This window comes from Brienomyrus brachyistius, unplaced genomic scaffold, assembly GCF_023856365.1.
Source record: "Brienomyrus brachyistius isolate T26 unplaced genomic scaffold, BBRACH_0.4 scaffold51, whole genome shotgun sequence".
Taxonomy (NCBI): domain Eukaryota; kingdom Metazoa; phylum Chordata; class Actinopteri; order Osteoglossiformes; family Mormyridae; genus Brienomyrus; species Brienomyrus brachyistius.
The window spans coordinates 2,189,034-2,261,122 of NW_026042326.1; the positions used below are offsets into that span (position 1 = coordinate 2,189,034).

General features: G+C 41.9%; 1 protein-coding gene across 2 annotated transcripts; it reads left to right on the forward strand.

Annotated features, from left to right (window-relative positions):
- The first annotated feature begins 5,564 nt into the window (after positions 1–5,564).
- On the forward strand, positions 5,565–29,503 carry LOC125723796 (putative E3 ubiquitin-protein ligase UBR7). 2 transcript variants are annotated; one of them, XM_049000583.1, is made up of 12 exons: positions 5,565–5,599; positions 6,125–6,254; positions 14,927–15,060; positions 15,293–15,353; positions 15,515–15,610; positions 25,640–25,693; positions 26,097–26,202; positions 26,282–26,412; positions 26,677–26,850; positions 26,948–27,119; positions 27,205–27,266; positions 28,787–29,503. In XM_049000583.1, the coding sequence occupies exons 2-12, from the start codon at positions 6,126–6,128 to the stop codon at positions 28,877–28,879; spliced, it is 1,212 nt and encodes a 403-aa protein (XP_048856540.1). In that variant the 5' UTR covers positions 5,565–5,599; position 6,125; the 3' UTR covers positions 28,880–29,503. The 2 variants fall into 2 exon arrangements, with proteins under 2 accessions (XP_048856540.1, XP_048856538.1); XM_049000581.1 differs by lacking the exon at positions 5,565–5,599 and adding an exon at positions 5,699–5,830.
- The last annotated feature ends 42,586 nt before the right edge of the window (positions 29,504–72,089 follow it).

Here is a 72,089-nt window from a genome sequence, read left to right on the forward strand (position 1 = left end):
AGCTTGTTGGGTCCTTTCAATTTGCATGGTGGCTGCTCCCTGTCCTTCCATCGCATTTGGTTTTTGTGGGAGTATTAGAATATGCATAATGCCGTAATTTTTTTTTTTATTAAACCCTGGTAGCTGGCGATCCTTACAGCAGTAACCCTGTGCTAGTACAGCTTAAGAGTGTTGTAGAGAAGTAGCGACCAGCACCTGGCAACTGCATTGTGGTGTGGATCCTATATGGTGTGCTGATGTGTAATATATGCCATGTTTGTTTCTGTCTTTCTGTGTTCATCCCGACAGTGAATTAGTGTAGGGAAAGTGCCTTATATTTCAATACACCTGTTTGAGTTGAATGTATCATGTAATACAGATTTCATTCTGAGTCCAAGTAGCATTTAGCTGCTGGATCCCTTTTGTTTTTATTTGTTTCTGGGATCTGGTGGCATTTTCCTGTTATAATAAGAATACATTTTATTTGTATTGCACTTTTTGTATTTTAGCAATCTCGAAGTGCGACAAAGTAAAACAAAAATAGAGTAAAATACTATAAAATAAAAATACTATACTATAAAATACTTAACTAAATGTCTTTCTAAAAAGATAAGTTTTTAGATTTTGTTTAAAAGCATCAGTCGACTGTGGGGCTCTCAGGTAGTCAGGGAGGGCATTCCACAGCCTCAGCACCACAGATGAAAAAACCCTATCACCCATGCTACGGAGCTTGGTTCTGGGGACTTGGAGGGTGTTGGTGTGTACAGAGCAGTGAGGAGGTATGGGGGTGAGGAGTTCTTGTAAGTAGGTGAGGTGGGAGACCTTGTACCCTATCCTGAGTGTGACAGGGAGCTGGTGAAGGGTTTTCAGGATGGGGATGATGTGATCATGCTTTTGCACCCTCATCAGGATCCTGGCAGCGCTGTTCTGGATATACTGAAGTCCCATTTTCCTGTTTATCAGTGGGAGATGTGCACTTTTCATTAAAGTACAGTATGAATTCTCATATGAGTTTGTCTTTTTACAGATGTTAATTTCTTTCAAAAGCTCACTATCTGCATACCTAATGAACTGTTATGTTAGATTTGAGGATATACCCTAAGCATGGCTTTCTAGAATCAATGGCATTATTAGTATTGGTATTTCTGAAATCAGGAAGATTTACTATATTCTTTTTTACTGTAGTGAATTTCTTACAGAATGGTTTATAACCGAGTCTGCGGTCAAAATAATATAGGTCACATGAACTTCTAGGATCATTCCATAATTAAGGTATTCTGAATATGCTGACTTGAATCCCATTGAGTACTTTCATATTTTGGCAGTGATTTAAATGAATGTAATGTCTGCTTCCAACCCAATCAGGGGGGAATAATTCACTCACGTTTATACTGCCAGTTCAATGTTTCTGTATGGAAAAGGGTGGTAGACTTGATGTCAACCGAAAGGCCCTTGTATTCCCTCATTATGTATGTACAGGTTATGATTTTTCATGAGGAAACCAGAGGAAGTTGTGTGTGTCCACTGTGCAGGAGACAATGAAACTTCAGATTTATAAACAGAACAGCCGTGTTTAATATCAGCTGAAATTCAAATGCACTTTGTTACCAAGTATTACTAAGTTTTATAGCTCTTTGTAAAAATGTGTATCTGTCTTTTTCAACACTGTCCAGCAACCCTGGGAGGAAAACAGTAAAGTACAGATGTACACCAAAGGCCCAATGTCACAGAAATGAACCCTGTACTGATGATCTCTTTATATCCAGAATGGAAAAGGCTGTTTTTAGTGTTTTGAGGGTGTAGTGCTCACTCAGTGCAAAAGGGCTTGTCTTGACACACACACACACACACACCTTTTTTTTAACAAAGGGGAAGTGTTGCTGTATGTCTTTTTGGCGTTTAAAAGAAAATGCACTTTGGATCATTCAATAATGACGCTGAAATAAGCTACAATCTGCAGAAATAAAATGTATTAAGGGCATAAAAATGTCCACAGAAGTTTTCTGAAGATCATACACACTAAACCATATGGACAAATGCACATAAATCCCTTAATACTTCCTGCTCTCCTTGGCAGCAAAACAAAGGAGTCAATCCATAAAAAAGCACAAATGAGACACATTTTTGATGAATGAGATCAAAACCAAGCAGCTGATGTTGAAGGCTGACATTCTTGGTGCAACAGGGAGCCCCATGTCCAGAAGGGGTAGGGGAGCTTTTCCCATCTTATTGCATATACCAATCAATGAGACAGTCCCTAGGGTGGCCAACTTTTCTTTCAGGCACAAACCACAGCACAGGAGACTCTATGCCTTAAGTATCTTTGTGCGCTTGGCTGGAGGCTCTCTGCTTGTCCCTTTCTGTCTAGTCTTTGATTGGTCCTCGTCTTCATCACCCTCATCCCCTTCTTCATCTGTCAAAAGCAAACATGAAGTTTATCTGGCTGGTTTTAAAGTTTTTTTCTGATGTGCCTTGTAAAAAATACTTCTTTAGGTGAATAATTACTAGCCAGTTTAGTCTATTACTTAAGGTAAAAGGAAAACACATCAAGACAAAAACCAAGGTGAATATACAATAAAGCCTAAAACAATTGCACTTCAAATACTTTCAAACTCAAAATTGCTTTAAATGTATTTAGTGGCTAAATCCTATAATATTTTTTTCTGGAAAATTGATGTGGCAGGTACATAAAACATCCCTTTCTTTAATTAGGTTTTATTACACACAAGTACCAACATTTCTGGGACATAAAGGCAAATAAGTAAATAACTGCATGTATAATGGGGATAGCAGAGATCAGCACCACGGCGAATTCTGACAGGCGTTATATTTATCCAGACACCTTAAACAAGGCACTGGGGTGAAAGGGTTTTATCAACCCCCCCCCCCCCCCCCCCCACCACACACACACACACACACACACACACACACACACACACACACACACACACCTATTATGACGATGTAGTGTAGTGTAGTCTGGCGATTACATAGGAATATATTTTACTGTATACTTTTTAAAATAGTGACCTCTGGATTTGGTATTTTTTCATTAAGGCATACTATACGAACAATGCATTTTCAGCCAAACTGACGACAAAATCTTGCGACTGTCAATACGTCTGTTACAAAGCGCAATACCATGCGAAGCACCAACTATTACACTTATTATATCCTGAGTTTGAAACTATTTTACTGTATAGTTTTTAAATTACTGACCTGACATTGATCGGTGACATACGGCGGTGGTTTTATGTTCGATATTCGCTACATTTACTGACATCTAAACTGCAATATCTTCGGGATCATGACGGCAATTCTTTTCAGATTAGGCTCCACATGTAAAGTTAAACAAGGAGAATATTTCACACTTTTAGTTAGCTCCACATTCTCCAGCAATATGAATTAAAAATACAAAGCAAGACGGGAATATCCGTCTGCTCACACAAAACTGCATGCCGGAAAACTGAGGGACCGTCTTGAAAGTGCAATGCCAATCACCGTAACACCACTTGTAAAGCATGTGACCTAAAACCGTGCATCAGTATTGCAGTTCTATAAACTGTATTTTTTTCTCCTTTCAATTTTCCTCTGTTTTTTTCGTAACATAACCCATCCATCCATTTCCTGAAACTGCTTATCCTTCTGGGTCATGGGGGGTCTGGAGCCTATTCTGGAATCTATGGGCATGAGGCGAGGAACAACATTTCCTGAAAGGGTGCGAAAGATGAGAGAGGGCCAGAGGAACTCACTAAACTTGGTTTGATGCTGACTGGCTTAAAATGAAGGAGCAATATTGACAGACGGTTATAGGACACATGCTGTACAAGTGGTGTCACGGTGATTGGCATTGAACATTCAAGACGGTCCCTCAGTTTTCCGGCAGTTTTGTGTGAGCAGACTTATATTCCCGTCTTGCTTTGTATTTTTAATTCATATTGCTGGAGAATGTGGAGCTAACTAAAAGTGTTAAATATCCTCCTCGTTTAACTTCACATGTGGAGCCTAATCTGAAAAGAATTACCGTCATGATCCCGAAGATATTGCAGTTTATATGTCAGTAAATGTAGCGAATATCGAACATAAAACCAACTAGCATAATTGCCCGCGATCTCGATTGTGAGGGGGAAAACGCGAATCAAATTTTACCCTAAACTGTGCAACACTGCTATTTTTATCCATCCATCCATCCATCCATCCATCCATTTTTCAAACCGCTTATCCTACTGGGTAGCGGGGGGTCCGGAGCCTATCCCGGAAGCAATGGGCACGAGGCAGGGAACAGCCCATCGCAGGGCACACTCACACACCATTCACTCACACATGCACACCTACGGGCAATTTAGCAACATGTTTTTGGACTGTGGAAGGAAACCCCACGACGACATGGGGAGAACATGCAAACTCTGCACACATGTAACCCAGGCGGAGACTCGAATCTGGGTCCCAGAGGTGTGAGGCAACAGTGCTAACCACTGCACCACCATGCCGCTCCACACTGTAACATGTCAATTATAAAATTATTGCTCTATTTAAAGTTACGGAAAGCTAGATATTTTGGAAATATTACACGTACACTAGAGATGAAATGGTACACTTGTCGCGTATTGTCACTAATTCACATGTATTTCTGTATTTGCAAATTACAAATTAAATGTATTTTAATTAAATACACTTCATCACACCAGTATTTTATATGTTATTGTGTTACATTTGATTTGTAGCAGGATGATGTTGATGTATTCTGCCTGGTACTTAGGCATTTCATCCAATTTGAAAGTCAAAAGCAGCTGTAGCAGACCGTCTTAATTATAAACGAGCGGCCAGACACGTGGCAACATACCAATATTTACGTCAAAAACATCTGGATGTGCACCTGCATCTGCCCTTCATTATAGCCTTATATTGGCGAACCCGGGTCCCAGAGATGTGAGGCAACAGTGCTAACCACTGCACCACCATGCCGCCTTCTATTTTTATATTTAAAAAAAAATGATACGTTAGCCGAATGATTAGTCCAAATGCCAAGGGTACGTACGGAAGGTGCAGCTGCAGACGGCCTCCGTTATTTAGTACGATAGAAAATACTGGTAAAATCTTCTGTATTTCATAATTCACTATGAATTATATTTAAAACGCAGCTCCAAATATTCGCATCAATGGCCGTATCAACCCCAACGTCTCAAACACGCAAAGAACACCTCAACGTTTTAATACTTCAGGCAGAACCTGCACGGCAACCGCCGAAAAACATCCGTAGCAATTATATGGCAAGTTTTAATATTCAACAGACACCATCGAAGCGCTACCGGCCGAATATTAACGACCGAGGCATACCATCGGCGTTAAGCTGGTCCACGCCGTTTCCCGCAGTTCCTCCGTCCTTAGACACCAACTCCGTCAAGGCTTGTGACACATCGGCACTTAGAGTGTGAATCCCCGATAAAACAGACTGGAGGCTTTTCTCTGTTTTAACCACGAATTCCCGGCTGTCACCATCTCGATATTTCAATTCCCCACGCAGCTCCGGCGCAGCCATACTACCTGAATGACACACGTGACTTCCGACGTAATGACGTCAACGAGCCTAACACGGATAGGGTGCTGGGGCTATAGGAGGGTATGTGCCCACTTTCAGAACTACATGCGGCTAACAAACCGGGGCGCTAGATTATGGCTTAAATTGGCCAGCCTGAAAATACGCAGTGGTATTTGTCTGCGATTCCTGCATAACATTTTAGTAGGAAATTAGTCCATGGGAGTCGTTAGGTCTGACCACTTGGGGCTATAGCCCCACGTATTTTCCGTCTACCCGATGCCTATCTTCCTTTAAAAAAAGGCCAAACTCCGGGTAAACTCGACTTATTAGAGTTTTCAAATACTTGAGACGCCCCTGAATTCGTCCAAATATTTTGCCTGCTCTAGAAACGATTTCATGTTTTATTACAGTTAACACCAAGAAATAACCGTTTAGCGCTCTCCTTTGTCTGTTCCTCAATAATCTTCATTCTAATGAAAAATGTGCACATGCCTGTGTGCATTACCAGTGAATACGGTAGACCCCCCCCCCCTCTTTCCCTCCCCCCCCCCGTGCCGTTTGCCCTGGAAAAGGAAGTGAGTCTTAGTTTTTTTCTATCTTTTTAAGCATGGCGGTAAACGAGGGGGACGAGGCGACCGTCTCTCTTGTAGACGTCCTGGAGGAAGACGAGGAATTGGAAAACGAGGCGTCGGCAGTGCTGGGCGGTAGCGACTCGGAGAAGTGTTCATATCCCGAGGTAACACTAGCAGTAGCCCTCGAGCCGTTCGTCGTTGCTGGCCGGGTCGCCGGAGCCCACTGCTCGCTTCCGAAGCTGGCCGGCGCCAATATAAGGCTATGATGAAGGGCAGATGCAGGTGCACATCCAGATGTTTTTGACGTAAATATGGGTATGTTGCCACATGTCTGGCCGCTCGTTTATAATTAAGACGGTCTGCTACAGCTGCTTTTGACTTTCAAATTGGATGAAATGTCTAAGTACCAGGCAGAATACGTCAACATCATCCTGCTACAAATCAAATGTAACACAATAACATACACTTTCACACCAGTACTTTGTATTTAATTAAAATACATTTAATTTGTAATTTGCAAATACAGAAATACATGTGAATTAGTGACAATACGCGACAAGTGTACCATTTCATCTGTAGTGTACGTGTAATATTTCCAAAATATCCAGCTTTCAGTAACTTTAAATAATTTTATAATTGACATGTTACAGTGTGGGGCGGCATGGTGGTGCAGTGGTTAGCACTGTTGACTCACACCTCTGGGACCCAGATTCGAGTCTCCGCCTGGGTTACATGTGTGCGGAGTTTGCATGTTCTCCCCATGTCGTCGTGGGGTTTCCTCCGGGTACTCTAGTTTCCCCTCACAGTCCAAAAACATGTTGCTAAATTGCCCGTAGGTGTGCATGTGTGAGTGAATGGTGTGTGAGTGTGCCCTGCGATGGGCTGGCCCCCCATCCTGGGTTGTTCCCTGCCTCGTGCCCATTGCTTCCGGGATAGGCTCCGGATCCCCCGCGACCCAGTAGGATAAGCGGTTTGGAAAATAGATGGATGTTACAGTGTTAATTGTGAACTGAAAATGACTTTTGTAACATTAGTAACGTATTGAGAGCTTAAGTTGCACCTCCAGTAACGGTTTGAGGTTGGTGGTATCGTGGTTAAGTCTTACAGAACCGCAAAACGAGATTGTGAACGTTTGTATCACGGTCTTAGTCTTGGTTTCAGAACCGTCACGCCCTTAATTTACACCCAGTGTTTCTCACAGAATTAGTGGTGGTGGCTGACAGGGGTACCTGCAGAGATGGGGACTCCAGTTTGTGCCTTGGACTGGAAAATGTTGACATTTCTACATATGCGAAGCATTGTATGTGCAATACTTTCAAATTGTAAAGGCGTTAAACACATCACGACATACGGCCATTCACAGAGGAGATATATCGAGTCTAGCAAACTTGTTCGGCAAGTCTCTTTTGGCTTCCACAAAATGGTATAAAGAGGGGTATGATGAATTCAAAGAATGAATATGTACTTAAGGAAACACATTAAAAGTGGCCCAAACCAGAATAGACGGGAGGCAAAAAGTGTTCGACAAATTAAATGTGTAAGTAGTTTTTAGTTATTGTATTTATCACTTGACCGTAGTATTACTTTAAGATATAATATGCCATCTCGGCTGAAGCCGTATGTTTCGAAAAGAATATCATCCTGCAACAATAAAGGATCTTGCCGATCGCGCAAAACCCTCAATTTGAAATTCCCTTATTATTTGTGCACCGATTGCAATTGGTCGCTCATCCATGAATGGCGAGGCTATGACTGAATGGATTTCCATGCACGGACACTGATTAAGCGTGTGAGCATGTGAATTAATCCTTGTTACGTAGAACAAACCTGCTCCGAGCAGGTTTGAGGATTTGGAAGTGCTGCTATGACAACAGGAGTTTTGAAAAACCGACAGATCCAGGATCATACCAAATCGTCAACAATTACATCCGGCTAAATGAGTAATCCATGTACAAAAAAAATACCCCCAGGTACTGGAGCCGGAGAACTGTAATGTCCGACGATGTCAACAAACAACATACAATTTTCTGTTTTGCCACAAGTACAAATACAAGTACAATATGACAGAGCATGACATATTCAGAATGTTATTGCAAATTATATTTAAATTAGAAAACATCGCTTAGAAATAGCCGTTGCTTAACCCTTGTCATAAATTATATATACATTGTGTACAGAGATACAGATTAGCATTGACTGCCATAAATGTGATAATTTAGCACAGGGGTGCCCATACTTTTTCAGATTGTGATCTATTTATAAATGGCCAAGTAAAAATGATCTACCTACTATAAAACTGCAAAACATATATTTATTTATAAAGTATATAGTATTCTTTATCGATTTCCTTTTGGGATAAATAAAGTACTTTTGAATTGAACTGGGATATTAATTCCTTCACCTTTCTCTTTCTTAGCTCGCTTTTCGGAGGGAAGTTAATGTTGTAGTTTTTATGAACAGTCTGAAAATGCCACTCCACATTTCCCTTCTTCGGAATAGCAATGGTAGACTGACAGATGAGGCAAACGCACTTCAAATATAATTGTGGATAAAAGTCCTCCCATTCCGTATGGAAGTGGCTTCTTACTTGGTCCAGCTCACCCATTCATTTTTATACCCTTTCTTAAGTTCAGCAGAAATAAATTGGAGGCTGACTAGGTGACTCGGTAGCTTGCTAGAGTTTTGTATCTAGCTGGCGCGGTTGAATGCATCATCCATTCTCTATTTTTTATGCCGTGCGATCTACCCACACTACCTTTGCGATCGACCAGTACTGTATATGTCGATCGACGTATCGTGGACTCCTGATTTAACAGATATCTTGCAGAACACCTTTTAGTTTCTGACATACATTTCTAAGTCAGGCTGTATTTTCTTACAACTTAAAATCTGCCCCCACCTCTTTATTGTTCACCGCATACAGCGTGTACTGTTATGTTTTAAATTTTTAGGAGTTCTGTCAGGCAATTAAATTTTACAGTTTTAATAAAGTAAAAATATTACGCCAGCAAATAATTCGATTGAACTAATCTATTACACTAATATCACTGACCGCTTTCAGGTAACTAAAAGAGCAGCAGGACTGCACATTATTTGAGCTTTTTAACATGGAGGTTGCGGTGTTACTTGCATAATCATTTATTTTATTGCACACACACACAAACTGTATGAGAAATAGATTGTATTCATTAATTGGAGATTTGCTTTAGAACAATGTGTAAAAACGAAAATCTCGATTTACTTTAACGTGTATTTACTTTATCAGCATGTCAAACAGGGTCTGGGTTATACTCATTTATTCACCAATCACATCACTTTAACGTAGTTGGGGGCGCTTGGTTTGGTCTGGCTCCAGACCAGGGCTAGCCTGTCATGCTTTCAGCGCAGCAGTTTGTGCCGTCAGCGTCGTTCAGTCCGAGCAGTTTTTTAGCTCCAATGCTAAAAAAATCTTCTTTAAAAAAAGAAAAAAGTCAAGTCCCTGGTAAGCTTGACTTAGTCCCTGATGTTTTCAGTAGCATTTTGACAACATCAGCCAGCATTAGTTCATAGATGTATGTAAAGGGCCATATTGCTTGGAAGTTATTTGCAGGGGGTGGGGCTGATGCATGCCAAATGCTCATTTTTTGACTGGAATACTATATGCTGAAGGAGTTGAGTTGAGAGAGTTATATTTTCAGCATTTATAGTTCAGATATGCTTCTTTCAACTGTACTGTGCACTTACCTGTCACAGGAACTGTGTTAGTCCGGATGGATTGACCAAAGAATATCTTAAGAACTGTGAACAAGGCTTCTCATTAATTCAATGATGCTACTAGTAGGTTTCTCAAATTTAAGATCTGATTTAAGTATCTCTGACTGACAGTGCTCCTTCTCATTAGATTCACATTTCAAGAGGGGTATTCTCAAAATTGACCTCTTGGCAGCTGAACAGAAAGACTTGAAAATGTCATATTTGACCCTGGGAGTTTATATTGAAGGAGTTGAGTTGAGATACTTATATTTTCAGAATTTATAGTTCAGATATGCTTCTTTCAACTGTATAAGTTTCATTCCCATCACTAACTATCTACACAACCACGCCCCCGAAGTAGGGGGTCCTGTGGGGGATTTCTCACCTGTGACCATTTTCAGATGGCAATATATCAAAGAATAAATGGCTATTTAGAATGAATTTGCATCTGCTTACAGTATCTTCCTCAAATAGCAAAAATATAGAAGAATATTGGATGTAGGTGTGGTGGTGACCCCACAGCTTGGGGTCAAAATCCGAAAAAAGTGAACCAAAAACTGATTTATGCAGGTCCATAACTTTGAAGTGCTTCCCCTGAGCTGATTCTGAAAGAGCAGGGAAAGGTATACCAGGAGAGCAATTTTCAGCTCTCTTGCATGCTTAGAAGCGAAGATATGGTCTCCTGAAAACCCTTACAAATGACATGCGCGATTCGTGAGTGCAAAAAAGGGGCATGGCACCCAAATTTGAAAGGGCCATAACTTTGGACTGCATCCGAATTTTTCAATAAAACTTGGGAAATTTTCAGTGTTCTCTATAAGGATCAAAATACCAAGTTTTCATCTAAATCAGGAATGATGCCCATGGTACTTTTCTGGACATTGGTTGATTTGGCACGGACTTACCCCAAGGCATTTTGCACTGAGCACCAAAGCAGCTTCTTTTCTTGAGGATTAATGGTCATGTAAAAACAAAGTTCATAACAAGAAAGCTGGGCCTAGCAGGATGGGTCACGTCAGAACCAATTCTTGCTTATGTGGTGCCCTAGGTGCGCATCACTGCCAGTACCCCTCTGTCTGAGGTAAAATTAAATTGGCTGGCTAGTCAGCGCCCCCTTAGAAGTTGGCACCCTAGGCCTATAGCCTGTGTCGTCTATAGGATTGACTGACCCTGGGTCTCGTGATTTACTTGCATCTAGCCAAAGACGGTGATAGGATATTTATTACCTGGCTTAAAGACTTTTAATGGTTTTAAAATGAGAGAAAATAAAGTCATAAAATTCATTATTTAAAATATTTTAAATAATAAAATACAATCTCTTAAAGTATTTTGTTATAAATTATGTACAAATTTTTCTTGTTACAAAGTACGCAAAGTACGCAAGAAATAATGAAATACATATATATTTTAAATACATTTAACTGAAATAGTGCCCATCTCTGTAAACGTTGTGTGTGCTGCGTCTGCATTTAATGGCTAGGATTAGGGAGTCAGATCTTCAAAGTTTGAGGCTGAACACAAATCCTAAATCTTGCCCTTTATGTTTTCACAGTACAACTTGGTAGAAGTTGCATGTTGTGGTTTATTCTGTTGAACTGAGTGCAAAAATATACTACAGGTGGACTAGTTGTAATTTAATCAAATTACATTTGTTTGTCAATTTTACTGATCAGCAGTCTACATTGAATGCAGAATTATTAGGGAAGTACTACTCCCACAGAATTTTATGAATTTGTCTTGCTTCAAGTAAATTTATTTAGAGAGAAAATGTAACATTAGTCTGTCACAAACAACAATAAAGAAAAACTCATCAGCCTACAGAATTATTCAACAATATGAAAGTAACTTGCTGTTCTCTGTCAGTCAAGAAGCTGATGTAGGAATTATTAGCTCAGGTAAATTATAATATCTCCACCAATATGTTTTGAAATGAATTAACTTTTAATTAATTATTATTTAATGCTGATTATTAACCAATTGTTATGCCGAATGGTCGGCTCCTCCAAACTCAATTGCGAATCCCCGTGAGTCTGTTAATGTGAGACTTATATGGGATTCATTAATAATCCGTATCGCTTAATAACCTGGGTTAGTAGGCTCGTCCAGCGAACTGCGTCACTAGGTAATGTAAACGATCGGTAGCGAAGCTCCCCTCACGGCCGATGAGAGAGAGTCTCGCGATATTTCAGGCGAGTTTGAGGTTTCAGAGCGTAGTAGCCAGATCGCACAGAGGCAGGGACTATTGTGAGCACTCAATGAATGGAGGCTGAAGTTGTGTAAAAGACATGCATTTATTCCTACAACTAACATAAGACAGACATTGCACCTAAGACAAACAATAGACACGAAATAGCGTAATAGAAACAAACAATGTAATCATGAAAATGCAATGACCAGATTTAAAATGAGTAACCTTAACAGGGAAAAACTGTACTGCAAAGCAAGCAGTTTCTGAAAATATGACCCTAAAGGAATATAGCAGGTGAATAGGACAGTTTAGGTTATTAGGAATGAAAGGAAGTTGGTTTACTTGGTTGCAGAGTGGGGGGGGGTGGTCTTGGCAATTGGTTGCGGAGCCTGATGAGCTGATGGGTGATGGCATTCAGGGAGGCGTGGTGTTTGCAGCGGTGGTTGGTGTGGAGCCCCTCTGTTTCTCTCTCCTGGTGAAGCTTGGGCTGGGTTGCAGTTCTCTGTCCAGCTGGGTCTTCACTGACAGGCTTCAAGAGCGCTGCTTGTGGGCTTCTCTTCTGGGCTGATGTTCTACACCTTTCTCTTCGGGCTGATGGTCTTTTTGTTTCTTCTCCCCTTCTGTTTCTTCTCTCCTGCCTTTGTTCTGAGGTGCCAGGTTTTATAATGTAAAGTTCGTGAATAGGAGTGACCAGGAATTCGACTCCTGGACCAATGACTGACCATCCATTTGGCGGGCTTTCGGAAGGGGGTCTGTATCAGTCCTTTTGAGATTTATGACCAGACTGATTTCCCTTGTATTGATGATTTTCGTTAGACTGGTGTAACTTTTGATATATTCACTTTCGTGGTAACCACTGACCAGATTTGGAAACTGGAGTGATTTTCCATCGGTTTGATACCAAACATGCCATACCAGCCTAGTGGTTCACACCGAACACCATCTGTAATGATTAATTAATGATTACTTATATTATGTCATTATGTTATGTTATATTACTCACCAGTACCTGGTCTAGATGGTCTAGGTTGCACCTCAATCAGAGGCTACCCTTTATACAGGCATTATATGACATATTCTCATGTCAACAGCACATCTTACCCTTAGATAGGCATGGTAGAATACAAAGAGCTTACTAACGGCCACAAGGATCAGATAAGGCCACTAAGGAATGTGGATGAGAAAGGGGGGGGGGGTTGTCAAACAAAGAAAAAGAATCTCCGAAAGTTAAGACACATACAAACATAACCTGTACATACGTATATTGAGACTAGTAGTCAAGAGTAAATAAATATACAGATATACAAAAGCCAAACTTAAAAGAGACTTTCTTTGGGGTGTTGGTCTGTTGGGTGAGTGGTATGTAAGGCAGGATGTCTGAGGAGGGGGTTGTGTGCTAAGTCGAGGGACCCCTGTCCTTGAGGTCCACTCTGCTGTCTGTAGGTCCCTAAATCTTTGAGCAATAAAAGTCGGAGTGCTGGCCTCCCTTGTTATCTGTGTGTGTTTAAGTGTGTCTGTGTGTGTGGGGTCATGAACCCCCCTTTGAGGCCTAGGCCAATGTGTGCCTCTCGTACCAGGGTAGGCCTTGTCTCAGGCCACCTGGAATTTAAGCTTTGTGATATGTGCATGTGTGATCCTACACTGATGACCCACTGATAGATGGCAGGAGATATGTTCAGCTGGGAAAGATTGAAGGAGAGGATTTCTGGGACAATGGTGTTGAACTGCGAACTAAAGTCTATAAACGGGATCCTTGCAGTCCCTGGGCAGTTACAGGATGTAATGCAGTCCCATGTTTACTGCATCATCCACTGACTTTTTTTTTTTTTTTTTTTACTTTTCAGAGTAGTTTCTTTTAGCCACTCTGATTTCTTTGGTCAGTGTGTTTCTGGCCTGCCTGTACAGAGCCCTGTCCAATTTATGGACTACTTGCTTGTGAGGGGGCATTGTTCTGCATGAATATCATAGCCTTTTTTGAAAGATGCTGACTTCTTCTTGTACAAGTGTATAAAGAAGGTATGTTCTAGAAATTGATCTTGTAGTTAATTTTTACACCATCTTCAAGTTGGAAAAGTCCGACAAGTTCATCACTGATAATTACAGCTTACATCATCACTCCACCACCACCTTGTTGGTGCATGAAGAAGGTGGCAGATAATTTGTGTCATCTTGTCTCAGCATACTCCTTCTGTCATCTTTGGTTGCTGGCCACAAAACATTCAATTGTATGGTGATCATATTTTAAAGTTTGGCTGTTTCTGTTGTCTTGCATCCCTCTGACTTGGACTTTACTACTCTTATTTCCGCTCTGTGCACTGTCCTTTTTGACCCATTTTAATAATAATAATTTTCTTAACTTTACACAGGGAAGTATGTGCAGTTCCTTGTTTTACTCCATACAGAAAGTACCCAGACCAAATACTGAGCGTGCTCTGTTTTTAAACTGCCCATTCTTAATTGTGGTTTCATCTGGGCTGAAAATATTGGGGAAGGTACAAGGAAAGTACACACTTGCCTAATAATTCTGGATGCAGTGTATAGAGCAGTGGTTTAATATTTTGTTGATATAAATGAACAGGCTGGACTAGAAGTAGGCGATCCTAATCCAGGAGTGCCAGTGTCCAGCAGGTTTTCTGTCCTATTTGGTTCTCTGATGAATCGCATCTGATCTCAGCTAGATTACAAAACCTATTGGATACTGGCACTCCAGAATCAAGGTTGCCTACCCCTGGGCTAGATGATTATTTATTATTTATTAAATCTGATTAATTAATATAGGGGATAGCACTTGCATGGAAGGTTTTATACTGTTTTTGACTTTACATCTGTGTTTGAAAGTGGCTGCACACTTGAATTGGTGCAACGGCTCATTGAATGAGGTTTTACTGGGTGATGCTGTGTCATGTTGTGCTGCAGGGCTATGTGAAGCGACAGGCGCTGTATGCATGCAACACGTGCACGCCGACAGGTGGAGAGCCGGCCGGAGTCTGTCTTGCCTGCTCCTACACATGCCACGAGGGCCACGAGCTTTTTGAGCTCTACACCAAAAGGTGATCCTTATAGTCTATGTCACCTATTGCCTGTCTGTAGAACTGTGGGTCCTGAACCTGTGGTGGTGGTGGGGGGGGGGGGGGGGGTCATAAAATAATAATATAATATTATTATATTATTATTTAAAACATGGGTTTTTCTTGTCTAATAAGCCAAGACTGTATGTTATGTTGCTTGAATGTCTTATCAGTACATATTACTTGTATATTTTAAGCTGATGTTTCTTTTTAGGAACTTCCGCTGTGATTGTGGGAATTCCAAGTTCAAAGACTTTGAGTGCAAGCTATGTCCCGTACGTTCAGCTTTATTCCTTCCAGATCTTTTTGCAGCTCACATTTTCTTACAGCAGAAAGTGCGATGTGTAGAATTAACTCGTAACTGTAGTGGCCAAACATTCATTCTGTTCATATTAAAGTGAAAGTATTGAAACTGACATTTTTCTCTTCTTTGAAGGAAAAAGATCAACTGAACACTGACAACAAATACAGCCACAATTTCTTTGGCTTGTATTGTATCTGCAACAGGCCGTACCCGGATCTAGAGGACCAGGCAAGGCCACCATTTCCTGAAAGCTTTTTGTAAATTTTTACTTCCCTGATAGCACAGCTGAGGCATATTGTTCATTTGCATGATTTTGTGTGCATTCAGTGTACAGCTTCTGTGTAATAGATCAGGTTTAGCTGTACCCTGATCCACAAGAGACTTTGAGACTCTGTACATCAGTTTTCCAGCATTTGCAGCCAAACTGACAGTTTCCTTAGTAAATCCTGAACTCAGTGTAAAAATATAAATGACAAAAGAATTGACTGCTAAAAATGCTGTGTTCTAAGTTGAATATGTATCTTTTGATTTTTAACTACATAGTAAATCAAATTTAATATTTTTCATTCATTACTTTTTGAGTAAGATTGTGTTAAATGCATTCTCTAGTTTATCAGTATTGGTGCAGCAGGTGACATAGTGGTTATAAGAATGGACTATTAACCAGAATAGTGCTTGTTTAAGTCCCAAGACGGGAGCTGCTGTTGTCTACTTAAGTTCCAGCTATATAACAGGGCTCCATAGAGAATAACATAAAGGGCTGCACAATTAATTGTTTAAAAAGAAAAAAAAATCTCAATTCACACCTCTATGCAATCTCATTTCTAAATTACAACGATTCTTCTGTATTACATCAGTCAGATCAAAGTAAGCACTCCTACTTTTCCCCAGAGAGTCTCAAGCATTCCATAATTCTGCATTCTCTTTAAAGAATTTTACAGCGCCCCAGGTCATTTTTAGTACTTCGAGAAAGTATCAGAAGTACGGTACTTCAAGGTGTTGGATTTCCACTGCTATAAAATCTGGTACTAGTGCTGAATGACATCACAACGTGAGGCAGGGTTTTTTGAGCTGAACTCAAAAAGTGGCTGTATGTCAGTAGATTTGCCAAATCTACGTGAATTTGCATAAATTCCCTGGACCTAACACCTACTAGCATCCCTGCTGAGATTTTCGCAGGCCATTGTCCTCCTGCTTTTGTTGTGCAAACACACCCATTACCTGTGAAGCCTGGCACATTTGCATTTTTTTGCTCAGAGCAGCTCAAATCCAAGGTAGGCCAAACCTGTGTGTGACATGGAAACCTTCACAAAAGTCTGCCATATTTATACAAAATATCCCACACACTGACTGACCTGCAAATATGAAAGACACACATTCACAAAATATATGGAAACACAAGTCTGTTTGATTTAAAAAAAAAAAATTGAGTGTTTCAAACTTTGCAGTGTTTGCAGGCCCAGTGACCATCGTCCCTGCATTTGGCGCAAGTGAGTTTGTAACACTTTGCACTGGTAAACTTGCTGTGATTTCTGTTACAGTTTTCTTGTACCTGGCACTGAGTTGTCCATACAAGTCCTGGCACAGCAGCAGCCTTCCTCTCTGTCTCCATTGCCTTTTGTTGCATAAATCGGCAATGGAGTTCCTTGGCTAGAAGACTCAGAAAGAATCTTCTTTTGCCTTCCCACCCTGTACATGCCTTGTACAGAACATAGGAATTTGGCACCACCAGGTCCAGCATGTTGTAAAATACAGCTACTGACCACCTGTGTGTTGCTGCTCTTATGGAATACATGCACGCCATTTGGTCCAACACATTTACAGCACATTGTAAAAGCAGAGAGAGATGTCATGGGTGTATCTGCTTTTTTCTACCTGATATAAGCCTGTATAGTACATATCAGAAAACATTGTAGCACTGGTGTAAAATTATACACACATTCACATACCGTCATGTGGTTATAGTCTGTTATGGTGTTGGGTTTCCTCTTTCTGCTGTCACAGATCGCCACATCTTGGTGCAAGGAACTCAGAACACACACAGTCTTGTTTTTTTAGGTGCAAAAATTGTCAAGGAGACACTGCCACTTCTAAGCTCTGACATGGAGAATTCCTCTTGCTGTGCAGTGTCCTTTGCAATTGGAGGAAGTTCGCGCCAAACTTTATTCCCTGTGCCCAGTAGTGTTGTTTTGCGCTGAAGCAGTCTGTGTGACAGTGCCAGTGAGGTGAAGAAATTGTCCATTGTGACATTTCTCCCATCATCCAAAAATGGCTCCATCAGATTCATGAACACGTTCTCTGCCAGCCTCTCCCTGACGAATGGGGTCCTTTCCCAAGTAAGGGAACACGTTTCAGATGTATTTGGTCTCCAAATCCGTGGCCATCCAGAACTTGATCCCAAATTTGTCCGGCTTGGATGCGATATACTGCGTGGACAATGAACCTGTACTGAAGATGTACCAGCTGTACATCTATGTTCATGTGTTCTCCTGGAGTGTAACTTTCAACACAGTTCTTGGTGAAGAGAACATGGTCATGAGTCTGATGGAGCCATTTCTGTATGACGGGAGAAATGTCACAATGGACAATTTCTTCACCTCACTGTCACATAGACTGCTTCACTTTACTGGGCATGGTGAATAACGTTTGCTGTGAACTTCCTCCATTGGCAGAAGACACTGCACAGGGACAGTCAGTGTTTAGAATGGCGCGCATGTATTCAGTACGAGCAGCAACACGCAGGTGGCCAGTAGCTGTGTTTTACAAAATGCTGGACCTGGTGGCGGTGAATGCCTACGTGGAAAGGAAAACGAAGATTGTTTCTGATTCTTCTAGCCAAGGAACTCCATTTCCGAATGCAGGGATGATACTCACTGGGTTTGCAAACGCTGCAAACACAGACTTTGAAACAGATAGACAGACTGTGTGGGAGAATAACCACTGAGACAAAAGGCAGAAAGATAATAAAGAGATGAACCTGGAACTGAGGGATGGATAAATTTTTTTTTTTTTTTTTTTTTTTTTTTTTTTACAATTGCTGCTATTTTTACATGAACAGCCAAACATGCAAAGCTGGAGAGATTACATAAAAACAAAATTCACCTTTGGTGTTATAATTCAGTGATGACCAATGAAAATGAAATGACATTTTATTCTGTATGTGTACGAGCATCTCAAAAACCATGGACCATGACTTCACTCAGCTTATGACATTTATGCACAAACATGCATTGGATGAAGTAATAGCATGTTTTCATTTTATTCATTTCATTCTATTAGCAACTTTTCATTCTATTTTCACTAAATTTTTTTATAAATAAAACAGACTTGTGTTTCCATATATTTTGTGAATGTGTGTTTTTCATATTTGCAGGTCAGTGTGTGGGATATTTTGTATAGATATGGCAGACTTTTGTGAAGGTTTATATGTCTCACACAGAGGTTTGGCCTACCTTGGATTTGAGCTACTCTAAGTAAAAAATGCAAATGTGCCAGGCCTCACAGGTAATGGGTGTGTTTGCACAACAAAAGCAGGAGGAGAACGGAGCTGAAGACCTGCGAAAATCTCAGCAGGGGTGACAAACACTTCGGGACTCTCACCAGAAAATAAAAACTCGGTAAATCTAGTGATGTTGTAGGGCTGGCCGATGTTCAACATTAATACCCACATCGCATATTGTGCACATGTAATTCATATTTCGCCAGTCAGCTAAATTAAGATCAGTCTTTCTTATTTTCAGTTCTATATACAAACATTGTAGCACAGGGAGTTTGTTTCACTAAAAAAAAATTTACTCTGTCATAGGGGAAAAATAAATCAGATTTTGCTATTTTAATTATTCCTTTTCAAGATTATCTAGTATATGTTTAAGAATCAGTTTATAGTTTACCTCTGTTGCTTTTGCATCAGCGCTGCATGCGTTCTCCAAGACAGTTATAATCATTTTCATCCTTGCTGTTTAATTCACTAAAAGAAATGCGATTCACTTTTTTTTTTCAGAATCGTCGGCAAATCAAGTTTTTAGGTTCCAAAATCAAAATCACTTTTACATGTCAAACATGGAATAAGTAAAAATATACATATTAATCACCGTGGGGTTTGCTGTTGTCTACTCAACCTATCATTACGAGCTCTTCTGTATTGTCTTTAGAATATGTAATAACACAAGAACACGATTGCGTAACACATAAAAGCATGACATCTACATACAGGGTGTTTTTTGAAAAAGCCCATTCCTTAATTTCAGAGTCAGTGTCACCATTACAATGTGACTGTCACTTGGTCAGCCAGTTTAGTTAGGTCTGTGTTTGTTTTACTAGCTGTCTGGCAATGCTCCAAGCTGAGTTCTGCATTGAACAGCCCTAGTGAGGAGCTCTCTGTTCTGAATTTCACTGAGTCGTCAGGTGAAGGGCCCTCTACTGATTTTTCACTGCGTTTTTAAGTTTTGCTGCACTTTTGGCTAAATTTTATTTTGTTTGACTTAATTTTGTCACTGCTGTGTCATTTTCCTGCTCTCCATAGATAGCAATGTCTTGCAGCCATGTATCACGGCAAAACACAGAGAAAGGCTTGACCTCTGATCCCTTTGAATGTCTCTGCTGTGTAACGTTGTCATATTTCCAAATCTGTTCTCTAGTTCTTTAACAGTAATGTCAACTCTTTTTTTCAGTTATTGCATTCAGGTCATTCCTGAAAGTGGTGTGACTTTGGGGGGCCTTCAATTTGACATATTGGAAGGCTCTGCCAGTGAGGGTACTTGCAGTCCTCTCCTTCCTGCTTGTTGTCAGTATCTTCTGTTGTTTTGTACTTTCAGCCCTAGAAATTTACTCTATGTGCTGTTAGAATTCCTGCATCTTCCCTTCTATTAATGACTTTTCTTTCAACCTTTAAACTGTAGTCACACAGGTTTCAATTGCAGCCACCTCAATTGCACAAGATCAGAGAATTCTTTTGATGTATGAGGCTGAACTTTGAGACTTCTTGAAAAAAAGATCATGTAAAAATTGACCAAAGGCAACAAAATATAGGCTTTCCATTTGCTGCAGAATATGCTTGGCCCTGCCACCAAGTGTCCCATGTGATAATGGACAGCAGTAAATTGTCCCACCATAATTTGACTGAAGTGTGTTCGATAAATTTGTGGCAGCCAGCACTGAGTTTTAACTGCTGTTGGGTTTTGTGAATGTAAGGTACTCCATCTAGGGAGCAGAAATATAAAGTACAGGTATTTCATGGGTCTCACTGAAATAAAGGTAGCCGATCATGATAAAGACCTTGGTGTGTATGTTGATGCTTCCATGTCCCATTCTTGCCAGTGTGGGGAAGCAATAAAAAGGCCAATAGGATGTTGGGGTATATCTCCAGGTGTGTGGAGTATAAGTCAAGGGAGGTAATGCTAAGATTATACAATTCCTTGGTGAGACCTCACCTAGAATATTGTGTGCAGGTTTGGTCACCATATCTTAAAAAGGACATTGTGGCCTTAGAAAAGGTGTAGCGTAGGGCCACAAAAATGATTCCTGGTCTTAGAGGAATGTCATACGAGGAACAGTTACTTGAGCTAAATCTGTTCAGTCTCAAGCAAAGGAGACTGAGGGGGGCCATGATCCAGGTATATAAGATTCTAACAGGTTTGGATGCTGTTCAACCAAATAGTTACTTCAGCATTAGTTTAAATACACGAACTCGTGGCCATAGGTGGAAATTAGCGGGAGAACATTTCAAGCTGGATTTAAGGAAGCACTTCTTTACACAGCGCGTAGTCAGAGTATGGAATAGCCTTCCTGATAATGTAGTGCAAGCTGAATCCTTGGGTTCCTTTAAATCAGAGCTAGATAAGATTTTAACGACTCTGAGCTATTAGTTTAGTTCTCCCCAAGCGAGCTTGATGGGCCGAATGGCCTCCTCTCGTTTGTATAGTTCTTATGTTCTTAATGGTGAGCAGAAATCCCAGAACCACACGGGGGGACCTAGTGAATGACCTGCAGAGAGCTGGGACCAAAGTAACAAAGGCCACAATCAGTAACACACTATGCTGCCAAGGACTCAGATTATGCAGTGCCAGACGTGTCCCCCTGCTTAAGCCAGTACATGTGCAAGCCCGTCTGAAGTTTGCTAGAGAGCATTTGGATGATCCAGAAGAGTATTGGGAGAATGTCATATGGTCAGATGAAACCAAAATAGAACTTTTTAGTAAAAACGCTACTAGTCGTGTTTGGAGGAGAAAGAATGCTGAGTTGCATCCAAAGAACACCATACCTACTGAAAGGCATGGGGGTGGAAACATCATGTTTTGGAGCTGTTTTTCCGCAAAGGGACCAGGATGACTGGTCCATGTAAAAGAAATAATGAACGGGGCAATGTATCGTCAAATTTTGAGTGAAAACCTCCTTCCATCACCAAGGGCATTGAAGATGAAACGTGGCTGGGTCTTTCAGCATGACAATGATCCCAAACACACCGCCCGGGTAATAAAGTAGTGACTTTGTAAGAAGCATTTCAAGGTCCTGGAGTGGCCTAGCCAGTCTCCAGATCTCAACCCCATAGAAAATCTTTGGAGGGAGTTGAACGTCCGTGTTGCCCAGCGACAGCCCCGAAACGTCACTGCTCTAGAGGTGATCTGCATGGAGGAATGGGCCAAAATACCAACAGTGTGTGACAACCTTGTGAAGACTTACAGAAGACGTTTCACCTCTGTCATTGCCAACAAAGGTTTCATTACAAAGTATTGAGATGGACTTTTGTTATTGACCAAATACTTATTTTCCACCATACTTTGCAAATAAATTCTTTAAAATTCAGTCAATGTGATTATCTGGATTTCCTTTTCTCATTTTGTCTCTCATAGTTGAGGTATACCTATGGTGAAAATTACAGGCCTCTCTCATCTTTTTAAGTGGGAGAACTTGCACAACTGGTGGCTGACTAAATTCTTTTTTGCCCCACTGTAACTAATAGCTCAGAGTTGTTAAAATCTTATCTAGCTCTGATTTAAAGGAACCCATGGTTTTAGCTTGCACTACATGAACAAGAAGACTATTCCATACTCTAACTATACACTGTGTTTTCTCAAATTCAGTTTAAATTGTTCTCCCACTAATTTCCACCTATGGCCACAAGTTCTGGTATTTAAACTAATATTGAAGTAGCCATTTGGCTGAACAGCATCCAGACCTGTTACAATCTTATTTAACTGGATCATGTCCCCCCTTAATCTCTAAGGCTAAACTGATTCAACTCGGCTACCCTCTCCTGATAAGACATTCCTCTAAGACTAGGAATCATTCTTGTAACCCATGAACCTTTTCCTAGACAACAGTGTCCTTTTTAATGTATGGTGACCAAAACTGCACACAATATTCTAGGTGGGGTCTTAGGAATTATATAATCGTAGTATCACCTCACTTGACTTAAACTCCACACACCTGGAGATATACCCCAACATCCTATTGGCCTTTTTAACTGCTTCCCCACACTGGTGAGACTGGGACATGGAAGCATCAACATACACACCAAGGTCTTTTTCATAATCATATACCTTTATTTCAGTGGAATCCATAAAATATCTGTACTTTATATTTCTGCTCCCTGCAAGGATTACATTTATCGATGTTAAATTTCATCTGCCAGGTCTCAGGCCAGTCGCTAATTAAATCAAGATCCCATTGTAGCCTCTGTGCTACTAGTTTAGCATTGCTACACCACTCACCTTGATGTCGTCTGCAAATTTAACCACATTACTTTGTGTATTGGTGTCAATGTCATTCATGTAAATTAGGAACAATAGTGGTCCTAAAATTGAACCCTGTGGTACCCCACTATGAATGCAGACGTACTGTAACATTGTGCCTCTAATAACTACCAGCGGTGTCCTGTCTGTTAACCAGTTGTCAATCCAAGCTGCTACAGTTCCTAAAACCCCTGCAGCACTGACCTTAAGCAAGAGCCATTTTGTGGTGGACAACCTCAAAGGCCTTCTGGAAATCTAAGTAGATCACGTCGTAGGCCTTTTTGTGATCAATTTCTCTTGTAGCTTCCTCAAAGAACTCAAGTAAATTCGTTAAACAGGATCTACCTCTCCTAAATCCACATTGGCTATACCTCAGAATGTTATTTGCATCTAGGTAATCTACCATTTTCGCTTGGATTATAGCTTCCATTACTTTTCCAGTTATGCAAGTTAATCTGATTGGCCTATAGTTTGCTGGATTACTTCTGTCCCCTTTTTTTGAATATGGGTGTTATATTAGCATGCTTCAAATCAGATGGTACCATATCAGCAGATAAAGATTTCAGGAATAGTAAAGTTAAATGTTGGCTAATAATATCCCTCATCTTTTTTTAAATTATAGGTAAGATGCCATCAGGGTCCTGCAATTTATGTATTATGAGCTTAGCTAGGCTTTGAACCACATCAGCCTCAGTTATACATGTATTGGTCATAGACGACACTGTATTTGTACTAAATTGTGGCAAGTTACTCGTGTTCTCTTTTGTGAACATCCGTGTAAAATAATCATTTACTATATGAATTTCATTTTCAATCATAAGACCCTTACTATCCTGCAGATTAGTGATTTCAGCTTTTAGAGCTCTTTTGGAGTTAAAACATTGGGAGAAACTTTTAGTGTCATCCTTAGCCTCTGGTGAAATCTTCATTTCTACATTCCTCTTTGCGAGTCTAATGTTATTTTTTAACTCAGTCTGTAAACTTCCTCTTGCACTTGCAGCAATGTGCTTTTAAAAACCCACATGCCTCTTCATCAGTTTTGCTGTTTAACTCCATCCAGTTTACAGTTTCTAGTTTCAGTCTCATACCATTAAAGTTAGCCTTCCTCGTGTTGTATATTTTTGTTTTGGACTTTGCTCTTCAGACACTTTAATCATGTTGTGATCACTACCGTCCAGTGGTTCTAAAACCTTTAATTTTCCAATCCTGTCTTGGTTGTTAGAGAAAACAAGATCAAGAAAGGTTTCTCTCCTAGTAGGGGTATTAACAAACTGAGTAAAAACACAATCCTGTACTTATTTCGCCACCTTAAGTTCATTTACAGTGTCCCACTGTATCCCAGGTAAATTAAAATCACCCATAACCACCACATCGTTTTTTTATGACTTATAATCCTGATATCGTCATATAACATTCTGCTTTCCTCTGCAGCTACATTAGGTGCTCTATAACAAACACCGACAATTAGGGCATTTGAGGTTTTAGCATCTAGTTTTATCCATACAGCTTCTGCATTTAAATTTTTATCAGGGAGCTCCTTTGCCTGCAAGTTTTCCTTTACATATACTGCAACACCACCTCCCTTCTTGCCTATCTGGTCTGTACGGAACAACGTGTAACCATCCATATTTTATTATTCTTCATCATTGTCACTCATCCATGTTTTTGTTATTCCTATAATGTTGTAAGAGTCTGATGGAATTAAAGCCTCTAGATCATGAATTTTGTTTCTAATACTCCTAGAGTTTAAATACAGACTGCAAAGGGTAGGCCTTTTATAGTGCCTACTTTTAATATTAATTGTCCGTCTCTGCCCACCTATATTCTTAACTAACCTCCCTGCCCCCCTAGTCCCTAGTTTAAACATTCCTCAGCTGCTATACACGTATGCCTACCCAAATTGCTGGTTCCGATCTGGTTCAGATGCAGTTGTTAACTGTGATGTCCTTGATACTCATGTACATGAATTTGGCTTAAGTAAAGAAAATAAGAACTATATATACATGCATGTTTAGTCAGCATAAAAAACCCTTTCTGCTTTTTATATAGTTTTTTTTTTTATTGTGAATAGTCAAGCTGAAATTTTTTTTTGAACACCAGCGTTATGTTTCAGTCAAATAACGTAACCTTGAGATAGATCTATTATCCAATCCCATGATTCATTGAGTCATATGGTCAGATGGAAAAAAAAGTGAATCATAGAATCGGGTTTAGAATCGATTAATTACAAAGGACAGTTCGAAAGAATGGAATCAGTTAATTGAGCCGAACTTCCCGTCACTAGTCTACACCACTCCATCACAGTGCAGCAATCCCAGCAATCTCTACAGCAATCCCAGCAGCCTCAGTATGGAAAACCTATTCGCAAATTATATTCAGGCACGTTGGTGACCATTTTAAGCACCATCTGGAGCACTGTATGTTGGTAAATTTTAGTGTTTTGCGAAAAAGTATTAGCTAAACAGCTACATGGGTTATTATAAGCAGGTTTGCCCACGCAGATCATCGGACTGTCTCTTTCTCCTAGATTCCAGATGAGATGATTCAGTGCATCGTTTGCGAGGACTGGTTCCACGGGAGAGTAAGTGTTGTAAACTTTTTTCTTGACAAAACCGTGTAAAGTTCTGAAGCACAGGGACGTTTCCTTGAGTACTTCCATCTTAATGTATTGAAGTATGTGATTGCATGCAATTCCTTATATTTTTCACCATTACTAAAAATATCTTAAAGCAGTGTTTTCAGTTTTAAATGATTGTGTTAATACCAGCCCACACTGCTTTCACCCTACCACATTAATTATTAGCCTACTAAGGACCATGTGAGCCTGATTAAGGTAGGGTTGGAATGAAAACACTATAGCAGGCGCAAGATTGATAACTGCTGCTTTTAAGCAAAATTTCAAGTGAGTAAAACATAACAGTAACAAAGGGGTTTGGTAACTGATTAGAAAGAGGGTTTCTATGGTGCTCTGATCTGGTCTGCAGCACCTGGGTTGCAGGGTGGCAGAAGGGGTGGAAATGCAGGAGATGGTTTGCGAGACCTGTATGAACAAGGCACCTTTCTTGTGGACCTACGCCACCCATCTGGCAGGTGAGCTTCCTGGGTCAGGCTCACCAACACTCGCCAGTCACTATCCGAAGGGTCATACTGTGTGTCTGTGTTTGCAAAGTGAACTCAGTCAAGGTAGATGATGAGATAACGGAAGAGAAGGTGGTTGTGAAGAAGGAGGATTTTGACAGCAGCTGTAGGAATGGCACAGAGGAACCCTCGACCAGCCTGCAATGTCAGGAGGAAGAGAAGGTACTGACCAGTATGCTTTGCTAAGACTGTGTTACCAGTAATCATGCATGTTGTCTGTGACCAATAGAGGGAGCTGTCCAGTAAAGATTGGGCTAATTTGCAAAAGCTTAGTGGTGGATATAGAAACTTCCACTGTGACTGGGAGATACTGATGCTGATTATACCACACCATTACCACAGTACTGTTGAATTCTCAAATCTGAAAGGTGCTGATGATTTTTCTGTAACCACACAATCACAGCTTGTGTCCTCTCCCCTGAAAAGGTCCAGGCCAATAGAGCCATATCTGGCAAGCGAAAACACCAGGAAGTGGAGGGTTCAGCAGTGCATTGCAGGCTGACGGAACTGGAGGCCCGGATACTGTCCAGGCCAAGGGAGGGAGCCGTCTTCTGGCCTCAGTTCTGGCGCTCCAGACTATGCACCTGCACCAACTGCAAGGTGTTGTTTTCTCAACTCAGCCAGGTCGTGGACCACAAGTCTCCCGCTCCTGACTCTCAGTGACATGCCACTCTGTTTATCTTCCCCCCCGGTGTAGGCGGTCTACACAGATGTGGGGGTGCCCTTCCTGCTAGATGAGTCAGACACAGTCCTAGCCTATGAGAACAAGGGAAAGACAACAGATCAGGAGGACATGTCTGAGGGTCGTGACCCACTAATGTCAGCACTCAACACGCTGGACCGTGTGCAGCAGCTGGAGATCATCTATGGTAAGACGACCTGCCTGAAAGGGGAGATGCTTCCAAACTGCTGAGCTGGGAGGGGAGCTAACAGTGCTACCTTTCCCTTTATTAGAGTACAATGATATGAAGACAGAGCTGAAGGAGTATCTGCAGAGGTTTGCACATGAAGGAAAGGTAAGGAGGTATGGCTAATGGAATGTCTTAACGTTCATCTGATGATTGGTGAGTTTCATTCTAATTAGCATATTATTACCACACAACACTTTTGAATACCTTTATTAAAAAAAGGTAAATAAAATGGTGTCCCTATTGGGTGCCGTCTGGGGGCACACAATGGCTTATTTGGGGGACATGGCCATTTAGTGCGCCCCCCATAACGCCGACCCTCTTCTTTGGTTGTTTATTGTGGTTTACATTCAATAAAGTTTAAAGTTAAAACCAATCTCTAATATGCTTATTTTTACTCAATGTTTTGCTAGTTTTGACATTTTTTTTCTCATCTCATTAATTATTGCACTGGATTTTATGGAATACTTTAGTTTATTGCAAAAAAAAATGGTACCCTAACAAACTGATGACCTGATTTGGTGGCAAAATCGAAATACCAGAATTTGTAACTCAATTAAAAAATTTGAGAAAATTAATATGTTATGGTAATGAGTTTCTGACAATGACCCATATATACCCTTTGTGTTAATTCTATATTGGTTTGGGAATTCATTGGATAAATGTTTTTCTAAGGTGTGGTTAATCGAGATTAATCACAAACGCTGCGATTTTTAATAGACTCACAGCCCTAATTTATGATAATATGTTAAATTTATGTAGTGCTTTTTGGTTATTTATTATTGAAGGCCCGGTAGGTGAGGAGGAGAATTTTGAACAGAATACGAAATTTTTATGTGACCCAGTGCAGGTCACAGAACAGGATGTGTATAGTTGGGTCTGAGTATTGGTAAGGAGGTGAGCTGCAGAGTTGTGGATCATTTTAAGCTTGTTACAGTAGTCGAAGCAGCTGGAATGAAGGCGTGGATATGGGAGAGGCAAGGTCTGATTTGTGTGATGTTACATACATGGAAGATGAAGAGTTCTAGAATGACTCCAAGGCTGTAAGCTGTCAGTGAGTGGAGAACTGCTGTTCCTTCAATGTGGAATCAAGCCAGCTTTATTGAGGATAAATTTTTGTCACTATTGAGCTTGAGAAAGTTGTTGGTCAACCTGATCTTGATTGCAGATAAACAGGCTTTGATTTGGGACATAGATGGTGAGTGGATTGAGTTAGTCCTGATGAACATCTAGATATCATCAGTGGAATCTGGAAGTTGAGATTGGATTAACTCCAACTAAGTGTCAATGGGTAGGATGTATAATACAAAGAGCAGTGGCCCTAGGAAAGAGGCTTGAGGGAACACAGGAATGCCAAGTTGGAAGGTGAGTACCCAGAGAAAACTTAGAAGATGCTGTTGGACATTGTGCTCAGGTCAAGTGGTATGAGGATGCTGATGTCTCTGCAATCAGCAGATGTCAGAAGATTGTTGAGAATCTGTTGCACCAATGTCTCATCTGGTCAGAGCAAGTTCCAGGTCCAATCAAATTGCTCTGGTCCAGTGATTGGCAGCTTTTCTTGCGCTGAGGAATATGCCACTGGAAGCTGCCTTAGCTGTGCTGAGTTCTGCTCCATCACTTCCCAACAGGTGGTGACCCCTGAAGACATCCAGCGCTTCTTTGAGGAGCAGCAGAGCCGGAAAAGGCGGCGAGCCAATGCTGGCCAGTACTACTGCAGCTGAAGAAGCATTGCACCATACAATCTTTCCATGTCCACCAAGCCGGAACCCCAGCTTTTAATATTACTGCCATTACAACAATGCCAGTATAACTTACTACTCTCCCTGTCCTGCTATTCTACTTGTGCTTTTAAATAAAAATGCAGTCAGTATCTCCAAGGTTGTGCATCCCACCTGTTATGGTAATAATTTAAAAGAGCACAAAAATGTGTGTGGTGTCCCTTTCCGGAAGACTTTCCAGCTGGAAGAGCAAGTAGTGATGGTAAAATTAAAAAACCATGTAAGTGGACCAAAATGGAAACTTCGTTAGTGACTTGCTTTGGTTTGCCAGAGGCAGGTTCTCCCTGTTTCTGCAGTTCTTCACTGGTGTGTTTTGAAGTAAGAAATTACTGTTATTGTAAATAGCTCTGTCCCAACTGGTTTTTTCCAGATTCTTGGACCAACTACACATCCTCTCAGAGGACTGGTTTGTCATCATGTCTGCTATTCCCATGACACAGAGTGTTGGAAAGCATCATGGGATCATGTATCATTTTTTGTCCCACTCCTTGTCCCTGCATTTGAACTTGTGGTGTCTCCATTTCTGTGTGTGACAATTTGAGAAATAAAGTTGAATGATGTAACGAGCAGCGATGCTGAGATTCATGCTTTTCTGTTTGTGGATTCATTGCTCATCCATCACGTATCTAAACGATAACTGCAAGGAAGATGGAGCATCCTATAAGATAACAGATGTCAGATTGCTAACACCTGTATTTCGTGAAAATAATCACCTAAGATTTGGCATAACACAAGAATACACAAAAAGACCATGATCTTATGATGATCTTAGCAATCAATTTTGTAGGCTACATGCCTTGCAGGTTAAACTGCTGCACACTTCTTTGTATCTAGAAAAGCTTTGATTAGACCCATCCAATGACCAAACCTGCAATGAAAATTCACATTAAAATCTTTACCGTTATATGCAAATACAAATTACACGTATGTACTAAAATATGTAAAAACCACAAAAATGTATTCTTTACTAACTACATTTTAAAAAAGTATTGGTAGTACACTTCCAGTGGGGTGTACTCTAAAGTGAATTTCTAGCTCAATTGAGCCAGGTTAACTAACCATGATTGCTGTAATCTGAATTAAATGGTACTATGACGGTGGTTATCAATTTGGCAAGTTGACTCTAGGTGTCAAACAAACAAATTTATTTTTATATAGCGCATTATCACAACATTACATTGTCTCAAAGCGCTTTACAGCATCCTCACCCAAAGCCCCCAGTGAGTAAGCCATAGGCGACAGTGGCAAGGAAAAACTCCCTAGAAGGAAGAAACCTTGGGAGGGACCAGACTCAAAGGGGGAGCCCATCCTCCAGGGGCCGGCAGGGATAGTCAAATAGAGAGATGGCTAAGTGCCAGAGATGGGTCAAGTCACATTGTCCCAATCATAAGATTTGGGAAATAACTGGAGAGCAAGGAAGATGACAAGCCAATGCCGATGCCGAGTCTCCTTCCAATTGCCAGGCAACCAGAGGTAAGGTCATACATGGAAAATCAGAACGGCGAGCTGGATGCAGGGACGTCACTGGTGGTGGCGACGTCACATGTGGCCGGGTGTGCTGGATATCTTGATAGATTGAGGTCTCCAGGCATCACCCCCCAGGAGGAGTAGGGGAAATAAAATGTACAATTAGGCAAAGTAGAGGAGGCTATTGGCAGTGCTAAAAGCTAGGTGAGTGCAATATGAAGTGCAATATGCAAGCTCCGGCAGATATGGCTATGGCAGCATCAGTAGGAGGGAGAGGCAAGTGGGAGGAATAATAATAATAATAATCAATACTTTTATTGTCCCCGTAGGGAAATTGTCTTTACACCTCCCACAACTTGTTTTTTTTTCATAGAGGAAGTTGTCTGCGAAGGGCTGCCATCCGTAGCGGCGCCCAGGAAGCTGGGAATTAAGGGCCTTGCTCAAGGACCCACAGTCTGAGGCGGGGTTTGAACCTGCGACCTTCTGATCACAGGCACACAGGCTTAGCCCACAGAGCCACACACTGCTCCTTATGCTGGCATGGGGAGTCCCTGAAATGTCAGCACTCCAGTTCCACAAGAGATTGCGAAGCTAGAGTGACAGCACTGACAATCCAGTTTATCCAAAGCCACTGGCACCGATCCCCACCCAGCTCTACACCTCACACTACAGGTCTGACTGGGAGTGAAGAGTTAGCTAGGGCTAGAACTAGTGTCCCTATACGCTAAACTAAACAGGTGTTTTTAGTCTGGACTTGAATATTGAGAGTGAACCTGAAACCCACACATCTGGTGGAAGATCATTCCACAGCTGAGGAGCTTTGTAGGAGAAAGCTCTGCTGCCTGCCGTAGGTCATTCTACCCTAGGCACTAACAGATATCCCATGGCTTGAGAGCGAAACAAGCGTGGAGGGTTGTATGTGGTCAGCAGATCACTAAGGTATTCTGGTGCAAGGCCATTTAGTGCTTTATAAGTTAATAGCAGTATTTTATAGTCAATTCGAGACTTAACTGGCAGCCAATGAAGAGAGGATAAGACCGGTGTAATATGATCAAATTTTTTAGTGTTTGTTAGAACTCTGGCTGCAGCATTCTGTACCATCTGAAGTTTATGCAAGGATCCAGACGGGCAACCCGATAGGAGGGCATTACAGTAATCCAGTCTGGAACTTACAAAGGCATGTATTAGTTTTTCTGCATCATTAAGTGAGAGCATCTTACGAAGCTTGGCTATGTTCCGTAGATGATAAAATGCAGTTCTAGGAATACTTCTTATGTGAGCATCAAAGCATAGATCTGAATCGACAAGAACGCCAAGATTTCTAACCACCATGTTAGGTTGTGTAGGAAGGTTACCAACGTTGAGGTGGTGAAACTTATTTCTAGCAGCCTTGGGACCAATTACCAGAACTTCTGTTTTTTCTGTGTTTAACATAAGGAAATTTTTTACAATCCAGCACTGGATATCTAATAGACAGTCTTCTAACTGAGATAGCAGTGATATATCATCAGGGTTAACAGATATGTACAACTGTGTATCATCTGCATAACAATGAAACCCAATACCATGATTTCTAATAATGTTACCAAGAGGTAGCATGTATAGGGTAAACAGTAGCGGGCCCAGGACTGATCCCTGTGGGACACCATATTCAACTTTTGTGGCCTACTTTTGTCTTAATCTACAGCCATTCACATAAAAGGGCCGATGTCTGCATTGCAAACTAATGAGCTGCCGTTTGAGTGGCAGATAACACTAAATATGCATGGATTTCAAGTGCATTTTCTTGGAAATGGTAAACGTAAAAGTTGAACACATTTTGCCTAGACATAGCCTTGGACATTGTTCATGTGCTATATGACTTGTTTATATATTATAGGAAAGTAAGAAACTAATTGTATTTACATACATCCTGTACTTCGTACATATGAGTATTCACCTTTTTCTTATGCGAGATCACTTAGAGCGTTATAACCGTAAAGTTATATCTATGCGCACACCATACATTTTAAGTGTGGATGATTTGAGCGAAAGCGAGGATAGCTTAACCGCAGTTGTTTTTCGACAGAACAGGTTGTTATGTGAATGGCTATGGGACAGGCCGCGGCTATATATAATATATGTAAGACAATGTTAGGTGATGATGAAAGTGCCAACCTGAGTTAAACTAGATTCAATTTCTTTAAAAATGATCAACTAGATTAATCTTCAGTAAATTTCAGTTTTCCTACAAGGTGGCCCTGTGGCCTGTGCTTATAGCATCCACATGCTTGATTTGAGATGTTTACTGAGAACAGCTTGCTGAGTTGAGAATGCTAACTGACCTGCAGCCTGCTTGATACTTAATTCAACATAGTCTTAATGAAACATGGCCAGCCATCTATGGAAGCATATATTGGACTTTATTATTTGTAACCCACAGAAGACAATCCACAAATATGTACTATATTTGTACCATATGTACCATAATTAATGACTTAATATCACAAGAGAATGACTAAATATGACAAGTGAATGACTTACCATCAAGAAAACATGACGTTTCCTTGAAATGAAGACTTCTTCGAATCATGAAATCAAGACTTAGGTTCATGAAACCATGGCTTAATTAAGAAAAATAATGACTTATTTTCACAAGTGAATGACTTACCATCAAGAAAACATAACATGTTTCCTTAAAATGAAGACTTCTTAAGATCATGAAATCATAAATTAGTTTCATGAAACCATGGCTTAATTTAATGGAATAATGACTTACAGTTTTTTACAATCGCTATGACAGTTTTTGCAATACATTTAACAAGGTCCCTAAACTCTTAACGCACCAACACACCTAAAACCTACAATTGACAAAACGGTTAACTTCATGCTCAAAATCACACATTGTAAACTAAACCTCAAAACTAATTTTCAAACTACGTCACTATGTCATAAAAACACTGCAAACATGTTTTAAAATCAAATAATTATTTAAAACACTAACACATGTTCTCTTCCAACAGGAACATTTAGTCAATCATAACACACTTACAAAAAAAAAACACTATCATCAGCTGAAATTACAGAAACTGCATTACTTTATGTGTCTGGTCTGCCCTTATATTTGAAGCCTTTCTACATTTTTGTTTTGTTGTTAAATGCATGCATTTTGTTTCCTTTGCTGCAGAAATTCATCCATCCATCCATCCATCCATCCATCCATCATCTCCCGCTTAATCCGGAGTCGGGTCACGGGGGCAGCAGCCTCAGCAGGGAGACCCAGACTTCCCTCTCCCCGGCCACTGCGTCCAGCTCCTCTGGGGGGACCCCGAGGCGTTCCCAGGCCAGCCGAGAGACATAGTCTCTCCAGCGTGTCCTGGGTCTTCCCCGGGGTCTCCTCCCAGTGGGACATGCCCGGAATACCTCCCCAGGCAGGCGTCCCAGAGGCATCCTGATCAGATGCCTGAGCCACCTCATCTGGCTCCTCTCGATGCGGAGGAGCAGCGGCTCTACTCTGAGTCCCTCCCGAATGACTGAGCTCCTCACCCTATCTCTAAGGGAGAGCCCAGCCACCCTGAGGAGGAAACTCATTTCGGCCGCTTGTACCCGTGATCTCGTTCTTTCGGTCACTACCCAAAGCTCATGACCATAGGTGAGGGTAGGAACGTAGATCGACTGGTAAATCGAGAGCTTCGCCTTTTGGCTCAGCTCTCTCTTCACCATGACAGACCGATGCAGCGCCCGCATGACTGCTGACGCCGCACCGATCCGCCTGTCGATCTCCCGCTCCATCGTTCCCCCACTCGTGAACAAGATCCCGAGATACTTAAACTCCTCCACTTGGGGGAGGACCCCATCCCCAACCCGGAGAGAGCACTCTACCCTTTTCCGGCTGAGAACCATGGTCTCGGATTTGGAGGTGCTGATTCTCACCCCAGCCGCTTCGCACTCGGCTGTGAACTGCTCCAGTGAGAGCTGAAGGTCACGGCTCGATGAGGCCAACAGAACCACATCATCCGCAAAAAGCAGAGACCTAATCCTGAGGTCACCGAACCGGACGCCCTCAACGCCCTGGCTGCGCCTAGAAATTCTGTCCATAAAAACTATGAACAGAATCGGTCACAAAGGGCCGCCCTGACGGAGTCCAACCCTCACCGGAAACGAGTCCGACTTATTGCCGCCCATGCGGACCAAACTCTGGCACCGGTCATACAGGGACCGAACCGCCCTTAAAAGGGAGCCCGGTACCCCATACTCCCGGAGCACTCCCCACAGGACCCCCCCGAGGGACACGGTCGAATGCCTTTTCCAAGTCCACAAAACACATGTAGACTGGTCGGGCAAACTCCCATGAACCCTCCAGAACCCTGCTGAGAGTATAGAGCTGGTCCACTGTTCCACGGCCAGGGCGAAAACCACACTGCTCCTCCTGAATCCGAGGTTCGACAATCCGGCGGACCCTCCTTTCCAGGACCCCCGAATAGACCTTACCAGGGAGGCTCAGTAGTGTGATCCCCCTGTAGTTGGAGCACACCCTCCGGTCCCCCTTCTTAAAGAGGGGGACCACCACCCCGGTCTGCCAATCCAGAGGCACTGCCCCCGATGTCCACGCGATGCTGTAGATGCGTGTCAGCCAGGACAGCCCCGCAGCATCCAGAGCCTTGAGGAACTCTGGGCGAATCTCGTCCACCCCCGGGGCCCGGCCACCGAGGAGCTTTTTGACCACCTCAGCGACCTCCACCCCCGAGATAGGCGAGTCCACCCCCAAGTCCCCATACTCTGCTTCCATATTGGAAGGCGTGTCGGTGGGATTGAGGAGGTCTTCGAAGTACTCCCTCCACCGACCCAAAACGTCCCGAGCTGAGGTCAGCAGCAATTTGTGCAACATGTTTGAAAAATAAACAATGTACAACTACGTTTGATAAAATGTGATACATTTGATACATTTTGTACAACACCTGTAAATGTTACATCTTTCAAAAAACTTTCATGTAACATTTTAAAACATCTGTACATCTTACTTTGAAAAAACCTTCATGTCACATTAACAAACATTCGATGAAGTATTTTTTTGAGACGTACAGCACCCTTTTTGCGATGCTGCTAGTTTTACATTTCAGTAATCAAAAGGTATAGTTTTCCCACTAGTCAACAATCTGCTTTTGTTGTAAATGACCCTAACCTTTTTATCATGAGGTGAAACGTTTTCACGTCACGTTTGATTTTGTTATAGCGCGCCATTATAGGCGATCATCCCGATGTCTTTCATTTAACATGCTTAACCCTCTTAAACATGCCTAACCATCATCCTGTGTTAGCTTTCTGTTCCTGTCTCCTGTGTCAGACGGGTCGGTGCCATTAAATACACGCAAACAATTATTTATCATCCATTTTGTTTCTTACCTCTTGGTTACCTTGTTATGCTTTCTTCTCCATGAATAGATTGGTTTTAATATTTTTGGTGTGGCTTTCTGGACCTCTCTTTTGACAGCATACTTCTCGTTTTCAACAAAAAACCATCCCCAAGGCAGATAATGGAACGGGTGACTGCCTGAGACTAAAGAAGGCTTGTAGAAATTGGTAACGTTAGACAAAGGAGGGCACTCTAAACATATTGGAGATAGAATGTTGTGAAACGTTATTGGAAAGGAGAAGGAATGTTTGTTGTAGTACGGGAATGTACAAGGCAGAATATTATTTTCGGTGGAAGTCTGTGGCCTTGATGAGGGCTAGGAAACCTAGAGACCAGCTGACTGATAAGGAAAGTCGTGTAATGGTTAGCAGAGAGGAAAGGGGGGCCGATCCAACTGCTGCTGTTTCCCCATCTGTGGCTGATGCTGATGCTGAGAGGAGGAAAAAGCCTAATGCAGATCTCCTGTATCCGGTCCTGCCTGAAGTGTCCCCTCTTCCACCGCTGCCACCTGCACCTCGCCCTCCTGCCCAGGTCCCTCCTCCAAGAAGAGTTGAGCCCTCTGTCCCTGCTGCAGAAGGGGGGGTAGTGGGTCCGATGCCGCATCCTTCTGTAAAGCAGGAAGAGTCTTCCCACGATGAGGAGGATGAGGACAATGACCAAGGGGATGATGATGAGGAAGAAAAACCCATACCCAAAGGCCAGGACAGAGGCTTTGGGACTGTTTTGCTTATTGGAGCAGACCGAGTGGCCTCCATACAGGAGATGCCCAAACCGGAGACTAAACAGCAATTGCTTTCAGTCCTTGGCATGATTTGCTATTGCAGGCCTTGGATTCAGGACTATGTACAGAGGTCACAACCCTTGGTTGATTTGACAATTGGGCTAGGACTGACGGACAGACAGACTGACATGGACGTCCAAAGCTTAAGATGCCCTGATTGATTTAAAACAAGCATTAATGTCAGCCCCAGCTTTGGGGGTGCCTGACTATAGAAAGCCATTTGTGAAGTATGTGGATGAGAAAAAATGGTTCATGACTTCACTTCTGACTCAGTATCATGGGGAAAGGAACAAACCGGTTGCATACTACTCAAGGCATTTGGACTCGGTGGCTCGATCATTACCCCTGTGTCTTCGAGCGGTGGCTGCAGCAGCTGAGGCGATGATGGCAAGTGCAGATCTAGTCCAGTTTTATCCACTGAAATTTCGAATTCCCAATGCAGTGCACACGATCCTGACACAGGCCAGGACATCTTATTTGACACCTGCGCGATCGGTGCATTATCTGAATGTTTTGTTTTCATTATTGGCAAATGTGACTGCGGAAAGATGCTCTGCTTTGAATCCAGCGACCTTCCTTCCCACGGGGGTGGACGGGGAGCCGCATGATTCTTTGCAGGTCATTGACTGTGTGTGCAGACCTAGGCATACTGACTGACATCCCACTGGAAGGAGGCAACATCCTGTTTGTCGATGGGAGTTCTTTGAGGCTGAAGGATGGATCCCCAGCGACCTCCTATGCCGTGGTGCTGCAAGATGGATCACTTGTGGATGGAGGGCATCTGCCCAGGATGGGGCATTCCATCTAAAATCACCACAGAGAACGGTCCTGCGTTCATCACAGAGACCCTGGCTAAATTGTCCCATTGGATGCAAATTGATTTAAAGCATTATTGTGCCTATCACCCCTCGAGTGGGGGGATTATGGAGAGAGCAAATCAGACACTTAAACTGAAATTGGCGAAAAATCTCAGGGACGACGGGCCTACCCTGGGTGGATGCCCTGCCCCTGGCTTTGTTATTCATGCGAGCCAGGACACACCACCAGACAGGATTGGTTCCTTTTGAAGTGTTGACAAGAAGGCCGATGAGTGTTTTGTCTCCCTCACGATATGTCACACTGGAGACTGTGGATGGGGATTTGCTGACTTATCTTACAGGTTTGCGGCAAGCGATCGGTGCAGCCTGGGACCAGGTTCATGCCAATTGGAGGAATCCAGAGGGAGAGCTCTCTTCCCTAAGGAGGAAGAGATGCAGACTGCAGTTGAAAAGGTGGCCAATCAAATGCTTTACACCGTGAAGGCCGTCTCGGGTGAATTGTAAACTGTTAGGCAGGTAGCCCTGCAAAACCGTATGGCATTGGATCTCCTGTTGGCTGAGAAAGATGGAGTTTGTGCTATTGTGGAGAGAGAATGTTGCACGTTCATCCCTGATTCCACTCAGACTGTGCAGGATCTAGAGGACGTGGTGCACAAGCAGATGTCTGCTATACATGAGGAGCATGGTCTGTTTGAGTACAGCTGGGACTATTGGTTCTCCTCACTGATTCCGAGTTTATCTGGGGTATTCAGACCCTTAGTTTTCAGTGTAGTGATCTTGCTTGTAGTGTTGCTACTAATCTTCTTGCTGTCTAGGTATTGTTCTAGTTTTCTGTCTTCCCAGGCAAATTCTGTTATGTTCCTACGGACTCCCCCTCTTCCCTACGCGGATGATCCTCTTGTTCCCGCCTGGCTCTACAACCCTCAGCCCCAGGTTGTCATGAATGTGACCAGCAACGCCAACATTGCTGGTGACTCCTGTTCCATCCAGCCACCACCAGCCCGCTTCGACCCACCACGCATTTGTCTGGAATTTTACTACGCTGCGGACTCTGATTGTTTGTGAACTGTGCGGATCTCGCGTGTTCAAAAGGGGGGAGTGTGGAAGTAAAATTGGACATTGGTAGGCCCGGGAGGTTGGCATATTGGGTTTGTGTGTGTCTTTAGGACTTAGGCAAGAAGATATTGTTTTAAATACTGTGTGACCTCGCTTCATGATAGCTGCCTGCAGTAAGTTCCGCAGACCCTGAGGAAAGCTTGGACCTTGGAGAGGCAGACAGCGGAACAAAGGGGGGGAGAAACCACCTGCAGGAAGATATTCGAAGCTGCCCCGGGGCACAGTGAGTTATAGCTTTATAAAATAGTTGCGGCAGACAATATATAGCATGCTATGCGGTAGTGCAAATGTACAAGTAATTATGTTAATCGTATTAATATATGTTAACCATGTATTTGCTGTGATTTAATGACAATCAATGTGTTAATCATTAATCAATGGAACACCCAAACATTAATAGTGATTCAATGTCATGTAATCAATATCTATATTCATATCTCAAGTAGGAGCCTAGCAGTCGAGACATGTTCTGGTAAACTGAGCAAAATGGGTGGATTTTACCTTGCTGACAAGGTGAACCAATAGAGCAGGGGAATTGTGTTTGTTATACGTTTGACCTTGGTTTGTTGGTGTTTAGTGACCAATCAGGATGTAGAAATCCTTATTGGGAATTGGGAGTTATGGTTTATCAACTGGTTGGTCTGTGTGCTCCGTGTGACTTGGTACCGAGTGCCAGAGTGTGATGAGAGCACTTTGCTGAGTTGCTAGAATAAAAGAGATTTCCTTTACCCACCAAACTGAGAGGTCCAGACTTTTATTTTAAGCGTTATATTTAAAATGTTTCTATCACAGCACAAGGACTTCGTCTATATACTGACCCCTGTCCCCCAACTGTGTATGAGCAGCATTTATGCTGATTCTTGAATGTGAGCTAGTACATAAACCAGCTAGTACCCACCCATGCAAAAATACTCTAGCTTTCCGTCATACACATTCTTTTATTTTCTTGCATTGTCCGTTTTTGTTCATAGTCTGTAATTTTCCGAATAACGACAATTTCAGATAACTACTGGAACTATGAGTTCTGGAGGGGAGCAAGTTCTGTTACATGCTATAGATATGGTATAGATATCTGATACCTTTCCTTATCAGATTGTTACTACTGTTAAATAAAAACCATAGATATTTTATTTTGATTGTATACATTTCCTTATTAGGGCACGTTAGTTCTCTTAAAAAATCAGTTTATTCTGACATCGTAAATTTCCTGATCAGAGTTTACCCTCTTTAAAATCATGGGGTTCTGTTTGTGCCAAAAATATGTAAACAGCACACAGTCCATGTTAACTGAGCATGTGACAAAGCATTTGTCTGTGACAACTCTATTTTGTCAATGAGTTTGCCTGTGGAGCCCCTGAAGGGACCTAATGGTGTCTGCTAATTAGATACCCATAAATAAACTGTGTGGCCCCCGCCCAAGCATTGCTGCCCAAACAACAGCCTCCTCCTTATGCCGCCGAGGGAGGTGTAGCAAATGGTTCCCCTGCCCCTTCCCCTCTCCCCCCTGCAGACGAGGATCATAACCATTCAGCACCAGACTCCACCTCCTTCTCAGTGATGACGTGCCGTGGCCAGACTCAGGCAGCAGGACGAGGCAGCAGAAATCCTTGTCCCTATGTTGGTATGTCCAAATCCTCAAGGGGGAGATAACGTTTGCTCATCTGACACTGTACATAAAGGAGTTGAAGGACATCGCCAGTGACCTGCTGGATCCCAGGCAGAACAGGCCTTGCTATGTGATAGCCTGGTAAATCCTGCGAGTGCTACCCCAAGCGACTGATGGCAGCATTCTCCAACTACAGACATCTAACTTTTTAAAAATGAAGTCTGTTTTAACTGGATTTTTACTACTAAACTAATAATTGGCTACACTGCAGTTCCACTGTTTTGTTTGGCACCGTAAATTATGTCTTGCATTCTGTGGAAACAAATGAAGGCTGAGGAATGTTACGTAGCACAGCTAGAATGCAAAAACTCTCTCTGGTATAATTCACTGCATAAAACCAATGGCCTTAATTACGGTGTCTTCTTCATAACACTCCCTGACTTTTGTATCCGTGACCATGAGATAGGGTGGGCTGCTTTTCTTTCTTCATTTTACTAGTGTTCCTCCCTTTCCTCCCAGCCTTGGCTGGTGGTTCAGGCAGCATCACCTTCTTCACGGCCCCTGTTCTGCCGTTGATCTCTTTTTAAGACAAGCTATCATGTATTAGTTTACTCTAAATTTTGATCACATGTCAAACTAAGCCACATGGCGGCCCGAGGAGCAGGCAAACACACTACGGGCTAAGGAGCTACAAGACAGAGGAGAGAATAGGATGGCCAGTGACATGTGCTGGCCAAATGGGAACAAACAAGAGAGAACAGGACAAGGCAGGGATGGATTCTGACACTAAATATGCCCAAGTGCTTAGAATGGTTTAGTGCAAGTCTTAGACAATGGTATCTCTGAATGAAGCAGCAGTTTGACTCCTCCTGAAGACCCCATAACTGTCCTGAGAAGTTGTTTGTATGCACTTGCTGCCTTGACATTTGTTGATGTATATGTGCCCTGCTCGAGCAGTAAAGGGAAGATTGCATGCAGAGCTGATTATCTATAGCTTCTTACTCTGAGTAAAAATAAAATCTTCTCATCATATAGGAACCGAGTCTATGGCTGGAAATTTCTGCAACAGAGGCATTTAGTTATTTCTATAAAAATATACAGTATAGAGCCAATGAAGGAACCAGATGTCACAGTAACACTGGTCACTGTCCATGGTACTGAATACTCTATTTGTTGGGCTGGCGCTGAACAAATAGGATAACTGGCCAATGTGTCCGTGTGCCTCCACTGATTGGCCCCCTGACATATAATTATTTTTAACACTGAAGGGGAGAAAGATCATACAGGAAATTATTAAACAGTAATTAGCAATCACTTATACAGGTCCTTCTCAAAAAATTAGCATATTGTGAAAAAGTTCATTATTTTCTGTAATGTACTGATAAACATTAGACTTTCATATATTTTAGATTCATTACACACAACTGAAGTAGTTCAAGCCTTTTATTGTTTTAATATTGATGATTTCGGCATACAGCTCATGAAAAAGATCTCAAAAAATTAGCATATTTCATCCGACCAATAAAAGAAAAGTGTTTTTAATACCAAAAAAGTCAACCTTCAAATAATTATGTTCAGTTATGCACTCAATACTTGGTTGGGAATCCTTTTGCAGAAATGACTGCTTCAATGCGGCGTGGCATGGAGGCAATCAGCCTGTGGCACTGCTGAGGTGTTATGGAGGCCCAGGATGCTTCGATAAGCTTAAGCTCATCCAGAGTGTTGGGTCTTGCGTCTCAACTTTCTCTTCACAATATCCCACAGATTCTCTATGGGGTTCAGGTCAGGAGAGTTGGCAGGCCAATTGAGCACAGTAATACTATGGTCAGTAAACCATTTACCAGTGGTTTTGGCACTGTGAACAGGTGCCAGGTCGTGCTGAAAAATGAAATCTTCATCTCCATAAAGCTTTTCAGCAGATGGAAGCATGAAGTGCTCCAAAATCTCCTGATAGCTAGCTGCATTGACCCTGCCCTTGATAAAACACAGTGGACCAACACCAGCAGCTGACATGGCACCCCAGACCATCACTGACTGTGGGTACTTGACACTGGACTTGAGGCATTTTCTCTGGCTCTCAGCGGAGGCGGTCGCACTTCTTTCCCTCTCCCTCCCCTTATCTTCCCTGCTTCGCTCCTCTCGTCTCATCTAGTCTACTGTCTTATACTTGAAGAGACTCTCTCTGCTCTGCTCTCCAAACTACGAGAAATTATGGATTTGATCAGCTGGTCTCTCAACGCAATTGACACCATCTTCTCAACGAGAAGCCTGGGTTCGGGGGAACCTAACTGTCCAGCGGGAACGTATGCGGCTGGCTACACGATGGACGGATGGGAGCGGTGGAGGGTCGTGTGCCTGGCAGCTCTTTCCGTGGAGGACATTGAAGACATCTACCTATTCGGAACTATGATTACAGGTATTATGCTGATTGGATTAGGCATTGCCCTGGTTTATCAAAATTGAAGAAGACAGTGACAGCCTCTCAAAGCCCCACTAGGCTGGCCGGAATGATTGATGGAGTGGGCAGAGCTGTTAGCACTCAGACTGTGAAACTGGATAACATCATGGAGAAGCTGACAGTTTTGCAAAACTTATTGGATGGCGGCGACCAGCGTGGACATTAGAGGAGCTGGAAATTACAGTTTCTCGCATGGAAACCCAAACAACCTTATTCTATCAAGCTCCTGGCTCCCCTCAATCAGCACTGGCCTTGGCCAAGGCTGCTGCTGAACAAACAACTCCCCCGGAAGAACAGGCAGTGAGACTCTCTTGCATTCCTCTCCCCCAATCCCAAGGACTTGCACCCTCCCCCCATCCAACGCCTTCGCCGCTTCATACCCCCAGCGTGAACAGACGGGTCTGTGACCAGCGCCTCCATGGCTGCAGGACCGGATGGCTGTTTGTCTATGCTGGACTACCTCCACCTCCCCATTCCCTCACCCGTTGCGAGTCGTGTCTTTTCATGTTGTACGATGTAGTGATCATGTGCTTATGTTGCTGAGGTGTTTTCTCCCCCTCTCTCCTCATGTCATCCTGTTTCTCTTCTTCTCTCCTCCCCTGTCTCCCTACCCCCTACTGTGATGTTGTATATGTAAGGTCGGGCGATGGCCTGCTTTTCGCTGGTACTTGTGACTAGTGACATGGTATATTGCAACAGCAATAAAGGGTTTGAATCAAATCAAATCAAATCAAATTTTGGCATTTCCCTCTCCCTAGTCTTCCTCCAGACTCTGGCACCTTGATTTCCGAATGACATGCAAAATTTGCTTTCATCCGAAAAAAGTACTTTGGACCACTGAGCAACAGTCCAGTGCTGCTTCTCTGTAGCCCAGGTCAGGCGCTTCTGCCGCTATTTCTGGTTCAAAAGTGGCTTGACCTGGGGAATGCGGCATCTGTAGCCCATTTCTTGCACACGCCTGTACACGGTGGCTCTGGATGTTTCTACTCCAGACTCAGTCCACTGCTTCCGCAGGTCCCCCAAGGTCTGGAATCGGTCTTTCTCCACAATCTTCCTCAGGGTCCGGTCACCTCTTCTCGTTGTGCGGCGTTTTCTGCCACACTTTTTCCTTCCCACAGACTTCCCACTGAGGTGCCTTGATACAGCACTCTGGGAACAGCCTATTCGTTCTGAAATTTCTTTCTGTGTCTTACCCTCTTGCTTGAGGGTGTCAATGATGGCCTTCTGGCCAGCAGTCAGGTCGCCAGTCTTACCCATGATTGCGGTTTTGAGTAATGAACCAGGCTGGGAGTTTTTGAAAGCCTCAGGAATCTTTTGCAGGTGTTTAGAGTTAATTAGTTGATTCAGATGATTAGGTTAATAGCTCGTTTAGAGAACCATTTCATGATATGCTAATTTTTTGAGGAATTTTGGGTTTTCATGAGCTGTATGCCACAATCATCAATATTAAAACAATAAAAAGCTTGGGCTACTTCAGTTGTGTGTAATGAATCTAAAATATATGAAAGTCTAATGTTTATCAGTACATTACAGAAAACAATGAACTTTTTCACAATATGCTAATTTTTTGAGAAGGACCTGTAGTTCTCATTTATAATGATGTAAAATTTTAATATATATATATATATATATATATATATATATATATATATATATATATATATGTGTATATATATATATACATATATATATTATTAAGAACAAAATATAATCATGATTTTATGTATCAGGGGCGGCATGGTGGTGCAGTGGTTAGCACTGTTGCCTCACACCTCTGGGACCCGCGTTCGAGTCTCCACCTGGGTCACATGTGTGTGGAGTTCGCATGTTCTCCCCATGTCGTCGTGGGGTTTCTTCCGGGTACTCCGGTTTCCCCCCACAGTCCAAAAACATGCTGAGGCTAATTGGAGTCGCTAAATTGCCCATAGGTGTGCATGTGTGAGTGAATGGTGTGTGAGTGTGCCCTGCGATGGGCTGGCCCCCCATCCTGGGTTGTTCCCTGCCTCGTGCCCATTGCTTCCGGGATAGGCTCCGGACCCCCCGCGACCCAATAGGATAAGCAGTTTGGAAAATGGATGGATGGATGGATTTTATGTATCCCTTCTGCTCCTAAAAAAGCACAATATGTCTGAATGACAAATATGTCTATTACTCTACACGTTTTAATAATTTTGTTAATATTACCTAATTTGCTTATCTTTTTTTCTGTAATCACTCTGCGTTAAAGCAATTTTTAAAACTAGCTGTGAAATTGATGATGGTGTTGTTATTCTGACTGTTGTTGTCCTGGTGCCTTAGGATACGTCTGTCAAAACATAAGTGAGGAGATGGATGCACTATTCTATGGAGGCCTCTGAAGAGAATAAATGATTCCAATATTATATTGAGAGAGATGGTTAAATCAGAGCTAGCTAAGATTTTAACAATTCTGAGCTATTAGTTAAGTTCTTCCCAAACGAGTTTGATGGGCCGAATGGCCTCCTCTCATTTGTAAATTTCTTATGTTCTAAGATATACAGTACTGTGCAAAAGTCCAAAGAAATGTTTAAAGCTGTTTATCTGGGTAGCGAGTGTACTTTGGCTTAGAACAAAAACACAATTTAACATTAGAACTGTGATGCCCGGCTCGTCCGCTCCTCGTGTGTGCCATGCCCCCGGATTACCCACGTGTACTTCCCTGATCATCTCCATCTTTGTCCGATTACTTTGATTAGTCCAGTCCTATTTAAGTCCTTGTCTCCCTTGTCCGTCATTTTGGTTTGGTGAGGTTTCTTGGTGTCTGATGTTCCCTGCTCCCAGTTCCCGTAATAAACCCCTAGTTTTGCCCTGATTTCGGCTTGTCTGCCTGTTCCTGCCCCCCGACCCGCACAATCACCGTTCTGCCCGCCCGCGATCGTGACAAGAACATGTGCAAATTAAGAGTAACACAATAAAAACTAGTAATAAATTCTTCTATTTTCTAAAGAGTTACTGATATCTAGTTGGATGGCTAGATGAACACCGCTTCAGTTCCCAAACTTCTCCTCAGGGGCGCCTCAGCAGTTCCATGATTTGGTTAAATTTCATCAACAACTCAATTAAATAATTAAATATATTGGTTTTAAAAGTGACAGATTGACTAGTTGTATGAGGTGTGCTAGTGGCCAAGTTAAAAAATACATGGCTGCACTGGACGGTCGCTGCAAATCCTACGATGATTTTAGCAGAGGTTCTGAAATGGCTAAGCTGACACACTTTGACAGGCATAATGTCATAGTTTTACACCAACACGAGGACAATCTAAAAATCATTTGCTTTGCTTTTTGCACAGTAATGTACATGGAATTCTCAATTCAACCCCATCCTTTCCTAAGTGTCATACATCTGTTGAGAAGAAAATTACACATTGGAAGCCATTTGATAAAGAAACACTCCGTTCTCATTAACAATTTTGCAGTTATAAATTCCATATTATACACTTTCTTTCCTCTCCATTGTACTGTCGTGGGGGGCTGAGGTTTTAGCCAGGAGATCATTATCATGCTCCTGGCAATTAAAAGAAGAACTGTCAATAATACAACCTTATTTTCATGCACTGCATTCTATGGCATAATTCCTAGTTTGAAATGAGCTGGTTCAAGTGGTAATTTTATTTTCAAACATTTTTTTATATCTCTTCCTGTAAATTTTTTCCTGTACTCTGACAGTTTTGGACAATTCCAAAAATGTGGGTGTGGTCTCCTACTAGGTCACAACCCGTCCAACATTGATTAGAGGTGTTGCCAAACGTAGAGGTGAGAAGAGGAGTCTTAAAGTATGTCATCTTAACTTTCCAATCAAATTCCCTCCATGTATGTCTTAAAATGGATGAGAGAGGGATATAGGGCTCTCGAAGGAACAAACAGGCACGCTTAGGTTCACTCAAAAAACACTTTAATACAAGTGATACAAGATAACATCGCATTAAAATCAATATCAATTAAAAACAATGCAAGATAACCTTATACCACCAGAGATATAGAATAGTATTAATCATACGAATATATATACAGTCAGGTCCATAAATATTGGGACATCGACACAATTCTAATGTTTTTGGCTCTATACACCACCACAATGGATTTGAAATGAGCTCACCGGTGCGATCTTTCTTTTTAAGAATGTTTCAAACAGTTGATTTCGCCACACCTAATGTATTTGGTATCTCTCTGATGGGTTTTTTTTATTTTTCAGCCTAATGATGGCTTGCTTCACTGATAGTGATAGGTCTTTGCATCTCATATTGAGAGTTGACAGCAACGGATTCCAAATGCAAATAGCACACTTGAAATGAACTCTAGACCTTTTATCTGCTACTTGTAAATTAGATTATGAGGGAATGACACACACTTGGCCATGGAACAGCGGAGCAGCCAATTGTCCCATTACTTTTGGTCCCTTAAAAAGTGGGTGGCAGATATACAAACTGCTGTAATTCCTACACCGTTCACCTGATTTGTATGTAAATACCCTCAAATTAAAGCTGAAAGTCTGCAGTTAAAGCACATCTTGTTCATTCCATTTCAAATCCATTGAGGTGGTGTATAGAGCCAAAAAGATTAGAATTGTGTCGATGTCCCAATATTTATGGACCTGACTGTATATAGGAAAGAAACAATAAAATATAGATAATGTGAATTTGTTACCACTAGCAGTGGTAATTAATCCCCATGATCAATTTAACGTAAAAGCAGCTGCTAAACTATTTACACTTGGGCGTGCCATCATCAACCACCTTCACACACAGACTGGGGAGCCCTTTTCAGTCCTGTCAGGAGACCAACACGTGAGTTCCAAGAAATGCCGGGCGATGCACGCTCTATCCCACGGCTGAGCTCCGGTTTTCCCCATCCTTTATACTAAATTGGGTGCTGCCTGTGGGCATGGGGTGAGCTGGTCAGGCTCACCCCTTCCCCCCAGGGCAAGGTCCAATTCCCCCTTTTGTCCGAGTGTTGCTGCTTGCGATAATAAAATATGCATCCTGGTGTCATGCTTTCCTATTCCCCCCCCCCCCCCCCCGGAGGCAATTTTAAGGTGCCGTATACCGACCCCCTCCTGTCTCCCGGAAACCAGGATAAACATCCTGGCTTCTTTTATGAGCCGAAGTTCTTTATGGCAGGACAGGGTTTACGGGGGATCGGCAAAGAATAACATGTTCAATGACATTCCGGGTGAATCCTGGACGATTGATCTTCAGGATGATCAGTCCCCACACGATCAGAATTAATTCACAATTACGATCTCCCAGAATATTACAGTAAAAGGATCAATTCCATATATGTGGGTGACGTAATCGTACGTGAATTCATCCTAATACATGGAGTATCTCTGATACTGAGTTGTGGGGCAGCACGGTGGTTAACATTGTGACTTTACACCTCTGGAACCAGGGTTCGAGTCTCCGCCATGATTCCATGTATGTGGAGTTTGCATGTTCACCCCAAGTCGTTGTGGGGTTTCCTCTAGGTACTCCAGTCCCACCCTCCCACAGTCCAGGAACACGCTGAGGTTAATTGAAGTTACCTGATTGTGAGCGTGCCCTGTGATGTTGACTTTTTTAATGGTAACGGAGAGTCATGAAAAATCTACAGCACCGATACATCCCAAGGATATAATGGGCATCCGATAGTCATTATTGCATCAAAATCTAATAAAAACTGCTGTATGGTCAAACTTTTTCCAAGATCATTAAAGTCTAATCAGCTTAGATTAAAGCAAAAGATGTGTAACTGGCGGCTGTGAGTTTGGCAATAGGGAGTCCGCGTTGCATAGGTCACGCTCAGGTGTCCATGGAAATCTCCATTGTAAAGGCGCGACTTTTCAGTTAGAAGGCCTGGATTTCATCTGTAAATGGAAAGAACAGGTATAAAACAAAAACTAAGGTAACATTCAGGTCATTTATCTTCATTTGTACCACATTAATACATTAAATAAACATTAACTGACCATTCACAAAACCTCAATAAGACATTCATAAGGCTGTAGTTAAGGACTAACTAATCTAATACTAATTTGCAAAACATTAATAAACATTTATAAGTGAAGGTGGGAAATAATAATAAACAAATCATTACTAAACAATTAGTACACCTGCATTTTAATGATGAACAAATTCTCTACAAATTCTTAATCATTTGTAATCATTTATTAGTAATGTGGTATGGTGGTGTAGTGGTTAGCACGGCTGCCTCACACCTCTGGGACTCAGGTTCGAGTCTCCGCCTGGGTCACATGTGTGTGGAGTTTGCATGTACTCTCCATGTTGTCGTGGGGTTTCCTCTGGGTACTCTGGTTTCAAAATGCAGTGCAAGGCATCTTTATTGCTTATACTGACCATAGTAATACATTATGAAGGTATCAATAGCGACTTATAGAAAAGAACTTCAATGGAGCTTACGAAGTATTATAATCAATGCTATAATGTCTTACGACTGGCAATAGATGAAGCTGTAATGCTTTATTAATTCTTATACCGAACATTATAATGCATTATGAATCTATCTATAAAACATTATATATGACAGCTTTAAGTAAAGTGTTCAAATGATCATTTCCCATTTTAATAATTTATAAATGTTTAAGGTTTTGCAAATTATTTGTTAGTCCTTAACTACATGCTTATAAATGTCTTATTGAGGGGTTGTAAATGATTGGTTAATGTTTAAAGGCTTGTACATGTAGTATAACTGAACATTATTGTAAAGTGTTATCAAAATTAATTTGGAGTACAACTGCCCACTTGATCAGGAGTTCAGGGCACAATCTTTGTACAACGCAGAACCCCCAGACCTGCAGTGAGGAGATATTTACAGAGAGCAGAGATTTTCTTCTTGATGAATCTGCATAGGGGCGGCATGGTGGTGCAGTGGTTAGCACTGTTGCCTCACACCTCTGGGACCCGGGTTCGAGTCTCCGCCTGGGTCACATGTGTGTGGAGTTTGCATGTTCTCCCCATGTCGTCGTGGGGTTTCCTCCGGGTACTCCGGTTTCCTCCCACAGTCCAAAAACATGCTGAGGCTAATTGGAGTTGCTAAATTGCCCATAGGTGTGCATGTGTGAATGAATGGTGTGTGAGTGTGCCCTGCGATGGGCTGGTCCCCATCCTGGGTTGTTCCCTGCCTCGTGCCCATTGCTTCCGGGATAGGCTCCGGACCCCCCGCGACCCAATAGGATAAGCGGTTTGGAAAATGGATGGATGGATGAATCTGCATATCTCTCCCGGCCCCTTCCAAGTCAGTCCTGATTACAGCCTTTCATGTTTCTATTATAAACTCATTCACTGACAATTACATTATCTTGTGTTAAGAAAGAAATTCCAGTGTGTCAGACAGAGAGCTCAGTGACATATTAAAGTGAATTCTAGACACCGAATCAATTAAATATAAATTAAGCACTAGAACAAGTTTTATAACAACAGAGGAGGTGAGATTCATTGACTTTTATACTTTGACATTCATAGATGGATTGTCATGATAATAAACATGTGTCTTAGTTGAACCTTCTTATTTTAATGTATCAATTAAGCAGATTTGCTCAGCTATGCACATGAAGATGTGAACCAGTCCAGCTGTGGTACTGTGGAGTCTGTCTGCCGGGGTTTTCTCTGGGACCTTTGGTTACTCTCCGGTTATTTCTATAAAAGATGCTCAGTCTATGTGAACGCCCTGTAATGGATGGAGGGATGGATGGCGATTGGAATAATAAGTATAATTTTGATGATATGCAAGAAACATCCTGTTAAATTACACACAGTTCATCTGCAGCACACCCACGAAGATGACGCTGCTTTCGGCTGCTTAATAAGCTCTTCCCATCTCCCATGTCCCATTTGCATCAAAGTCCTTCTTCAACTTGAGGTTCAACAAACAGTAATGAAAAAACAAGTGAAGATGTTCCAGCCCAGTTTTGGGAAATATTAATTTATCAAGCCAAATCACTATGTAAGTAAGTATCCCTGCCTGCATTTGATGAGTTTTTCAGGATAAAATGCAAAAATTACACCATAACAACCTTTGCAATGTAATCGTATAAACCAAGGTCTCCCAGATATAGTGTAATATTTAGGGTTTTCCACAGCAGTCATTTGTCTTTTAAAATGGAATAATGCTCTTCCATTTATGACATCCTGCATAATTCTTTTCCCATAATGCACTCTGTATTTTTATATTATTGTCCCATAATGGAAGAATAATTCCTCTATTGTCAATTTCTAAAGAGGGAGAGGATCATGAGTGAAAAATGTAAGATTTTAGTAGAAGTAGTTTTACTGGTGTTAGAATGGAGATATTTCGCATAGGAATGTTCCTTCTCAATATTTGGTGGATAAATGACCAAAATATGGGAATGAGAGATAATTGAAAAGACAGTTAAAACTAGGTGGAAATATAGTCACTACAATGAACAGAAAACTTAATCAAAAACCTGAATGAGCTCACTCTCTAGATGTACGCCATCGGCAGTAGATCCAGAGTTCCGGAGACTGGAGAATATTTGGTGACCAGTCATCACTAATACTCATGAAACCCGAATCAAGGAGAGGAAAAGCTGGATCATTAAACAACAGAGAAACTGCATTACCTGAAGCAGTATCTTTACTCATTTGGTAACACTACTTGCGGGGCACATATACTTATTAGATACTCAGTTACTGCTGAAGTTCAAATCATGAACAAATATAGTAGCTACTTGTGTTATTCCTCATTTGTCCCTTCAGTAGGTCCTTCAGTAGTTCATAAAGGCTTACAAAATTAACAGATATAGTAACAAATATAGCAACTGCTTGAGATAAAAGGTGTGTGATGATTCATTCATGATGAACAAACACAAAATAAGTATTTCACTTGTGTTATTCATTACTTGTTCCTTCGGTATTTCATAAAGGTTTGCAAAATTAACAGATATAGTAACAAATACTGTAATTGCTTGACATAAAACATGTGTACACAATTCATGAATGATGAACGAACATGAGATCAGTGTGTAGCGAAGACTTAGACTGTGGTTAATTAATACACGTAATATCATAATCCTCAAGTAAAGTGTTACCAATCAGGTTAATCATTACAAAACAGGGTACAATCAAACAACACAAATGTGATATTGTTCCTTCAGTTTTATACTGGTTGTGCATTAAAACCAATAAATATTTGCGCAATCTGCTAAACTTTATTCAGCAACCATGTCAGTTGATCACCTGGAAGATCTCTACAAGACTACAATTTTTTTCGCCTTTTTCTAAGTAAATATTTAATTTGCTCACTATTTGGCATCATGACAAAAACTGACGGGCTTCATCCCTGTAAGCATCAGTCCCTCCTGTCTTTGTCCTAGACCCTTGTGTGTTTCCCTGGCTCCCAAGACAGCCATGTATCTCAAGGGCTGCCTGTGTGGTACAGAAGCTATAACCCTACAGTCGTGGATTTGATGCCAGCTTCCCCTCTTTTGTTTGTTTATTGGGTTTCTGATTTTCCTAGTGTTTAGTCCTTTGCTTCCGTGTTTTGGTGTATCCTTAGTTTGATATTGATTTGTTTATTTTCTGTTTTACTTGTTTCTTGATTTTTCTCCTAGGGTAGTACTTCCCCGTGTTTCCTTAGTTTCAGGTCCTGTAAATTCCTTACCTGTTTCAGTTTAAAGCTTTGTTCCCTTACCTGTTCTTTAGACTTCATGTAGTTAGTGCTTGTTAGTTCAGCACCATGGTTAAGTCTTATTTAGTTGTTAACTCAGTTTGTGACACCTTGGGGCCCTTTGTTTTTGTATTATTGTTTTGTTGATAAATCCCGTGTTACTTGGAGCCGTACGTGGATCATTGCCTTCATTCCATATGCGCCAAGCCACGCCGCCGTAACACACCCCAGATCGAACGGCTGACTCCTGTTTGGCTGAGATTCACTTTCAGATCAGAAACATGTCATTGTGGCCTGGCTCTGAGGAATGCCCTGCTCTTCTCTCACCTGAGAAAGTGAAACCCAGGACACTGCACAGTGGAATTCAATTATGGACGCTATTCAAGTGTGCTGCCTTCAAACAACATGTAATGCTCCCTCTGCAAATACTGATTCATACGAGCTCTTGGGACGCAGAATTACACGGATGTCCAGGTCTGGTGTGACAATCACAAGTTTTGTTAGCGTGACTTTGTGTCTCCTTCCCGTGTCCCTTAGTGTCACAACAGAAAGTCACAGTGTCCGTCTGCAGACATAGGTCACACCTGTGCCTGCACAGCTGGAGGACACGTACAGCGCACCTTGGGGGCCTGGTGCTGTAAACATATCACCTTTAGAGAAGAAGGATGTAAACCCTAATAATCCTCCATGTCTGCTCACTACTCTGGTGTAAACACCATGAGAGGAACACTAGGTGATCCTATGCCATAAATGACGACACACGGGATGCAGGGCATCAGCATTTCACTGGGTTTTTGCATGTCTTCCTCCAGTCCCAGGTAACAAATTTAGCTGTTTGGATCTGTACCCTAATTATCAGCAACCGGCACCAGTGGTACTTTCTACCTGTCTATTGTGGAAGAAATTTCTCGAAGTCCGATGTTTGTGTTTGACAGAACTTTATTATTCGATGAGCTCAAAGGGAACAGACACTCAGCAATCATGCGTCTCGTGTTCTGCTCCCCAAGCAACAAATGCATATATCTTTTATGGCCTAAAATGTGACAGTCATCTGACACATCAAGGACAAGTCGGATATCTGGACGTTCCAGTTACTTCTGCCATTCTAGGTCCAGGCAGCAAAAGGAAAGTTTGGCCATCTGGAGATATCAGTTCCTTCTACTTTTTCAAGGTCCACCTATCAGCTTAGAACAAGTCTATCTATTTGGGACTTTTCCTTTTGCTACATTATTCTAGGACTCGTTGTTCTCTTTTTCTACATTTTATATTATCCAATACCATGCATACATTTTATAATATCTTATGCCTTTGCTTTGACCTGGGCCACTTGCTTAACAAGCAATATATGGAAAACATGTTAATTCGTCTATAGAAAATAGAAATTTCTTACTTAAGTAGATTTGCATTATTGTTTGATACATTCAATTAATGACAAGTAAATTACATTGTTTCAACCACTTTGTGTAAAACAACAACACATTATAAACTCAATTGTTAATTACTAATTAGGTAATTCATTTTGTATAATCACCTATATTCCATTATTGTTACTGATTAGATGGGGCGGCATGGTGGTGCAGTGGTTAGTACTGTTGTCTCACACCTCTGGGACCCGGGTTCGAGTCTCCGCCTGGGTCACATGTGTGTGGAGTTTGCATGTTCTCCCCATGTCGTCGTGGGGTTTCCTCCGGGTACTCTGGTTTCCCCCCACAGTCCAAAAACATGCTGAGGCTAATTGGAGTCGCTAAATTGCCCATAGGTGTGCATGTGTGAGTGAATTGTGTGTGAGTGTGCCCTTCGATGGGCTGGTCCCCCATCCTGGGTTGTTCCCTGCCTCGTGCCCATTGCTTCCGGGATAGGCTCCGAGAGAGAGGATGAATGCCGCTTCCATCAAATTGACAGGTCGGGTCAAAAGGTCACTTGTGGGCGGGGCTTGTGTAGGCGGGGTTTGGTTGTGGTGGTACGATGTGACGTCACGGGAGTTGGATTTATTAATTATTTATTTCATTATTTATTTATTAAATTATTAAATTATTTATTATTTATTTTAAATTATTATTTTAAATTAAATTATTATTTATTATTATTATAAATTATTTTAAATGATTTATTTAATTATGTCAGACCAGGACTTAAAACCAGACAAGACTAATCAAAGTAAGCAGATACAGCAGGGTACAATCAAGGAAATGCACGTGGGAAGGCAGGGGGCGTGGCACACACGAGGAGCGGACGAGCCGGGCATGACAGAGCCCCCCCCCAAAGGCGCGCTGCACCGGGCGCGCCCAGGAGGAGGCGACGAACGGGACGAGGGGACCAAGACCTGAAAAACAAAACCCAAAACCAAGAACAAAGGACCGGGAACTAAACAGAGAGACAGAACAGGCACAAAGACAGGACCAGGGACAAAACCTGACAGAGGACGGGGAACACGGACCGACAGAGAAAGAGAGGGGACACAGAAGGAACAGGCGGGACACAAGGGCCAGGAGTGAACGGAGGGCACAGAGGAGGACGGGCAGCAAAGACAGGAGGAACAGAGCCGGAGGGAGCAGAGAGAGGTGGGACAAAGGCGGAAGGAGGAGAGAGGACCGAAGGGACAAAGGGAGGAGCGAAGGGAGACAAGGAGGGGGAACAGAGGGGAGCCCGAGGGAGCCCCAGCGGGCGACAGGAGGCAGCCGGAGGGGCCGCAGGCGGCCGGGAGGCCGGAGCCGGAAGGGACCCCGGAGGGGTCGAGGAGACAGGGCAAGGGACCCGCGGAGGGGCCAGGGAGGGAGCAGGAGGGAGCACCGGGGAAGGGGACGAGGGAGTAGGAAGGGGCCAGGGCGAAGGCCCGGAGGAGGGGGGAGCCGCAGCAGGCGGCGACGTCCGGGAAAGGGCCGGAGGTAAGGGCCCCGCAGGCGACCGAGGAGCCGCCGTCGGGGAACCCCCAGGCGACCGACCAGGACCCAGAGAGGGGAGCGAGGCAGGGCGACGAGGCACCGGAGAGGGACCTGCAGGCGACAGCCGACCCGGAGGGCCAGGACCCGCAGGCGCCAACCGAGCCCCAGCGCAGGCGAGGGAGGGCGAGCCAGGGGGCAGGGCGGGCGGGACCCCAGCCCTGCGTCTGTGTCCCCTTCCCCTGCGGGACACAGACAGGCCGACCCTAGTTCGGGGTCGATGTCGCCGGGGCGAGGGACAAGGGGTTACGAGTTCTGTCCCCGAGGGGTCCCATTCCAGCTCCTCCACCTCCGAAGAGGGAGGAGCCAAGATGGAGTTGTCCAGGACCACCTCGGGGACTAGGACAGGGACTGGAGCTGCTGCAGGCGGAGGGGGCGCCTCTGGAGCTGCTGCAGGCGGAGGGGGCGCCTCTGGAGCTGCTGCAGGCGGAGGGGGCGCCTCTGGAGCTGCTGCAGGCGGAGGGGGCGCCTCTGGAGCTGCTGCAGGCGGAGGGGGCGCCTCTGGAGCTGCGGCATGCCGCCGGGGCGCCGGGACAGGAACACGGTCAGGCCGCCGGGGCGCCGGGACAGGAACACGGTCAGGCCGCCGGGGCGCCGGGACAGGAACACGGTCAGGCCGCGGGGGGGGCGCCTGTCGGGAGCTGCAGCAGGCGGCTGCTGAGGGGGCGCCTGCCCGGGAACTGGAGCGCGGTCAGGAACTGGAGCGCGGTCAGGAACTGGAGCGCGGTCAGGAACTGGAGCGCGGTCAGGAACTGGAGGTGGCTGCAGTGGGGGCGCCGGCCCGGGAGCTGCAGCAGGCGGCTGCAGAGGGGGCGCCTGCCCTGGAGCTGCAGGTGGCTGCAGTGGGGGCGCCTGCCCTGGAGCTGCAGCAGGTGGCTGCAGTGGGGGCGCCTGCCCGGGAGCTGCAGCAGGCGGCTGCAGAGGGGGTGCCTCTGCAGGAACTGGAGCGCGGTCAGGAACTGGAACACGGTCAGGAACAGGAGCTGGCTGCAGTGGAGGCGCCTGCCCGGGAGCTGCAGCAGGCGGCTGCAGTGGGGGCGCCTGCCCTGGAGCTGCAGGCGGAGGGGGCGCTTCCGGAGCTCTCCGGAGCTTGATCAGCCTCCGGAGGTCTTCAGCCATCCTCTCCAGATCTGAATACGGGGATTCTGGAGTGAAAGAGGCGAAATCCTGCCCCAGTTGCACTGCGAGCTTTTCCCCCTCCGGAGGGCCCTGTGGGGCCGGTTCTCCCATCACCCTCCAATACAGTCCCTGGAGGGTGAAGTACCTGTCAGCGAGGGCCGCGGGCGAAACGGGCGTGGCCCCTTTAAGAGGGCGGGGAACCCGCGGGATGGCGTCCCTCACTGCTCTGGCCCTCCCATTGGCCAGCCGCTCGGGCCGGTTATCGCACCGCTTGGGGGGCGGTAGCTGTTCCGCAGGGAGGGGCTCTGGGTCCGGGAAGACGAAGGGCTCGTCCTCTTCATCCTCGCTCGGAGCCCAGAGCCTCGCCAGGGAGCAGGGTCCCAGACCGTACGGTCCCAGGTCGGGACCCAGGACGAGCTCCTCCTCCTGAGGGAGCCAGGGGCTGGAGAGCGAGCAGGCGCCCAGACGGATCGGCTCTTCTGGGAGCTTCTTCCTCCCTCTCCGCTTCTTCTTTTGGTCTGTCATTCTGTCAGACCAGGACTTAAAACCAGACAAGACTAATCAAAGTAAGCAGATACAGCAGGGTACAATCAAGGAAATGCACGTGGGAAGGCAGGGGGCGTGGCACACACGAGGAGCGGACGAGCCGGGCATGACAAATTATTATTTTATTTTTAAATTATATTGAGGAGAGTGTTATATTGAGGAGAGTGCTTATGAGTGTGTGTGTGTTATTTTAATAAGTTATTATTTTGTCGGGCACAGCCGTGGCTGAGCGGGGGTGGGTTACCTGATGGAGCGTGAGCGTACGGCGTGTCTGGTGTTACGGTACCGCGGTAAGGTCCCGGGCTTTGGAGAATCAGCAAAGGCCTTAGAACCCTGTGTCTGGTGCGGTACTGCGCTAAGGTCCACGCGGGCTCGGATAATCCTCGGAGAGAGCGATGCCGGAGAGCTGAGAGCCGTGCCGCGGCGCGAGTCTGATGCCGGAGAGCTGAGAGCCGTGCCGCTGCGCGAGTCTGTGACAAACTCTGAGAGACTGAGACTCTGGGAGAAAATGATAAAGTTGGAGCAAAGAATGAGAGGAGGAGGAGGTGGAGGGTCTGTCGTCCAATAAAAACGCTTGGCGCTAGTTTTGACAATGTATGTGTGTTTCTTCCTCACGCAAGCGTTTGTATTACATCAGCTTATGGTGCCACACTTTTGAAGGCCGTCTCTAACGACTTGGGCCATACATCAAGTTGGACACCTTGTCTCCCAGTAAATCCTGTTTTTCATACATGACAGTACACATATGGGTTAATAGAGAAACGATATGACTGCACCTGGTTGATATTGCGGCGAGCGGGGGGGCCTATTCCTCCTAGGGCAGAGGCACAAGTATCTTCGAGGTCTTACCCTTCCTGCCAGCCAAAGAGCCACAAGTTTCATCCAGGCCTTACCCGGTGAGTATATTATTTCTTTTATCCGCGTGATAAAAATGCTAATTAATTAAATTAAATTAAATTAAATTAAAAATAACATTCTAATAATAGGTATTCTCTGTTTTTTCTATGTACAAGAGAGAGACTGCACTGACCGGTCAAGAGAAAATCTACAAGAGACCTGAATCAGCAGTGTTATAAAGCACATAGCCAACGCTAATTAATAAAGAATTTAAGCATAATAGCCCAGACGTACCATGGCCTATAGCTGGTAGAAATGGAGCTATCCTACGGCCTACAAGATAAAAGCATATGGCACCAAATTGGAATCAGTAGTCTTTAAAAGAATAAATGGACTAGCAACAGTCTCTGGGGGAGCACCCCCGGTTAGGTACTATTAAGCAGCATTTAGTGACATGCATCAAAACACATTTTTAAAAACTTTGACAGAATAAAGTCTTAGTTATTTTAATAAATATGTTTTTCAGTAAATGTTTAATCACGCGCATGCGGACAAACACACACCCCGGAGGTCAAACTAAAAAAAAGTTGATACAAACTACAGTTGTATCGGACACGCACACAAAAACACAAAAGAGTTTGCTCAATCAAAAAAACACCAAACATATATAGTTCACGTTTTTTATTAAAATGTATAAGGATTGTTTTGTTATAGCGAAATTTTAAATTAATATGAGTGGGATATAAGTCATTTAGGCAACAGGATTTGAGCAAGAACCTAAATAGCAGCTAGAAATGACCGACCAGGCAGGCAGAAGTCTGCTTTTCTTATCTCACAAGTCATGGAAGGGTGGGAGGGGGGCCACATAAGTGTGGGGTAGGAACTGTGGAATCAGGCAGGGGTGCAAGAATTTAGGATTTAGTCTTGTTATTTTAAAGAAGGTGTACATGATTATTTAATTATATTTAATAGGAACCAGTAAGCTGCATTTAGCACCATGCTGCAAATACACATAAAAAAAACTTTAAAGAATAAGGTCTTAGTTATTTTAATAAAGACATCCTACAAGGTGCCCACGGCCCCAGCTTATATAATCTACAAGCTTGATCTGAGATGCTTGCTGGAGTACAATGCTAAGTTGACAACGGTAACGGAGCTGCAGACTGTTTGATAGTTAATGAAACATAGTTCAAATTCAACAGTGTCAGCAGTCATCCACTATGCAGGGAGACTACAGATTCACTATAACGACCCCATTTATCTGCTGGTATTATTTAAAAATTGTTTTGACAGAATAAAGCCTTAGTTATTTTAATAAAGATGTTTTTTCAGTAAATGTATATTCATGCTCATGTGCACAAACACAGACACACACACACACACACACACACACACACCGGTGGTCAGGGGCTTTAAAGTTTAACTTTAGGTCTGTGAAAGTATAGGACCGCGATGTGTATAAAGACCCCAAATCATACTAACTTAGTCGTTCATGAGTCTTATTGTGAAAAACCACACAAAATAGACTTGTAAATTTTAAAGAAAAGACATTAACAGCTTTTGTTAATGTTTAAATGTATAAAAACTTTAGATGTGTTTGTTAAACAGTCAAACAAAAATGTGTTATTTTAAAGTAGTATAAAATATAACCTTAACTTTGGACGCAAGATGAACAACCTACACACACACACACACACACAGCAAAACCCCAAGCATGCGCACAAGCGCACAACCAAAGGTTGGGAAGTGTGCTTTCCTTATCTCACAAGTCATGGAAGGGTGGGAGGGGGGCACATAAGTGGGGGGTAGGAACTGTGGAATCAGGCAAGGGTGTAAGAATATAGGATATAGTCTTGTTATTTTAAAGAAGGTGTACATGATTATTTAATTACATTTAATAGCAACCAGTAAGCTGCATTTACACATTAAATGCAAATACACATTAAAAACTTTAAAGAATGGTAATATATCTTGACCATAGTTTTTAGTTACACAAATGTTTTAAAATGTGACATGAAAGTTTTTCAGATATACAGATGTTTTAAAACGTAACAAAGTTTTTCAAAGTAAGATGTACAAATGTTTTAAAATGTGACATGAAAGTTTTTCAAAGTAAGATGTACAAATGTTTTAAAATGTAACGTGAAAGTTTTTCAAAGTAAGATGTACAAATGTTTTAAAATGTAACGTGAAAGTTTTTCAAAGACGTACAAATGTTTTAAAATGTAACGTGAAAGTTTTTCAAAGTAAGACGTACAAATGTTTTAAAATGTAACGTGAAAATTTTTCAAAGTAAGATGTACAAATGTTTTAAAATGTGACATGAAAGTTTTTCAGATAAACAGATGTTTTAAAATGTAACATGAAAGTTTTTCAAAGTAAGATGTACAGATGTTTTAAGACGTAACATGAAAGTTTTTCAAAGTAAGATGTACAGATGTTTTAAGATGTAAGATGTTTGGGGTGTTTTACAAAAACATTCTGTTATTTGTTTGCAGCACAAACGTATTTTTAAAATGCACAAAGTTTTATGCATTAATTTTGTGAATTAGTTTTGAAATCTAATATGAACGTGGCTTTTATTTTACAAAAGCAAAGTTGTAAAAATTTTGTAGGGTTTTTATCAAAGGAGATTTTGTTAATGTAACATAAAGTTTTTTTATTTTCAAAGTTGCACAAGTGTTTCAAAATGTATCATGTATACGTGTGTTGTATTTTTCAAGCTTGTACAAAAATGTTTATGTACATTTATCAAATGAGTTTTTAAAATGTACCATGACCGGGTGTTTTATTATTCAAAATAAAAGTTGTACATATGTTTTGTTATATGTATGCACCACGGTTGTGTTTTTAAAATGTACTAATTTTGTGAGGTGGTGGGAATAAAGCGTATTTAAAGGGGTACCTCTCATGGAATCTACCAATCTTTACCAGCTGATGAACCCTGAGCCACACGGGGACTGGGGGTTTTAACCGTGAGACTCGACACCTAGGCATTAGATCCTTATGTCAGCAATGGTCCCCATGCATGTACCCAGTGTAGGGTCAGGTCCAGAGAAAGCTGTAACTACGAGTGCACCTGGTTAACAGCATTTAATTTATAACAGTACGAGCTAGAAAAATGCATTTAGCAGTCGCATTAAAACACGTTAAAGACTTTAAAGAATAAAGCCTTAGTTATTTTTTAATAAAGATGGCTTTTCAGTAAATGTTGGCTTTCCTACAAGGTGACCCCCGAGGCCTATGCTTATAGCATCCGGGTGCCTGATTTGAGATGCTTACTGAGGATGCCATGTTAACACCGGTAACTGAGCTGCACCATGTGTCACACTTAATGAAACTTAGTCCTAATTCAACAGAACCAGTCGTCATCCACTTTGCAGTGAGATTTCTGAGCGAAAAGTGAGCGAAGTTTCATTTTCTTACTTTACCACCTATCGGTTAGTAAGGGAAATGGAGACGGTAATATGTCGGACACGTCAATGGCACTGAGCGCGAGGGAGTGTGCGGTGTGGCGCGAGCTGCTAGCTGATGTAACGCTGCGAACAGTGGGGCTCTTACGTTTTTAAGATGCGGCTAACTATCCCCGAGACACTTTAGCCAGGTTCGTGTATATTTGCTCTTAATGCTGCGGTCAACGCCAGGAGGGAGCTGGCTAGCAATAACATCTTTAGCTGGTCTTAAAGCTTGCTGTATTTTTCATTCAGTACATACACGGTTTAGAAGAAAACCTAATCGACATTTAAATAAATAAAAAATAAACATACAAAACTATTGAAATCCACCAGAAGCATGTGCATATTTTTCTGGTTTGCATGTTATGTGTGGTTGTCTAAGCACCGTCGGGCCTAGTGTTTGATAGGTGATGGAGAAGCATACGGTCGTAAACTGCATGCGCTTATGCCAACAGGTGTTTAACATACAAACATAGACGCTTTCTTTAACGTGAAACATTTAACGGCTCATTCTGTTTTGTCGACATTCTTAATTTTATTCAAGTAGCCTCTAATCACCTTACACTTGTTCTATTTTACTGTAGAGTATTTTAAAACAATGTCACTGTAATGTCACAACAACAACAACAACAACAAATTTATTTTTATATAGCGCATTATCACAACATTACATTGTCTCAAAGCGCTTTACAGTATCCTCACCCAAAGCCCCCAGTGAGTAAGCCATAGGCGACAGTGGCAAGGAAAAACTCCCTAGAAGGAAGAAACCTTGAGAGGGACCAGACTCAAAGGGGAAGCCCATCCTCCAGGGGCCGGCAGGGATAGTCAGTCACCACATGTCAAAGCTAACAAGGTAACATGATTGTATCAGCGGAACAAAAAGCCGTCGCCTGGATATGTATAGACAGATCATGTATTGTTCAGCAAATCGACCGCATTATGAAATCTATTTGTATTTAGACAAATATATTGGGAATGAAGTGTCGCGTTTTAAGAGGCAGACATTGAGGCCGAATTTAAGTTGGTCACAAATGTATTTTTCTTCTGTAGCTAGAAGCGTCGTCTGAGCCTGATTTTAACTGGCATGTCGGTGTGGGATTCTTATAGTAGAAGTTATGTGAATTGCGGTACTCTGAAATTAAGTGATATGTGTATTAGAATCGTGAAGTGTCATCTTCCTTTTGTTTTAGGTTCCCCCTGGGCATTTTTATGAACTGTATTGCAATATCAGACAGTGTGTCATGAATTTCTGAAGGCATGTTATATATGACCGTTTCTTGGATACGTCTCTTGTACAGTAGTTGCAGTTTGTCAGGACAAGACTGTTTGCCTAATGTGACATGGTGAACAAGTCCTGTGATTAAAGCATGTCTGCTGCTTAAAACATTGTGTTGTATGCTGAAGGTTTCTTGCCGGTACACGTTGAATTACCGTTCCATTAGAATATTCAAGTGTTATTTTTAAATCATTTAATGAAATAGGTATTTATCTCATCATTGATGATGACTGTGGTCCACCTGTATGACAAGTAACCTGTCCCGGACAGAGGTTTCTTCAAGGCCTGTTGTAGGAACCCCATGGTGTAGCATTATGAGAAAGTATACAGGGAGTAGTACAAATGAGCAGTCGCCCTGCCCCTCTTTTACTCATTTTGGATGCTTAAATTACTAAATTGTGTCTTTAATGCTATTCTGTATGATTCTATGGTCTGAGTGAGTCTCCAGTACTACATGAATGGTAAACTTAAAAACTCTACTTCTCTTAGCTTAATAATATTTTCTTTCTTGAGTTGAATTAGTTTGTGTCTAATTTTCATTTTATTGATTTTCTGCACACTTGGATTATTTATTTGCCCCCCTTGTCTTAAAGGCTAGAGGGGGTCCGTGCTTGTGACCTGGCAATTATTTTCGGTGTTTGTCACTAAACTTGCAATATAAAATTTGAAGACAGGTCTGTGACCTGTGCTTGCAACAAAAAACGTCTAAGTGGTAGTAGGCGAAGCACAGCGCTGCCTATACTTTCTGAAAAGGCTAATCTTTTATGGCACAGGCAGGAAAAAGGTGATGATCCACTAGCAGCTCCAAGACGAAAATGGGGTTTATTAAAGAAAAACAGAGCACCCTGGGGTAAAATACTAAGCAAAAAGACCGCGAGGGGTCCGAAACAAGCTAGGAGAAATAAGAATGAACTAAAGAAATCATTAAGTAACACAACTAAGGAACTGGGCTAAACAGAGAGCAGGACTAAAAAAACCAAGCGCACAGTTCACAACTAACACTGACACATGGTTGTCGGTACAAACACTCTGTTCCTGGGGAAATTCTTTTTAGCCAGTTTATGTAAAGTATAACTGTCTTGCATAGACAGCCAAACTCTGATACCCACTTTTTATTAGTATTTCTTTGTATTTAGTATTTTTAAACTGTATCTTTGACAAAATACATGTGTAATACAATTTTAAACTACCTCAATAGTATTTTTCAAACTGTATATATGTGTAAAACAATTTTAAACTACCTCGATAGTATTTTTTTAAAACTGTATATATGTGTAATACAATTTTAAAGGGGCAGGCCGATTTATGCGACATGCAAGGGCTGGTGACGTACAGCGATGGGTTAAAGTATCTGGTTGCGGTGATTAATGTTTTTTCCAAAAAGGCCTAAGCGCGTGCGTTAAGAGACAAGACTGGGGTGGCAGTGGGTGTGCGTTTGTATGTATGTATGTGTGCGCGTGCACGCACATTCATTCGTTCGTCCGTCCGTCTGTCCGTGGTCAGTGTTAGTTGTGAACTGTGTGCTTGGTTTTTTTAGTCCTGCTCTCTGTTTAGCCCAGTTCCTTAGTTGTGTTACTTAATGATTTCTTTAGTTCATTCTTATTTCTCCCAGCTTGTTTCGGACCCCTCGCGGTCTTTTTGCTTAGTATTTTACCCCAGGGTGCTCTGTTTTTCTTTAATAAACCCCATTTTCTCTCTTGGAGCTGCTAGTGGATCATCACCTTTTTCCTGCCTGTGCCATAAAAGATTAGCCTTTTCAGAAAGTATAGGCAGCGCTGTGCTTCGCCTACTACCACTTAGACGTTTTTTGTTGCAAGCACAGGTCACAGACCTGTCTTCAAATTTTATATTGCAAGTTTAGTGACAAACACCGAAAATAATTGCCAGGTCACAAGCACGGACCCCCTCTAGCCTTTAAGACAAGGGGGGCAAATAAATAATCCAAGTGTGCAGAAAATCAATAAAATGAAAATTAGACACAAACTAATTCAACTCAAGAAAGAAAATATTATTAAGCTAAGAGAAGTAGAGTTTTTAAGTTTACCATTCGTGTAGTACTGGAGACTCACTCAGACCATAGAATCATACAGAATAGCATTAAAGACACAATTTAGTAATTTAAGCATCCAAAATGAGTAAAAGAGGGGCAGGGCGACTGCTCATTTGTACTACTCCCTGTATACTTTCTCATAATGCTACACCATGGGGTTCCTACAACAGGCCTTGAAGAAACCTCTGTCCGGGACAGGTTACTTGTCATACAGGTGGACCACGGTCATCATCAATGATGAGATAAATACCTATTTCATTAAATGATTTAAAAATAACACTTGAATATTCTAATGGAACGGTAATTCAACGTGTACCGGCAAGAAACCTTCAGCATACAACACAATGTTTTAAGCAGCAGACATGCTTTAATCACAGGACTTGTTCACCATGTCACATTAGGCAAACAGTCTTGTCCTGACAAACTGCAACTACTGTACAAGAGACGTATCCAAGAAACGGTCATATATAACATGCCTTCAGAAATTCATGACACACTGTCTGATATTGCAATACAGTTCATAAAAATGCCCAGGGGGAACCTAAAACAAAAGGAAGATGACACTTCACGATTCTAATACACATATCACTTAATTTCAGAGTACCGCAATTCACATAACTTCTACTATAAGAATCCCACACCGACATGCCAGTTAAAATCAGGCTCAGACGACGTTTCTAGCTGCAGAAGAAAAATACATTTGTGACCAACTTAAATTCGGCCTCAATGTCTGCCTCTTAAAACGCGACACTTCATTCCCAATATATTTGTCTAAATACAAATAGATTTCATAATGCGGTCGATTTGCTGAACAATACATGATCTGTCTATACATATCCAGGCGACGGCTTTTTGTTCCGCTGATACAATCATGTTACCTTGTTAGCTTTGACATGTGGTGACTGACTATCCCTGCCGGCCCCTGGAGGATGGACTTCCCCTTTGAGTCTGGTCCCTCTCAAGGTTTCTTCCTTCTAGGGAGTTTTTCCTTGCCACTGTAGCCTATGGCTTACTCACTGGGGGCTTTGGGTGAGGATACTGTAAAGCGCTTTGAGACAATGTAATGTTGTGATAATGCGCTATATAAAAATAAATTTGTTGTTGTTGTTGTTGTTGTGACATTACAGTGACATTGTTTTAAAATACTCTACAGTAAAATAGAACAAGTGTAAGGTGATTAGAGGCTACTTGAATAAAATTAAGAATGTCGACAAAACAGAATGAGCCTTTAAATGTTTCACGTTAAAGAAAGCGTCTATGTTTGTATGTTAAACACCTGTTGGCATAAGCGCATGCAGTTTACGACCGTATGCTTCTCCATCACCTATCAAACACTAGGCCCGACGGTGCTTAGACAACCACACATAACATGCAAACCAGAAAAATATGCACATGCTTCTGGTGGATTTCAATAGTTTTGTATGTTTATTTTTTATTTATTTAAATGTCGACTAGGTTTTCTTCTAAACCGTGTATGTACTGAATGAAAAATACATCAAGCTTTAAGACCAGCTAAAGATGTTATTGCTAGCCAGCTCCCTCCTGGCGTTGACCGCAGCATTAAGAGCAAATATACACGAACCTGGCTAAAGTGTCTCGGGGATAGTTAGCCGCATCTTAAAAACGTAAGAGCCCCACTGTTCGCAGCGTTACATCAGCTAGCAGCTCGCGCCACACCGCACACTCCCTCGCGCTCAGTGCCATTGACGTGTCCGACATATTACCGTCTCCATTTCCCTTACTAACCGATAGGTGGTAAAGTAAGAAAATGAAACTTCGCTCACTTTTCGCTCAGAAATCTCACTGCAAAGTGGATGACGACTGGTTCTGTTGAATTAGGACTAAGTTTCATTAAGTGTGACACATGGTGCAGCTCAGTTACCGGTGTTAACATGGCATCCTCAGTAAGCATCTCAAATCAGGCACCCGGATGCTATAAGCATAGGCCTCGGGGGTCACCTTGTAGGAAAGCCAACATTTACTGAAAAGCCATCTTTATTAAAAAATAACTAAGGCTTTATTCTTTAAAGTCTTTAACGTGTTTTAATGCGACTGCTAAATGCATTTTTCTAGCTCGTACTGTTATAAATTAAATGCTGTTAACCAGGTGCACTCGTAGTTACAGCTTTCTCTGGACCTGACCCTACACTGGGTACATGCATGGGGACCATTGCTGACATAAGGATCTAATGCCTAGGTGTCGAGTCTCACGGTTAAAACCCCCAGTCCCCGTGTGGCTCAGGGTTCATCAGCTGGTAAAGATTGGTAGATTCCATGAGAGGTACCCCTTTAAATACGCTTTATTCCCACCACCTCACAAAATTAGTACATTTTAAAAACACAACCGTGGTGCATACATATAACAAAACATATGTACAACTTTTATTTTGAATAATAAAACACCCGGTCATGGTACATTTTAAAAACTCATTTGATAAATGTACATAAACATTTTTGTACAAGCTTGAAAAATACAACACACGTATACATGATACATTTTGAAACACTTGTGCAACTTTGAAAATAAAAAAACTTTATGTTACATTAACAAAATCTCCTTTGATAAAAACCCTACAAAATTTTTACAACTTTGCTTTTGTAAAATAAAAGCCATGTTCATATTAGATTTCAAAACTAATTCACAAAATGAATGCATAAAACTTTGTACATTTTAAAAATACGTTTGTGCTGCAAACAAATAACAGAATGTTTTTGTAAAACACCCCAAACATCTTACATCTTAAAACATCTGTACATCTTACTTTGAAAAACTTTCACGTTACATTTTAAAACATTTGTACGTCTTACTTTGAAAAACTTTCATGTCACATTTTAAAACATTTGTACATCTTACCTAAAAAAATTTCATGTCAGATTTTAAACATTTGTACATCTTACTTTGAAAAACTTTCATGTTACGTCTTAAAATATTTGTGTAACTAAAAACTATGGTCAAGATATATTACCATTCTTTAAAGTTTTTAATGTGTATTTGCATTTAATGTGTAAATGCAGCTTACTGGTTGCTATTAAATGTAATTAAATAAGCATGTACACCTTCTTTAAAATAACAAGACTATATCCTAAATTCTTACACCCTTGCCTGATTCCACAGTTCCTACCCCCACTTATGTGGCCCCCCTCCCACCCTTCCATGACTTGTGAGATAAGGAAAGCACACTTCCCACATTTTAAAACATTTGTACATCTTACTTTGAAAAACTTTGTTACGTTTTAAAACATCTGTATATCTGAAAAACTTTCATGTCACATTTTAAAACATTTGTGTAACTAAAAACTATGGTCAAGATATATTACCATTCTTTAAAGTTTTTAATGTGTATTTGCATTTAATGTGTAAATGCAGCTTACTAGTTGCTATTAAATATAATTAAATAATCATGTATACCTTCTTTAAAATAACAAGACTATATCCTATATTCTTACACCCCTGCCTGATTCCACAGTTCCTACCCCACACTTATGTGCCCCCCCCCCCCCACCCTTCCATGACTTGTGAGATAAGAAAAGCAGACTTCTGCCTGCCTGGTCGGTCATTTCTAGCTGCTATTTAGGTTCTTCCTCAAATCCTGTTGCCTAAATTACTTATATCCCACTCATATTAATTTAAAATTTCGCTATAACAAAACAATTCTTATACATTTTAATAAAAAACGTGAACTATATATGTTTGGTGTTTTTTTGATTGAGCAAACTCTTTTGTGTTTTTGTGTGTGTGTCCGATACAACTGTAGTTTGTATCAACTTTTTTTTAGTTTGACCTCCGGGGTGTGTGTTTGTCCGCATGCGCGTGAATAAACATTTACTGAAAAACATATTTATTAAAATAACTAAGACTTTATTCTGTCAAAGTTTTTAAAAATGTGTTTTGATGCATGTCACTAAATGCTGCTTAATAGTACCTAACCGGGGGTGCTCCCCCAGAGACTGTTGCTAGTCCATTTATTCTTTTAAAGACTACTGATTCCAATTTGGTGCCATATGCTTTTATCTTGTAGGCCGTAGGATAGCTCCATTTCTACCAGCTATAGGCCATGGTACGTCTGGGCTATTATGCTTAAATTCTTTATTAATTAGCGTTGGCTATGTGCTTTATAACACTGCTGATTCAGGTCTCTTGTAGATTTTCTCTTGACCGGTCAGTGCAGTCTCTCTCTTGTACATAGAAAAAACAGAGAATACCTATTATTAGAATGTTATTTTTAATTTAATTTAATTTAATTAATTAGCATTTTTATCACGCGGATAAAAGAAATAATATACTCACCGGGTAAGGCCTGGATGAAACTTGTGGCTCTTTGGCTGGCAGGAAGGGTAAGACCTCGAAGATACTTGTGCCTCTGCCCTAGGAGGAATAGGCCCCCCCGCTCGCCGCAATATCAACCAGGTGCAGTCATATCGTTTCTCTATTAACCCATATGTGTACTGTCATGTATGAAAAACAGGATTTACTGGGAGACAAGGTGTCCAACTTGATGTATGGCCCAAGTCGTTAGAGACGGCCTTCAAAAGTGTGGCACCATAAGCTGATGTAATACAAACGCTTGCGTGAGGAAGAAACACACATACATTGTCAAAACTAGCGCCAAGCGTTTTTATTGGACGACAGACCCTCCACCTCCTCCTCCTCTCATTCTTTGCTCCAACTTTATCATTTTCTCCCAGAGTCTCAGTCTCTCAGAGTTTCTCACAGACTCGCGCAGGGGCACGGCTCTCAGCTCTCCGGCATCGCTCTCTCCGAGGATTATCCGAGCCCGCGGGGACCTTAGCGCAGTACCGCACCAGACACAGGGTTCTAAGGCCTTTGCTGATTCTCCAAAGCCCGGGACCTTACCGCGGTACCGTAACACCAGACACGCCGTACACTCACGCTCCATCAGGTAACCCACCCCCGCTCAGCCCCGGCTGTGCCCGACAAAATAATAACTTATTAAAATAACACACACACTCATAAGCACTCTCCTCAATATAGCACTCTCCTCAATATAATTTAAAAATAAAATAATAATTAAATAAATCATTTAAAATAAATAAATAATTTATAATAATAATAAATAATAATTTAAAATAATAAATAATAATTTAAAATAATAAATAATAATTTAAAATAATAAATAATAATTTAAAATAAATAATAAATAATTTAATAAATAATTAATAAATCCAACTCCCGTGACGTCACATCGTACCACCACAACCAAGCCCCGCCTACACAAGCCCCGCCCACAAGTGACCTTTTGACCCGACCTGTCAATTTGATGGAACCGGTATTCCATCTCTCTCTCTCCTCTGTATACAGCACACAGTCTCACCCTCACATCCTGTATGACCACATTTCTGCTGTTCACATGGCATTTCTCCAGCTTCCATTGCCCTGCAATGGACTGACGTGCTGTTGAAGGTCTACCTCACTTTACACTTTGCCCATGTCTTGTGTGTATACCCTGTCCGATCCTAACGTGTATTTAGTGTGTGTAAATCTCTCACTGCATCTGCATTTCGCAGTTCAGCTTCTGACAACATTGTGTTTCCCATCTGTGTATTTGGGTTCGGTGCTTGTTGGGTGCCTGTCGTGGTCCTTCTATTTACAATTGTACGCGGGGCATGCTGGGATATGCGCCCCGCCGGTGTTACACTAGTATAAAAAAAGGAATCTGGTCGAGTTTGTTCATTGACCAATTTTTGTTTTTGCAAACCAAATTGTTTGTAGGCCAAAGCATTTGTGAACTGCAAGCACTACTGTACTAATGATAAATTGGTATGAAAAAATGGAGACAATTTCTGAGACACCAGAGCGATCCGTGTACTGTAATATTTATCTTATCAATAACACAGTAAAAATACACATTAGCGCCAATTCATCTTCTTTATTCATCATGAATATTTTAATTCATTAATGCAGGAGTCTGTGATAAATCGCTATCAGCATTTGGTTTATAATGGCCAATTAATGATAACTAAAAAGAAACAGAGAGACTGAAGACAGAACTTTCAACCATGATATGAGTGCTGTTGCTGCATAATTTGTCCACCAGGGGTCACAGCGCAACCCCCATCTCGGCAAGATGGATGACTTGAAATACGTTTCTATATCAAGTTGAATTATTTTTATTTCTATAGCACATTTAAAAACAATCTAGCTGGTAAAGATTGGTAGATTCCATGAGAGGTACCCCTTTAAATACGCTTTATTCCCACCACCTCACAAAATTAGTACATTTTAAAAACACAACCGTGGTGCATACATATAACAAAACATGTGTACAACTTTTATTTTGAATAATAAAACACCCGGTCATGGTACATTTTAAAAACTCATTTGATAAATGTACATAAACATTTTTGTACAAGCTTGAAAAATACAACACACGTATACATGATACATTTTGAAACACTTGTGCAACTTTGAAAATAAAAAAACTTTATGTTACATTAACAAAATCTCCTTTGATAAAAACCCTACAAAATTTTTACAACTGTGCTTTTGTAAAATAAAAGCCATGTTCATATTAGATTTCAAAACTAATTCACAAAATGAATGCATAAAACTTTGTACATTTTAAAAATACGTTTGTGCTGCAAACAAATAACAGAATGTTTTTGTAAAACACCCCAAACATCTTACATCTTAAAACATCTGTACATCTTACTTTGAAAAACTTTCACGTTACATTTTAAAACATTTGTACGTCTTACTTTGAAAAACTTTCATGTCACATTTTAAAACATTTGTACATCTTACCTAAAAAAATTTCATGTCAGATTTTAAACATTTGTACATCTTACTTTGAAAAACTTTCATGTTACGTCTTAAAATATTTGTGTAACTAAAAACTATGGTCAAGATATATTACCATTCTTTAAAGTTTTTAATGTGTATTTGCATTTAATGTGTAAATGCAGCTTACTGGTTGCTATTAAATGTAATTAAATAAGCATGTACACCTTCTTTAAAATAACAAGACTATATCCTAAATTCTTACACCCTTGCCTGATTCCACAGTTCCTACCCCCACTTATGTGGCCCCCCTCCCACCCTTCCATGACTTGTGAGATAAGGAAAGCACACTTCCCACATTTTAAAACATTTGTACATCTTACTTTGAAAAACTTTGTTACGTTTTAAAACATCTGTATATCTGAAAAACTTTCATGTCACATTTTAAAACATTTGTGTAACTAAAAACTATGGTCAAGATATATTACCATTCTTTAAAGTTTTTAATGTGTATTTGCATTTAATGTGTAAATGCAGCTTACTAGTTGCTATTAAATATAATTAAATAATCATGTATACCTTCTTTAAAATAACAAGACTATATCCTATATTCTTACACCCCTGCCTGATTCCACAGTTCCTACCCCACACTTATGTGCCCCCCCCCCCCACCCTTCCATGACTTGTGAGATAAGAAAAGCAGACTTCTGCCTGCCTGGTCGGTCATTTCTAGCTGCTATTTAGGTTCTTCCTCAAATCCTGTTGCCTAAATTACTTATATCCCACTCATATTAATTTAAAATTTCGCTATAACAAAACAATTCTTATACATTTTAATAAAAAACGTGAACTATATATGTTTGGTGTTTTTTTGATTGAGCAAACTCTTTTGTGTTTTTGTGTGCGTGTCCGA

Excerpts from the sequence above, each read along its gene's own strand:
- LOC125723796 (XM_049000583.1), top strand. The coding sequence starts at position 6,126 with ATGGCGGTAAACGAGGGGGACGAGGCGACCGTCTCTCTTGTAGACGTC. Across the intron at positions 26,851-26,947 it reads GCACCTGCACCAACTGCAAG|GCGGTCTACACAGATGTGGG; the intron begins GTGTTGTTTTCT and ends CCCCCGGTGTAG. Across the intron at positions 27,120-27,204 it reads GCAGCTGGAGATCATCTATG|AGTACAATGATATGAAGACA; the intron begins GTAAGACGACCT and ends TCCCTTTATTAG.